The 72089-nt window shown below is 44.0% G+C and overlaps 1 protein-coding gene across 1 annotated transcript; it reads left to right on the top strand.

The window, feature by feature from the left end:
• Positions 1-25285: 25285 nt before the first annotated feature.
• Positions 25286-52336, top strand: LOC126484532 (venom toxin OcyC11-like). Its single transcript, XM_050108080.1, has 3 exons — positions 25286-25454; positions 46820-46940; positions 52163-52336. Exons 1-3 carry the CDS (start codon positions 25355-25357, stop codon positions 52254-52256), a joined length of 315 nt encoding a protein of 104 aa, XP_049964037.1. The 5' UTR covers positions 25286-25354; the 3' UTR covers positions 52257-52336.
• Positions 52337-72089: the final 19753 nt, after the last annotated feature.

The raw sequence follows: 72089 nt of genomic DNA, 5'->3' as shown, positions 1-72089 counted from the left end.
TTTGATTAAATTGAAAGCACACTGAGACTTTAATTTTTGGAATAGACAGTTTTTTACTGTCAATTTCATTTAATTCATAGATCTCTGCGCCAGGCTGCTTGCTACAAGGCAATTAAACATTGCTACGTATGGTCCTGAAAGGAACTGTGTGAATGTGATACGGAAATGTGGAGCATCAGGCAACGAACCATTAAAATTGGTAAGTACAAGTACTGAGTAGTTGTGCATAACCATAAACAATATGATAGAACGTGGGCCTTGAGATTCTCCCGGCGTGTAAAATATTCGAACAATTTACGTCAGGCGGGAACAGAAGGTTTGGAAAAGCACACAATGCAATGTTATACTGTAGTATATATTATTAAGTCACAATTATACCTTGATGTTCATTAAAATATTCGCCTACCATTACTTTGTATAGAATTTCAGAAAACTATGAAGAATATTCATCACCATAAGAACTTGCTTCTCCATCAATGCTCGTCTGGCTAATTCCATGCTGACATTTCTACACTCATGCTCATACCTTAAGGATAACGCTGATACATGGTGAAACAAAGCTCTGGTGGGCGGTTTACGGGTTTAAATAACCTCAGGGTATCACCACGCGGTGCATTTGACCTGCGGTCGTCGCACGGTGGCGCTGGCAACAGTCCACATAAGCAGAGGTGTGTTGCTGCATGTCGGAGTACGCTGCAGCTCAAAGAACACATATTGATGACGTTATGTGGGGCAGAATACTAGGGGGACTGGAGGATGGTCAAACCCAGCAGGTCGTAACACAGACCCTCCGCGTGCCACAAAGTGTGATCTCAGGTTATAGCAATGATTCCAGCAGAGAGGAAACGTGTCCAGGCGCTACAGTACGGGACGCCCACAGTGTACAACACCACAAGGAGACCGATATCTCACAATCAGTGCCCGCAGACGGCCACGGAGTACTGCAAGTAGCCTTGCTAGGGACTTTACCGGAGCCGCTCGAACAGTTATCTCCAGACACACAGTCTACAGACGACTAAACAGACATGGTTTATTCGTCCGGAGACCTGCAAGGTGCATTCCACTTACCCCTGGTCACAGGAGAGCCCGTAAAGCCTGGTCATTGGAGCAGTGGTCTCAGGTTATGTTGACGGACGAGTCCAGGTATAGTCTGAACAGTGATTCATGCCGGGTTTTCATCTGGCGTGAAGCAGGAACCAGTTACCAACCCCTTAATGTCCTTGAAAGGGACCCGTATGGAGGTCGCGGTTTGATAATGTACGGTGGAATTATGATTGATGCTCGTACACCCCTGTATGTCTTTGACAGAAGAGCTGTAACAGGTCAGGTGTATCGGGACGTCATTTTGCACCAGTATGTCCGCCTTTTCAGGGGTGCAGTGGGTCCCACCTTCCTCCTGATGGATGATAACGCACGGCCCCGCCGAGCTACCATCGTGGCGGGGTACCTTGAAACAGAAGACATCAGGTGAATGGAGTGGGCTGCCTGTTCTCCAGACCTAAATCCCATCTAGCACGTCTGGGATGCTCTCGGGCGACGTATCGCTGCACCTCTTCAAACCCCTAGGACACTTCTAAAGATTCGACAGGCACTGGTGCAAGAATGGGAGGCTATACTCTAGCAGCTGCTCGACCACCTAATCCAGAATATGCCAACCCTTTGTGCGGCCTGTGTACTTGTGTATGGTGATCATATACCATATTGATGTCGGGTTACATGGGCAGGAAACAGTGGCGTTTTGTAGCACATGTGTTTCGGGACGGTTTTTTCAGCTTATCACCAATACCGTGGACGTACAGATCTGTGTCGTGTGTGTTCCCTATGTGCCTAAGCTATTAGCGCCAGTTTTGTGTAGTGCCACGTTGTGTGGCACCAGATTCTGCAATTATCCCTAATTTATGAGCAGGAGTGTACGTTGAAACCCATCCATCGGAGGCAATAAAATCGTTGTAGCCATGTAAATGAAAGAGAAATTTCGGAGCTTATACTTTAATATTTTGCCCGGAAAATGGCACACCTTCGCTTCGCTTTGTTAAAAGAACGTATAAAGAAGTACGTGCAGTTCACTGTTCTGTTCCTAGTTGTGTTCTTTTTCCATCCATTCACACATCACTTACAAACGTGTTTACAAAATTTCCAGGTTTATTCTCTTCCGTCATCGGCCCCTGATTGTTTTTTGTACAACAAACACACATCATAAACTTGCTGTTGTACCCTCATTCTTCTCACGATCAATAATTTTTTTTGTTTATCTCGAAGAAAACAAATATTTCGATTATTTGTCTTCATAGAAAGCCCACAGAAATCTATGACTGAATAATGCATGGCGTGCATTATGGTTGTGGTTATTTCGATTATTAGCAAATTACTTAGTGACAGATACAGAGGGTGTACATAAAGTCCAGGAACACTTTCAATTATTTACTGCACAAGAACTAAACATTGTACTTATGTCATACATACTGCATTTTGAAGAGAAACTCGGAAAGTTTTTTAAAAACATTCGATATGCGAAACATGAATGACCCAGCAAACGTCAATACAGTAATCGAATTCTTGCCATACCAGTCCCAGCATGGCATCGTCGACTGTGGCAGTCGCTTCCCGTATTCTCTCCCGAAGCTCTGCTACATTTGTGGTAGAGGCGTGTCCCCACAGAAAAAAGTCACACAGAGTGAGATCTGGGGATTGCGGAGGCCATTTCATGAAACAGCTGTCCCCTTCTGTAGCACGGCCGGTCCATCGATGGAGCAGCTCCGTGTTCAGATGCCTACGAACTTCATGATGAAAATGGGGTGGAGACCCATCCTGCTGAAAAGATGAACGGAGAGTCCGGTTGCATTTGAGGCATCAGCCATTGCTGCAACATGTCCAAATGGGAATATCCTGTGACAGTGCTCTCAGCGAAAAAGAATGGCCCGTACAGTTTTCGACGTGACAAGGCACAAAAAACATTTACCTTTGGGGAATCACACATATATTCTATGCATTCGTGTGGATGGTTTGTACTTGGTTCTAAACATCCGTTGAACAGCTGTAGCACACTTGTTTTTGTCTAACCCCAACACACGAAAGCTCGCTCCGCAACTGAACTCGCCATGTTTGCGACTAGCGCTGACTATCGGCAAGTTACCAAAGTACGCTACGGCGCAATATGAAAAAAAAAAAAAAAACTTTCAGAGTTTCTCTTCAAAATATGTATGTTACCTGTACAGTGTTTGGTTCTTGGGCTACAAGTAATTGAAAGTGTTCCCAGACTTTATGTACACCCTGTATTATCGAGAGTCGTGCTTTGTCCACATGTGAAGCCGTACTTACGTGGGACGTGTTCCTCATCGGGAAGCCCGCCAGGTGTGCTGTCTGTCGTGGTTGCTGCACAGTGCCGGCCGAAGTGGCCGTGCGGTTAAAGGCGCTGCAGTCTGGAACCGCAAGACCGCTACGGTCGCAGGTTCGAATCCTGCCTCGGGCATGGATGTTTGTGCTGTCCTTAGGTTAGTTAGGTTTAACTAGTTCTAAGTTCTAGGGGACTAATGACCTCAGCAGTTGAGTCCCATAGTGCTCAGAGCCATTTGAACCATTTTTTTGCTGCACAGTCTAAAATGACCTGCTACATCTCAAGGAACGTCATTTGCGGTCTCAGCGCTCTCCAGCGGCAGCTGACGGTTGTGTCTGGCGCGTAAACCACACAGTTTCTGTGCGACAATGGGCGTTTGTAAAATAGTTGCTTTCTGTTAGCGAAAGTAGAAGAAGAGCGGAGAAAATCACGAAGAGGATTCTGAACCCATCGATGGCTTGAAAAGAGAATTCTTGGTAGAGGAACTCTACATGATATTGTACAACGATCTGAGATACTTACATACTACTAGAAGTTATTCGTTAGTTCGATTATATCTTCGTCTTATTTTCGCTTTTAAATTGTATGTTGTGAAAGAATAGAGTCTAATGTCAATTTGCTCATGCATAATTATCCATTTTCTCGATAGTGCATTGACTACCAACACCTCTGAACTACTTCTTAACACAGATTTCAAGATCGAAATTGTTTCGTAATTTCATTTGAATAGGCGAGGAAGCTGCTCACTATAAGTGAAAAAGGTATCTCCCAGGAATACACAAAAATGAAACAGATCATACAACCAAGAGACAAGTATATATACCTTACACAAAGTTTCATAATAGCAAAAACTTCGAGCATGTAACTTTTATTTACTTTCCGAGATAGACTAGCAGTCACGTTAAGACTCCTTGCCACTGGGGAAACATTTCTATCATTGTATTATGCAGTTAGAGCTGCACTGTTTATGATAATTAACAGCGATTGTTGCATGTAACACATGTATTAAATTATTAAGACAGACCCAGAACCTTTTAGAAAAGAAAAAGTGAAAAAGAAGTATTGTTAGGGGATGTTCATGTCATCTCTTCATACCTCACGATGCTATCAAATTACATTACGTCTTCGACATGGGAGCGAGGCATCTGTATGCACTGTGTGAAGATGATATTTAATTATGACCAATTGTACCAGAACGACGCGCTTTTGATCGATTTTCATTGCGCCGCAGCACTGAAACGGCGTACTTTGATAGCAGGCAAGTTATGAGACTAAAAACATCAACATGGTAAGCTTTTAGGTACCGATACGTATTTCCTTCTCATTTTATTGTTACAAATCGTATGTAAAACGACGCATTTTCGGGAGATCCTAAATTTGCAGATGCTTCGAAACAGATTATATTTTTATCACGTACTCTGTAATGAAAAGAATATATACGAAATATGAAGGTAAGCTTCATGCAATATGGTGGCTCATAATTTCCGCTTGTGAAGTAAAAACGATGTCGTTTCTCTGCACTAAGCAAAAATCTGACACGCCAAATTCTTCATTCCACGCTTCACAGTGTAGTGGAACATGGAATTCCTCGCTTTGACGCTGCCAGCTCCTCGTACAAGTCTCTTTTCAGTCCAATGAGGACGGCTATGTGTTACTGTAAAATCTTCTCAGATCTTCCGGTGTCTCCGTATCCCTTCCACAGATGCAAAATTCTCCCATGACTCTTATACCAAATTTTCGCAATGAAAAAATTGTGCTGTGGCCATTATTCAACCAGTTGTTGGATGTCCTCCTGAGGGCTATCGTGCCAAAGTCTGTAAAATTGGTGCGTTAGATCGACAAAAGCTGGTCGGAGCTGGTCGGAGGGCCCTACTACGTAACACAGGTGCTCTCCATTCCATCAATTGTGGCGAAGACGATCATGTTCACATTAACAAAGTTCTTGTGGAAAGGAGAATTGTTTCGAGTGCCGGTGAAGACAGCAGTTTTGGATCCAAGTAATGGTGGATTGGGTCTAACCGACATCAAGTCTAAAGCGATGGCACTGTATGTCAAACGAACATGGAGCATAATGTGTAACGATCCAGGGTGCATTACAGCAAAACTATACGACACTGTCAGGCCAGGAAGTGTAGAGCCGATGATAAATATACAAAAAATAAGTTTTAAGCTAAAATACATTAGGGAGTATTATCTTGAACTAAGCTATCTCAGCAAAAAGCTTTTAAACTCCAAAAATGTTACAGCAAAGACGATCTTGGCTGAAAGACGGAAAATAACATAGAAACTAAATATGCTGGAATAGCAAGGAATGTGGTCTGGAAAAACATCAGTAGTGATCTTCTTTCGTCTGACGTGAGAAAAGCGTAGTACAAGGTAGTCAATAGCATCATCAGCACTAATGAGCGTCTCTTTGCCATCGGTTTAAGTGACACCAACCTTTGCAGCAAATGCAACCTCGTTGATAGTGTGCCTCATCGTTACACATGTGGAGATCGGATTATCAACTGGGAGTGGACCAGGGAGAAAATTGCTCAAGCAACAAGAACTTAAGCAAACAATGTACCGACTAACATTTTCTTCAGAGCAGAAGAAAGTTACTACCCTCAGGCAAAAAATAACGCAGCGATTTGGTTAATGGGGAAATATACAAGATACGTTTTTATCAATATTGAGAGCGATGAACATATTGAATACAAGTATCAGAATCACAATAAGAAATATAGTAACATGCTCAGAATTGTCTTCAACAGAATTGGTATAGGTTAGGAACTGGATTCCTCACAGAGAGGGGATGGCTTGGGTCACGTTCCCGTCCCTAACCTCACCTGCAAGTCACACATGAAAAATAAATCAGAAGTACACCAGATACAAGAATATGACGGCAAACATCTGGTGTCTGATATAAAGGAAGACCTTGAACTCCCTAAGGATGCTTGTAGAAGGCTGGAACTGACAAAAAATATGAAGGCAGGAAGGATTTTGCGATGTCATTGTTCGGGACTGCTTTTCTGTCCACGTAATTTACCCTGCAAGGAACACACATCAAGGATTTACTGAATGATTAATTTGGGTCTGGGAAATGATGATGAGGAACCGGCTGCAGAAGAAGAAATGTGCTTGCTGAACTGCCACCAGTTGAAGGTGACAGTGGAGGTGCTAAATGTGTGCTGCTGCTACAGACTGAATATGATTCCTCATTATTTGAATGCTGTAATTTATGACTGCAGTTATCTGTCACCTTATTTATGTCATTTCATTGTAGCCATTTGTGTTACTGTTTTTGTGGAATAATAATAAAAAAATTGCTCTGTTCTCATTTGGGGAGAGATCCAGAGACCTTGCCGGCAAATGTAGGGTTTGGCAAGCATGACTACAAGTAGTAGAAACTCTCGTGGGGGGAATACGAGCCCAGGACGCCTCATCATGAAGGTCAACAAAACGGCGTGTAGAATTTTATCGACTTACCGCTGTACTGTAAGGGTGCCGCGGAAGACAACCAAAAAGATCCTGCTACGAAAAGAAATGGCACCCCGGACCATCACTCCTGGATGCCGGACTACATGGTGGGCGAGAGTCATGTTGGTGTCCCACCACTATTTAGGGCATCTGCAGGCACGTCTTCGACGTGGAATTTCATTGACTGGAGGAGAATTGTCTTCAGTGATGAGTCCTACTTCGAACTGAGCCCTGATGTCTAGCAAAGACGAGTCTTGAGTGCCCCAGAACAGTGGTGGCATACAAACCTGACTGTCGCCCGCCGCAGGGACCGACAACCAGAAATGGTCTGGGACGCCATTTCCTTTTTCATAGCGGAAGCCCTTTGGCTGTCATGTGCGGTGCCCATTTTGTTGTCCGTTACGGCAATCCATACTGGGCTTACATTACAGCAAGGCAATGCCCGTCCTTACATGATGTGAGTTTCTACTGGTTGCCTTCGTGCTGGCCGGCCGGAGTGGCCGAGCGGTTCTAGGCGCTACAGTTTGGAAACGCGCGACCGCTACGGTCGCAGGTTCGAATCCTGCCTCGGGCCTGGATGTGTGTGATGTCCTTAGGTTAGCTAGGTTTAAGTAGTTCTAAGTTCTAGGGGACTGATGACCTCAGCAGATAAGTCCCATAGTGCTCAGAGCCATTTGAACCATCTGCACCATTTGTCTTCGTGCTTATCAAATCCTACCTAGCCCACCAAGATTTCTGGATATCTCCCCATCGTTTGGAGCATTATGGGCAGGGCCCTCCAACAAAATCGTGATTTTGACTGTCTATCGTGCCCAATTGGACAGAAGTTTGCTCTAAATCCCTCCACGGGACATTCAACAACTCTCACAATCAATACAAAGCCGAATAATTGGATGCGTAAGTGCCAGAGGTGGATCAACACGTTATTTACTTGCTCAGTTTGTGAAGCTCTTTGTATTGAAAAGATCATTCTGTTTTTCTGAGTTTGTAATCATTTGTTTTCCTGTACGTGTACGTCATGTCTACCGATTTTCGTCGCATTCGGGTAATTCCTTCGTGATGCGTCGCTTCTTTTTGTCTGACAATGTATTTCTGCTGTCATATATTTTTTCCACCTCTTCATCATTTGCAGAGATAGTAAGCATGCATACACGTAATACACAGCTAACCAGGGCTTTGTGTCTCCTCTCTGTTCCCACTTTCCTGTTTGGTTGTGTGTGTGTAGGAGGCTCAACGGCGAAGTTATCAGCGTCTTGTTTTCTTTTTCATTATTTGACATATTAATGCATTACTTCTGCTCAGTTTTGACCTGAACAGAAATCCTGTTTTTCCTGCCACTAATTCCCACTACATACAACTTCTAGCTATCCACTTGTTTTTTGAAGTTCTCCAACCTATCTGCAAGATTAAGGCATGTAGCACTTCACGCCAAATGTTTTCTTCCGAAGACGTCTCCCTGAGCAGTATCCGCAGTGAAAACATCAGACTGACGTCCGCATAATGTGTTGTTTGTGGAAGAGCCTTACGATAAGTGACTAACCTGAGAAACTGGCGCCAAATGGGTAGCGGTCCTCTCCCTTTCGACCGATACCGAACGAGAAGTCAGTGACCGACACTGAGAATCAATAGCAATTCGTGATACAAACGAATATCTCGCGACTAATTAAAATTTGTGCCACAGCGGTACTCGAAACAGTACGTTCTGCTTTACACGCGCGGTAGCGTTAGACGTTGGCAATATCTGAAGGAAGGAAGGAAGATTGGGTTTAACTTCCCCTCGACATTGAGGTCATATGAGTCGGAGCACAAACTCGGATAGTGACAGGATGGGGAAGCAAATCGGCCGCCCTTTCAAAGAAACCACCTCGGTATTTTCCTAGAGCGATTTACGGAATCAGGGAAAACCTAAATCTGAACGCCGGATGCGAGTTTGAACCATCGTCCTCCCGAAAGCGAGTCCAGTGCGCAATATCTGAGGATGTTTCCAGGCCTTATTTACACTGCTGTTATCACTGAAGTTCAGCATTTTTGACTGGTACTCAGTGATACTTTGCTTTTTTGTCTTCTGTGATTTCATCCCGTTCCAGTCATTCATTTCAGTGAATTACGTTCAAGAGGCTTTTATTCCTTAGGGCATATAACGCCACAGTCTTCCACCACAGTTCATTTCCATGGTTGTGCCATTCTCACACAATTTCTGGGTGATTTTCCCTTTATAATATTCAGAAATCATTGGTGATTATTTCGATACCTTCCATTTTATTTCAGAATCTTCCATTTGAGCGTTGTTTTATATGTCTTATGACTGATTTGATGCAGCGCGTCACGTATTCCTCCTATGCCAGCCTCCTCCAGCTCAGAATAGCATTGAATTATTTCCCAGATGTATTCTAATCTCTGCTTTCTCCTTGCAATGTACACCTTCTACAGTACCCTCATGTATCACGGAAGTTATTCCTAGACGCCTTAAGACATTTACTATCATCCAGTCTCTTCGTCATCTAAATATTTTCCACATGTTCCTCTCCTCATCTATTCCATGTAACAGTCTTTCTTTGGTTTACTCCATGTCCATAGTATCAGCATATTAGACTGTTCATTCGAATCAGCATGTTCTACCATCTTTCTCGCTTTCACAGAGGATAGCAATGTCACCAGGGAATCATATCATTGGTATATCTTCACCCTGAATTTTAATCCCACTTCTTTTATTTTATTTTTGTCAACCAGTACGTCATTCTTGGTCTTCCGTTGTTATTCTCCCCTCTTGGTTATTGTACACATACAGGATAATTAGTCTGAAAATCTTTTAGGGGTGTTGTTGGATAGGTTGTGCCGAGAAATAACTGCTAAGAAAGAAATCGATAAGCCGTTTCCGAGTTAATTAGTACTGACGTTAGCCAAACAGGTAGTTTCGCGCACAAATTCAAGCAGCCCGCCGGAGACGGTGTCACCAAGTGTCTTCGACTGATTTCATAAAACCGAACAGCAGTCGCGTGCTCTGTCATTTGCACAATGAGAACAGCAGACACTTACTGTATCTGTAGCGTCACTTTAATTTGAGCGCGCAACGACCTGATTGGTTAACTTCAATGCTAATTAACTAGGAAACTGAGCAACGTATCGAATTTTTTTTCTTAAAAATTATTTTTCGAGACTACGTACCCTGCATCACGCTTAAAAGCTCTTCAGACGGTTTCCGACCAACCTGTGTTTTACCCATGTTCCTGCATAGCTTACACCTACTTTCTTGAGAATTTCGAACATCCTGAAGCAAAGACGTAATAAAATGAAAATCAATAAAAGCAAAACCAAATTACATTAGGAAATGAGACGTAAAAGTAATACACCAGTTTTGCTGTTTAGAGAGAAAAATAACTTAAGACGAAAGAAGAAGAGAGAATGAAAACTGTAAAATGGCAATAATACGAAAATCTTTTTCGGGAAAGAGAAATATGCCAGCGTAATATGTAAATTTAAGTGCTAGGAAGTGTTTTCCGAACGAAATTGTCTGCAGTGTAACTATATATGGAAGTAGAACGAGGCACGTAAACAGTACGGATAAAAGGGAAACAGAGGCCTTTGAAATGCGGTATTACGGATAAATACTATAGATTAGATGAATAGTCAGTTAAGTAATGAAGAGGTGCTGAATTGAATTGGGGAGAAAACAGCTTATTGACAGAACGGAATATGATGAGAGTTCACATGCTGGTGCATAAATGATGGGATCGCTATCTTTCCCTAAAGTGAAGAGTGTATTGAATGGAACACTTCAGCTGTTGGGACTCGTAAAAGCAGAAAAGGCCCCGCTGTTGAACTGGATGCAAACTGATAAATAAATGTCATGTGACTAGGGCCTCCCGTCGGGTAGACCGTCCGCCGGGTGCAAGTCTTTCGATTTGACGCCACTTTGGCGACTTGCGCGTCGATGGGGATGAAATGCTGATGATGATTAGGACAACACAACACTCAGTCCCTGAGGCAAGAAAATCTCCGACCTAGCCGTGAATCGAATTCGGGCCCTTAGGATTAACATTCTGTCGCGCTGACCACTCAGCTACGAACTACAGCATAGCACTGGGCAATGGAAGGCACGTGTGCAGGGTGCATTACAAGGTCCAGGCACATCTTGTGACGTCAACATCCAGTAACTACTCACAGAGACAGCCGATGGGTGGGAGGTGGGAGTATCTGTGGTGGTGGGGGGGGGGGGGGGGAGGAAGCGGGAAACAATGCAGTCGTTGAAACTTCCTGGCAGATTAAAACTGTGTGCCCGACCGAGACTCGAACTCGGGACCTTTGCCTTTCGCGGGCAAGTGCTCTACCATCTGAGCTACCGAAGCACGACTCACGCCCGATACTCACAGCTTTACTTCTGCCAGTACCTCGTCTCCTACCTTCCAAACTTTACAGAAGCTAGTTCTGCAAGGTTCGCAGGAGAGCTTCTGTAAAGTTTGGAAGGTAGGAGACGAGGTACTGGCAGAAGTAAAGCTGTGAGTACCGGGCGTGAGTCGTGCTTCGGTAGCTCAGATGGTAGAGCACTTGCCCGCGAAAGGCAAAGGTCCCGAGTTCGAGTCTCGGTCGGGCACACAGTTTTAATCTGACAGGAAGTTTCATATCAGCGCACACTCCGCTGCAGAGTGAAAATCTCATTCTGGAATGCAGTCGTTGTCATAGAGCGGAAACGGAGCGATTTATCAGACGTCGAAAAAGGGCATGATCATTGGCTTAGGGGTCGAGGGCGGAAGCAGCTGTGTTTGTAAACAATTCCCGTGCCGCCGTGATTAAAGTATACCGTGCATGGCAAAATGGTGATATCCAAACTTGTGCTGAGGCCGCTGCGGTGCGAGGTGCCGGGGTGGAAAAAGAGTTTGTACCTCTTTAATTCAGACGAATTTTGCATGAGAACGAGACATGCACTCGACTCCCTCCTTATCTACAACCTAATTAATTACGCGCACAACGGTAACGGAAGAATATGATGGTGGACCCTGCTAGTTGGTAAAATAAGGAGTGCACACTCACAATAATTTAATAAAAATCGTAATCTACTTAGAAAAAAGAGGAGTTTATCATAGTAAACAACAGGAAATGGGATTCTGCATACATCTACGAAATGATATGCGGATTAAATAGTACAATGAGATTTATTATACATCAGAACATAAATGCTGATGATTACCGACACAAACAGTAGGTTAAAGGAAAGGGTATACTGAAATATTATGACAATAAGAGTTGGGTCGACAACAAGGGGCTCCTACTCTCTGTGATGCAATAGATTGACGATAATGACTTGAGGTCCTAATGAATGAAATATTAATCTCACGACTATATAGCAGTATCGCTATTAGTGGTGAGAGCTCAAATGTGACCACATGGAGAAACAAGCAAGGTGGACTTTTGCAAAGCGAGCGCGCGTGCTGCTGAGGGATTCAGTATAAAATTGATAAGGTCCTACAATGCCGGAGCCGCAAAATACTGTACCAGTACTGAAATCTGCAGCACGTCGTCGGTAGGCAGCGTCCTGATGATGTATGGTTCAAATGGCTCTGAGCACTATGGGACTTAACACCTGAGGTCATCAGTCCCCTAGAACTACTTAAACCTAACTAAGGACAACACACACATCCATGCTCGAGGCAGGATTCGAACCTGCGACTGTAGCGGTCGCGCGGTTCCAGACTGCAGCGCCTAGAACCGCTCGGTCACAGAGGCCGGCCCCGATGATGTAGGCCCCGGCTTCTGCCATGCAGCAACTATGTGTCAACCCCTGGCCTCGAGGGCTGTCCGAGAATTCTAAGTTCTTCCGAGAACGTACGACCAAGTCGCAAGACTGTCCGATTCCGACGTAGATAAGATCCTGAATTCTCACTCTGTGATGCGATGCAAGAGCGAAGCCAGCATTGCTCAACTCCCTACTCTCCTAGAAAACCGCGATTCAGCATTCAGTTCTGATTCCAAAATTCCCCCGCACTGTCTCAGAACATCATTCGCGCCAATAGCAACCGTTCCCTCCAATTTCCAGCAGGGCTGTATGACTTCAACTAGCCTCAGTTTAGGCTGACCAATTATGCCTGTGCTATTCAGCTGAGGGGACTGAACTTGCTGTTTGACCGACTACGAAAACGACATGCCTAGAAATTCGGTAAACACATAAACTGCGGTGACACTCAGACGTCTCGCAGGTCGGTTCGCCCTGCATACAATAGCCGAAACTCGACCGACGTCAGTCGTCCTGCCAGGACCTTAAGCCTATTGTACGAACCCCTCAGAATTCGGGGAAGTGCAGCGCCCAACCGGAAAAGCACTGTCCCGCGTCCTCCGATGCTCGCCTCGCACAGGGCACACAGGGAAGTAACCCAACATGCATAGGAATCAAGTTTCAGGCTACTCAACACTTTTTGTTCTAGACTGAGATGACGAAAGTCATAAAATAGGTTCAAATGACTCTGAGCACTATGGGACTTAACATCTGAGGTCATAAGTCCCCTAGAACTTAGAACTACTGAAACCTAAGTAACCTAAGGACATCAAACACATCCATGCCCGAGGCAGGATTCGAACGTGCGACCGTAGCGGTCGCGCGGTTCCAGACTGAAGCGCCTAGAACCGCTCTCATGAAATAGGATAGGCACATATAGAGAAGGAAGTAGTATCGTGTAGACACGGTATAAAAGTGCAGTAGATCGGCGGAGCTGTCATTTGCACTCAGGTGGTTTGTGTGTAAAGGTTTCCGCTGTGGTCGTAGCCGCACTGCGGAAATTAACAGACTTTGAACGCGGAATGGTAGTTGAGGCTAGACGTATCGGACATTCCAATTCTGAAATCGATAGGGAATTCAATATTCTGAGATCCACAGAGTCAAGAGTGTGCCAAGAATACAAGAATACCAGATCTTAGCCATTGCCTCTAACCACGGAAAACGCGGCGTTTGCATAGAGTTGTCAGTGCTAACAGACAAGCAACACTGCGTGAGATAACTGTAGAAATCAATGTAGGACGCACGGCGGACGTATTCGTTAGGACAGTCGGCGAAATTTGGCGTGAAAGAGCTGCGGCAGCAGACGTGCTAATAGCACGTGGCCTACAGCGCTTCTCTCGGGCTCGTGATCACATCGGTCGGACCTTAGTCGACTGGAAAATAGCGGTTTGATCAGATGAGTCCCGATTTCCGTTTTCAGGAGCTGATGGCAGGTTTAAAGCGTGGTACAGACCCCATGAAGCCGTAGATCCAAGACACTCTGCAAGCTGGTCATGGCTCCGTAATAGTTTGGGTTGTGTGATCCCCTGGTACAATTGTACCGATCATTGACTGTAAATGATTATGTTCGGCTACTTAGACACCATTAGCAGCCATTCATAGTCTTCATGTTCCCAAGAAACGATGGAATTTTAATGGATGACAATGCGCCATATCACTGCGTGATAATAGTTCGCGATTGGTTTGAAGAATATTCTGGACAGTTGGAGCGGAATGAGTTGGCCAGCCAGATCGATCTCGAAGTGAACTCTGTTAAACATTTTTGGGACATAATCGAGAGGTCAGTTCGTGCACAAAATCCTGTATTGGCAACACTTTCGCAATTATGGACTGCTATACAGGTTACATAGCTCAATATTTCTGCAAGGGACTATCAAGGACTTGTTGCTTCCATGCCACGTCTATTTGCGGCACTACGGCGGGCAAAAGGAGATCAGACACGATAGTAGGAAGTACATCTACATCTACATGATTACTCTGCAATTCACATTTAAGTGCTCGGCAGAGGGTTCATCGAACCACAATCATACTGTCTACCATTCCACTCCTGAACAGCGCTCGGGAAAAACGAACACCTACACCTTTCTGTTCGAGCTCTGATTTCTCTTACCTATGTAGGCTGGACTCAACAAAATATTTTCGCATTCGGAAGAGAAAGTTGGTGACTGAAATTTCGTAAATAGATCTCGCCGCGACGAAAAACGTCTTTGCTTTAATGACTTCCATCCCAACTGGCGTATCATATCTGCCACACTCTCTCCCCTATTACGTGATAATACAAAACGAGCGGCCCTTTTTTGCACCCTTTCGATGTCCTCCGTCAATCCCACCTGGTAAGGATCCCACACCGCGCAGCAATACTCTAACAGAGGACGAACGAGTGTAGTGTAAGCTGTCTCTTTAGTGGACTTGTTGCATCTTCTAAATGTCCTGCCAATGAAACACAACCTTTGGCTCGCCTTCCCCACAATATTATCTATGTGGTCTTTCCAACTGAAGTTGTTCGTAGTTTTAACACCCAGGTACTTAGTTGAATTGACAGCCTTGAGAATTGTACTATTTATCGAGTAATCGAGTTCCAATGGATTTCTTTTGGAGCTCATGTGGATCACCTCACACTTTTCGTTATTTAGCGTCAACTGCCAGCTGCCACACCATACAGCAGTCTTTTCTAAATCGCTTTGCAACTGATACTGGTCTTCGGATGACCTTACTAGACGGTAAATTACAGCATCATCTGCAAACAACTTAAGAGAACTGCTCAGATTGTCACCCAGGTCACTTATATAGATCAGGAACAGCAGAGGTCCCAGGACGCTTCCCTGGGGAACACCTGATATCACTTCAGTTTTACTCGATGATTTGCCGTCTATTACTACGAACTGCGACCTTCCTGACAGGAAGTCACGAATTCAGTCGCACAACTGAGACGATACCCCATAGGCCCGCAGCTTGATTAGAAGTCGCTTGTGAGGAACGGTGTCAAAAGCTTCCCGGAAATCTAGAAATACGGAATCAACTTGAGATCCCCTGTCGATAGCGGCCATTACTTCGTGCGAATAAAGATCTAGCTGCATTGCACAAGAACGATGTTTTCTGAAACCATGCTGCTTTGCCTGACCTGAGCGGCGTTAGCAGCGCGTATCGATATGTTCCCTCTCGTAGTATCTTTGCTTGACTGCTATTACTTCCAGGTCGTTGTCTGTCGTAGGGAGTTCGGATCGAGGGTTCGGGTTGCGAGTTCGTGTGACTTTTGCCCCGTCAGTGTAGGTGGTTAATGAAAAAGTGTGCAATAAATCATATATCTCACACCAGGCTCGGATTTTAATTACCATACATCATATTTCGCTTCAGATCCGTACACTAATCTTTAATCGCATAACAAGCACTTATTATGAACTCGAGCCGGACGTGTTTTCACAGATGCCAGTAACGCTTAAAGTCGTAAGCGGACACAGTATGGCTAGAGAGTACGGTTAGGTGGGGGGAGCGACAGGCAGACAACTCGGCTTATCTGAGGCGGCTATCGCGGGCTGTTACCTCGGAGGGCGTTACGCAGGAGAAAGCGGGCAGCCACTGCGACGCCAGAAGACACGCCAACGCCGCAACATGAGGACCACGACATCGCTGCTCGCCGCCTTCTGCGCAGCCGTGCTGCTGGCCGCCGTACACGCCGCTGTCAACATCGAGATCGTGACCGAGTCCCCGCGTAAGCAACCACGCTCTTATTCGTGCCGTCCTTACAGCTAAACGGCGCTGCCATGAAGGGGACCCAGGTTCGCTTCTCCTCCAGATCGGTTCTCCTCTCGACGACAGGGTGTTGTGTTGTCCTTATCATTATTTCATCATCTTTGACGTACAAACCTCCAAAATATCAGACGAGCTGTGTGGCTGGACTGAAGAGTATTTATCAAACAGAACACAGCATGTTGTTGTCAATGGAGAGACGTCTACAGACGTTAAAGTAGCCTCTGGCGTGCCACAGGGGAGTGTTATGGGAGCATTGCTTTTCACAATATATATATATATATATATATATATATATATATATATATATATATATGACCTAGTAGATAGTGTCGGAAGTTCCATGCTGCTTTTCGCGGATGATGCTGTAGTATACAGAGAAGTTGCAGCATTAGAAAATTGCAGCGAAATGCATGAAGATCTGCAGCGAATAGGCACTTGGTGCAGGGAGTGGCAACTGGCCCTTAACATAGACGAATGTAATGTATTGCGAATACATAGAAAGAAGGATCCTTTATTGTATGATTATATGATAGCGGAACAAACACTGGTAGCAGTTACTTCTGTAAAATATCTGGGAGTATGCGTACGGAACGATTTGAAGTGGAATGATCATATAAAATTAATTTTTGGTAAGGCGGGTGCCAGGTTGAGATTCATTGGGAGAGTCCTTACAAAATGTAGTCCATCTACAAAGGAGGTGGCTTACAAAACACTCGTTCGACCTATACTTGAGTATTACTCATCAGTGTGGGATCCGTACCAGGTCGGGTTGACAGAGGAGATAGAGAAGATCCAAAAAAGAGCGGTGCGTTTCGTCACAGGGTTATTTGGAAGCGCGATAGCGTTATGGAGATGTTTAGCAAACTCAAGTGGCAGACTCTGCAAGAGAGGCGCTCTGCATCGCGGTGTAGCTTGCTCGCCAGGTTTCGAGAGGGTGCGTTTCTGGATGAGGTATCGAATATGTTGCTTCCCCCTATTTATACCTCCCGAGGAGATCACGAATGTAAAATTAGAGAGATTGGAGCGCGCACGGAGGCTTTGCGGCAGTCGTTCTTACCGCGAACCATACGCGACTGGAACAGGAAAGGGAGGTGATGACAGTGGCACGTAAAGTGCCCTCCGCCACACACCGTTGGGTGGCTTGTGGAGTATAAATGTAGATGTAGATGTAGAAAATGACCTCAAATAAATACATGTGTGAGCCGTGCGTGGCTCGTGTTCCCGCCGTCATGTATTTTACACCCTGGTTTTAACGTACTTCCACCTCACTACGGTAATTTAAATTACTACTGTCACTGAGTTGCTGCTTTGCCTGACCGTGAGCGGCGTTAGCAACGCGTATCGATATATCCCCTCTCGTAGTATCTTTGATTGACTGCTATTACTTGCCAGTCGTTGTCTCTCGTAGGGAGTTCGGATCGCGATTTCGGGTCTGCCAGTCAGTTGGAACGCGTCTGGAGCGCAGTCCGGACCTGCCAGTTGGTGAGTTGCAATGCGGCACTAGTGCAGTCGGGTTGGACCAGTAGTGAGGTCTGCGTCGACACGGTTCGCCCGACCATTGCCGCCACGCATCACCTGAGCCGGGACACGGTCTTGGTGGATCGTCGGTCGGTCGTCCTACTGGACGACGCGTTTTGGCTCGCCGATCGTTCATGAGTCGGCTGTGGGTGTGTGCATTCTGGCGTTAGGAACTTGCTTATTAATAATAGTGATGCTGTAACTGTTGGTTGGTAATATTTACTAACAAAATGCAACCTAACGCTAGATTGCGTACTTACGGCTATCCTGTATGGTCGTTTTTTAGTACGACTTGAAAAGAGAGAGAGATTATTAATTGATCACCGATGCGTCGGTTCTTGATTGTGTTCAGGAGACGTACGGATTGATTATGCGAATAATTGATCTTTTGACCCGGATTGCCTTCACGCAATCATAATCTTCGATGAAAATACCTAAGGGACCTATTTGAATATAAAAAAGGAAATGAGAGCAAATTAGTGGAATTTCGAAAGAGAAAGATTAACAGATCGGAAGTTGAACACATTAGTCGTCTCCCAAATACAATCGAAACACCGCGGTAAAGCGCGAACCTGTAACAAGGCTCATATACAATTTGAACATCATTTTTGGTTAGTGAAACAAAGAACAAGAAAAAATTACTGCATTGTAAAATATTAATATAGTTTGCACAAATTGGCTTCAAACTTCTACTCATTGACAAATACACAATAAATGCATGACTTACATCGTATATTTCTTTTGTAAATGTCGCAGTCCAATAATCGCTGCTTTGTCTGTCCGTTCCTTCTTAAAATTAAATGTCCTTGCGTGTGCGTAAGTACATTGTATCCACACCCGAGTCCGTCGTCGTTCCACATAGTTTTTACACAAAATAAAAATACGACTTGTAGCAGTGCCATGTAGTACGTCTTAGCATGTCGGCGACCGAAAGTACAGGTGACAATGAGGTCTCTAGAGCAGTTCTTAACAAAAGATAGATTGTTCTTTTTTCTGTTTCGCAGCTTCTTGCTATCAAGCGCTGCGGCAATGATTTTAAATATCTGTGTCCAGCGGGCCATAGTGTTTATTTAGTAAACGCTGGACGCGCGTCTTGGTATAAGGGCACATTATGAAAATATCCTGCTCTTTACTCTCACGCTGTGATGCTTAGTAATTTTTACGAGCTACAACTCGTTGGCTGTCCTTTTCTTTTATAACAAATATCTCATATGCAAAGTAGCTGAAATCGAATAATATTACAGCATCGTCCAGCCGGGTTGGAGCTGTGAGGTCTGCGTCGTCATGGCTCGCCCGACCATTGTCGCCACGCATCACTTGAACCGAGCCACGGTCTTGGTTACTGTTGGGTATCGTTCTGGACTTCGTGCAACTGAGGTTGTGTGTGTAGTTGGCGTGATTGCCTTTGACAAGTTATTTTAAATGTTGTTGGCATACTGGCTCTGAGAGGTCGGTCGTCTCATTGGGCGACGTGTATTTGGTTTCTGAACGCTTCTGGCGTCCTTCATTACCATATTGTGGAACTTGGGTCTGTCCTTTCTTGGTGCAGGGATGTTGTTTAGCCAGTGGGCGTATTGCCTCTCCATGGTTGGGTTCGAGCCAGTATTTCTGCCGTCGTGTGTCTGGAAGTGAGTCGGTGACGCACCAGCAGTGCAGTCGTGACGGAGCAGCAGTCGCGGACGGATCAGCAGGCAGTCCGTCGGTTCGTGCGGACCAGGGAGGACATCTCCGTGCGGTGCAGTCGCCTGGGTCTGCTGCCGGGCCCTGCGCAGTGTCGGGGCGCGTGTGGAGCTGTCCGATCGCTACGAGGTTCGTGGTTTACCGAACCAGGACGTCAAAGTTGAGTAGTAGTTTCAACTACCTAAGCCACGTCCATTCATGTTGTGGTGCTTCGTTTCGGTAGTTTGCTGTTGGGGAGGTTTCCCTGTGTTTCTACTGATGAAATTTAGCCGCCATGCGGTGCAATTAACTATTTTGATCGACTATAATTTGAGTGCACCAGTGGAATTTTCTGTCTTGTGGCCGTTAGTGTTCCGGTTACCTGCCCTGGGCACTGACGTAAAATTCAGGCAGTGTTCTTTTGAGTGAAGTTAACTATATTACCGTGTTTCAAATTCAAGTGTACCAGTGGAATTTTTCTGCCTAGAGGCCGTTAGTGTTCCGGTTACCTGCCCCGGTCACTGACGTAATTGCAGGCAGCGCCCTTTCCTCACCTGTTGTCGCTGTACAACGTGGTGTGTAATTTTGACAGCTAATACGTACTCCATTGTGGATTATCACGGTTGTAACATTTTCTGTTTGAGTTCTCATGTACCGATTGGTGGCAAGCAAGTCGTTGTGTCGGTCGGTCCGTGGCTGTCCCCTGGTTGGGTTTCGACGGATCAAGTGTAGTTGGGCTCACCGCCCGTCTCGCCTAAGTGAACGAGGGCAGACTGACCTCCCTGGAGGCTTCTGAGTTGCCACCGGTGTTTAATTATCTGTTGTCAACTACTTTAAATTCAAAGCTTATAGTTATTGTTCATTTTCTTAAAAATTTTGCAAAATTAATTTTTAAATTTATCTGTTGTTGTTGTTGTTGTTGTTGTTGTTGTGGTCTTCAGTCCTGAGGCTGGTTTGATGCAGCTCTCCATGCTACTCTATCCTGTGCAAGCTTCTTCATCTCCCAGTACCTACTGCAGCCTACATACTTCTGAATCTGCTTAGTGTATTCATCTCTTGGTCTCCCTCTACGATTTTTACCCTCCACGCTGCCATCCAATACTAAATTGATGATCCCTCGATGTCTCAGAACATGTCCTACCAACCGATCTCTTCTTCTAGTCAAGTTGTGCCACAAGCTCCTCTTCTCCCCAATTCTATCCAATACCTCTTCATTAGTTATGTGATCTACCCATTTAATCTTCAGCATTCTTCTGTAGCATAAATTTATCTATCAAGCTTAAACATTGCGGCCTTCTGCCTTTAAAGGAATATGGTAATATATTTTAAAATTTTGAAACTTAATTGTGGCCTTCAGCCATTGGTATTGCACCTTGCATATGTGTGTTCTATCTGCTTAGCCGTAAGCCTTTCCACGTAGCCGTGATAAGTCGTTTTTTATTTATTTTCTTTACCTCTTTAATTGCATTTTTATCTTGTTGATTTGCTAAGATTTCTTGTTTGGAGACCTTCAGCCGTGAAAGAGTTGCATTCGGTACAAGTCCGGCTATGTGCCGCTATGATTGTAAAGGTTATTAAATTACAATAAATGACAATTAGAAGGAGAAACTGACCTCAACCTTTGGTCCTTTCCACAATCCTATTACCTGTTCTGCCGAGCGGGTTTAGCGGGCGTCTCAATGGGCACTAGGTGGTCAAACTACCTCAGATGGGGCGTGCTGGCCATTAATGCCATACGGTTATTTCATTTGAACGGCTCTGCAATGTACCGTAACTCCAGCTATTCAAGCAAGCCCATTCTTTGTTCATCCCTAATATAAATATAGGTCGAAGTAGCTTACACAGGCCATACAAAACGTAGAGGGTGAATCTAAGTAATGTTTCAAAACCCGTCAAGCGACGCAGATGACGCTGACGCAAGTATATTAACATAAGAGACATGGGGGTGTTAATGTTGGGAAATACCCCAAAAGTGGATGACAAGTGTCGAAAATGTGACGTCACTAGATGCTGTATCTCGCCTTATGTGCAACATTTGGACTTGCCGACTCTGCCCTCGCCAGTACTGTCAGCAAGCAGATATCTACCAATGTCAGCACTGCTGCCCCATGTTCTGACCATGACCGAGGTGGAATCTTCCTACTCGTCGGTCAGGGGCCATAAGGTAGCGTAGTAAACCGCTGAAACTGGTAGCCAAATAAAATAAGCTTGGGTACTAGACAGCTGTAAGGTACACTACTGTCCATTAAAATTGCTACACCACGAAGATGACGTATTACAGCCGCGAAATTTACCCGACAGGAAGAAGATGCTGTGATATGCAAATGATTAGCTTTTCAGAGCATTCACACAAGGTTGGCGCCGGTGGCGACACCTACAACATGCTGACATGAGGAAAGTTTCCAACCGATTTCTCATACACAAACAACAGTTGAGCGGCATTGCCTGGTGAAACGTTGTTGTGATGCCTCGTGTAAGGAGGATAAATGCGTACCATCACGTTTCCCACTTTGTTAAAGGTCGTATTGTACCCTATCGCGTTTACGGTTTATCGTATCGCGACATTGCTGGTCGCGTTGGTCGAGATCCAATGACTGTTAGCAGAATATGGAATCGGTGGGTACAGGAGGGCAATACGGAACGCCGTGCTGGATCCAAACGGCCTCGTATCACTAGCAGTCGAGATGACAGGCACCTTATCCGCATGGCTGTAACAGATCGTACAGCCACATCTCGATCCCTGAGTCAACAGATGAGGACGTTTGCAAGACAACAACCATCTGCACGAACAGTTCCACGGCGTTTGCAGCAGCATGGACTATCAGCTCGGAGACCGTGGCTGCGGTTACCCTTGACGCTGCATCACAGACAGGAGCGCCTTCGATGGTGTACTCTACGACGAACCTGGGTGCACGAATGGCAAAACGTGATTGTTTCGGATGAATCCAGGTTCTGTTTACAGCATCATGATCCTCTCATCCGTGTTTGGCGACAACGCGGTGAACGCACAATGGAAGCGTGTATTCGTCATCGCCATACTGGCGTATCACTGGGCGTCATGGTATGGGGTGCCATTGGTTTCACGTCTCGGTCACCTGTTGTTCGCATTGACGACACTTTGGACAATGGACGTTACATTTCAGATGTGTTACGACCCGTGGCTCTATCCTTCATTCGATGCTTGCGAAACCCTACATTTCAGCAGGATAATGCACGACCCCATGTTGCAGGTCCTGTACGGGCCTTTCTGGATACAGAAAATGTTCGACTGCTGCCCTGGCCAGCACGTTCTCCAGATCTCTCACCAACTGAAAACGTCTGATCAATGGTGGCCAAGTTACTGGCTCGTCACAATACGCCAGTCACTACTCTTGTTGAACTGTGGTTTCGTGTTGAAGTTGCATGGGCAGCTGTACCTGTACACGCCATCCAGGCTCTGTTTGCCCAGGCGTATCAAGGCCGTTATTACGGCCAGAGGTGGTTGTTCTGAGTACTGATTTCTCAGGATCTATGCACCCAAATTGCGTGAGAATATAATGACATGTCCGTTCTAGTATAATATATTTGTCCAATGAATACCCGTTTATCATCTGCATTTCTTCTTGGTGTAGAAATTTTAGTGGCCAGTAGGGTATGACGGGCCAAACCGTCGCTGGAATTATCCAGAGTCTTCCTCAAACCAATCGCTAACGATTGTGACTCGGCCCATGGCGCAATTCATCCATAAAAATTCGGTCATTGTAGCCGAACAGAACCATTTCCAGTTAATGATAGGTTCAGCTCGACCAGAGGACCCAGTCCATTCCATGCAGACACAGCCCACACCATTATGGATCACCACTGGCTTGAGCAGTGTCTTATTGCTAGCTTGGGTCTGTGGTTTTTGGGGGTCTTCACCATACTCGAACCTTATCACCAGCTCTTACCAACTGAAAGCAGGACTCATCTAAGCAGGTCACGGTTTTCCAGTCGTCTAGGGTCCAACTGATTCCGTCACCAGCCCTGGAGAGGCGCTGCAGGCGATGCTGTGCTGTTAGCAAAGGCACTTGCATTAGTCATCTGCTGCCGTTGCCCAATAACACCACATTTCGCCTACGGTCCTAACGGATACGTTCTCCGTACGTCCCAGATTGATTTCTGCGGTAATTTCACGTAGTATTGCTTCTCTATTACTAATGACAACTCTACGCAAACGCCACTCCTTTCCTTGCCACCATTCACCAGACGTTTTCAATTGGTGAGAGATCTGGAGAATGTGCTGGCCAGGGCAGCAGTCGAATATTTCCTGTATCCAGAAAGACCCGTACACGACCTGCAACATGCGGTCGTGCATTATCCTGGTGAAATGTAGGGTTTCACAGGGATCGAATGAAGGGTAGAGCCACGGGTCGTAACACATCTGAAATGTAACGTCCACTGTTCAAAGCGCCGTCAGTGCGAACAAGAGGTGACCGAGACGTGTAACCAATGGCACCCCATACCATCACGCCCGGTGGTACGCCAGTATGGCCATGACGAATACACGCTTCCAATGTGCGCTCACCGCGTTGTCGCCAAACACGGATGAGACCATCATGATGCTGTAAACAGAATCTGGATTCATCCGAAAAAATGACGTTTTGCCATTCGTGCACCCAGGTTCGTCGTTGAGTACACAATCGCAGGCGCTTCTGTATGTGATGCAGCGTCAAGGGTAACCGCAGCCATGGTCTCCGAGCTGATAGTCCATGCTGCTGCAAACGTCGTGGAACTGTTCGTGCAGATGGTTGTTGTCTTGCTAATGTCCCCATCTGTTGACTCAGGGATCGAGACGTGGCTGCACTATCCGTTACAGCCATGCCGTTAAGATGCCTCTCATTTCGACTGCTAGTGATACGAGGCCGTTGAGATCCAGCACGACGTTCCGTATTACCCTCCTGAACCCACCGATTCCATATTCTGCTAACAGTCATTGGATCTCGACCAACGCGACCAACAATGTCGCGGTAGGATAAACCGCAATCGCAATAGGCAACAATCCGACCTTTATCAAAGTCGGAAACGTGATGGTACGCATTCCTTCTCCTTACACGAGGCATCAGTACAACGTTTCACCAGGCAACGCCGGTCAATTGCTGTTTGTGTATGAGAAATCGGTTGGAAACTTTCCTCATGTCAGCTCGTTGTAGGTGTCGCCACCGGCGCCAACCTTGTGTGAATGCTCTGAAAAACTAATCATTTGCATATCACAGCATCTTCTTCCTGTCGGTAATATTTCGCGTCTGTAGCACGTTGTCTTCGTGGTGTGGCAATTTTAATGACCAGTTGAGTAAATCCCATTGAAGATTTGTGGGACTTAATCTATGAGTCAGTTCGAGCACAAGACTACACCGCCAACAGTTTCAGGCATAAGGACGGCTGCAGAGGCAGAGTGATTAAGTATTTGTGCAGGAAACTTCCAATGACTTTTGAGTCCATGACAAATCGAGTCGCTGCACTACGCCGGGCAAAATGTGGCCTGACAGTGTGTTAGGAGGTATCCCATCACTTTTGCCGCGTTAGTGTAGGTGGTTAATGAAAAAGTGTGCATCGTAGAACTCACGCCAGCCTCGTAGTTTAGCTGCCACAGGCGTCAGGCCCGTACACGGCCCTTTAGTCGCCTAATAAGCACTTATTACGATATCTAGCCAGAAGTGTTTTCTCTGCTGCCGATAACCCTTAAAGTCGTAAGCGGAGGTTGTGTGACTGAAGAGTGCAGTGATCGGGGGAAGCTCGGCTTATCTGAGGCGGCTGCCCTTCGTGCTATCTCGGCCTACTGCCACGGAGGGCGTTACGCAGGAAGAAGCGGGCAGCCACTGCGACGCCAGAAGACACGCCAACGCCGCACCATGAGGACCACGACAGCGCTGCTCGCCGCCTTCTGCGCAGCCGTGCTGCTGGCCACGGTTCACGCCGACGTCAGCATCCAGGTCGTCACCGAGTGTCCGCGTAAGCAACCACGCTCTTATTCGTGCCATCCGTAACATGAAACGACGTTACGTTCGCCTCCGTAACTGGATGCAGGGCACCTGGGATCCATTGCTGTCGGCGTTTGAGATTTTCTCCTCTGAGACTGGGTGTTGTGTCGTCCTTATCATTCTTTCATCATCACTGAAGCTCAAGTCGCCTAAATTTCCTCAAATAAAAAGGCTGGCACTATGCGGCCATTAATACTATACGGTTATCTCATATGAACGGCGCTGCGATGTACCATAACTCCAGCTTTTTGAGCAAACCTATACTCGTTCATCACTAATCTAAATACAGGGTGAAGTAACTTAGACAACTTAAAAACTTTGTGTTCTGCCTTACGGCAGGTCTTGTCATGGGGAAAGCCCATTCAGAGATGTCCACCGCATGAGCGTCTAGGGAAGTGATTCCAGCGGTGGTTTCCCGTTGCCTTCCACTGATGATGATGAAATAATAATGAGGGCAACACAACACAGAGTCCCTGAGCGGAGAAAATCTCCGACCCAGCCGGGAATCGAACGCGGGCCCCTTGGCGTGACAGACCGCCGCGCAGACCACTCAGCTATCGGGACGGACTACTTAGACAACCACACACAACAAAAGAAGATTCTCTCTTTTTTTTTTTGAGTCATTAGTCTTCTGACAGGTTTGATGCGGCCCGCCACAAATTCCTCTCCTGTGCTAACCTCTTCATCTCAGAGTAGTTCTTGCAACCTACGGCCTCAATTATTTTCTTATGTATTCAATCTGTATCTTCCTCTACAGTTTTTTACCTATAAAGTTCCCTCTAGTACCATGGAAGTCATTTCGTGATTTCTTAACAGATGTCGTATTAATCTGTCCCTTCTCTTTGTCAGTTTTTTCCTCATTGTCCTTTCCTCTCCGATTCTGTACAGAACCTCCTCATTCCCCACCTTATCATCTACCTAATTTTCAGCATTCGTTTGTAGCTCTACATCTCAAATGCTTGGATTCCCTTCCGTTCCGGTTTTCCCACAGTCTATTTTCACTACCATACAGTGCTGTGCTCCAAACGTACATTCACAGAAATTTCTTCCTGGAAGTAACGGTTGATACTAGTGGACCTCTCTTGGCCTGGACTGCCCTCTTTCCCAGTGCTAGTCTGCTTTTGATGTCCTCCTTGCTCCGTCCGTCATTGGTTATTTTGCTGCCTACGTAGCTGAATTCCTTAACTTCATATACTTCATGAACATCGATCGTAATCTTAATTTTCTCACCGTTCTCATTTCTGTTACTTCTCATTATTTTCGTCTTTCTTCAGTTTATTCTCAATCCATATTCTGTACTAATTAGACTGTTCATTCCATTCTGCAGATCACGTAATTCTTCTTCACTTTCATCAGCGAAACGTATAATTGATATCCTTTCACCTTGAATTTTTATTCCACTACTGAACCTTTCTCTGACTACTATCACTGCTTTTCGATGAGCACATTGGATAGTTGAATAGTGTGTGTGTGTGTGTGGGGGTACTAAATCCCGGTCTTAAACCCTTTTTAATCCGGGCATTTCATTCTTGGTCGTCCAGTTTTATTATTCTCTCTTGGCTGTTGTACATATCGTACATTACCCGTCTCCCCCTGCAGCTTACAACTACTTTTCTCAGAATTTCGAACATCTTGCACCGTTTTACGTTGTCGAACGCTTTTTCCAGGTCGACAAATCCTATGAACGTGTCTTGATTGTTCTTCAGACTTTCTTCCATTATCAACTGCAACGTCAGAATTGTCTCTCTGGTGCCTTTACTTTTCCTAAAGCCAAACTGATCGTCGTCTAACATATCCTCAGTTTTCTTTTCCATTCTTCTGTATATTATTCTTGTCAGCATCTTGGATGCATGAGCTGTTAAGCTGATTGTGCAATATTTCTCTCACTTGTCAGCTCTTGCAATCTTCGGAATTGTGTGGATGATATTTTTCCGAAACTTATATGGAATGTCGCCAGACTCATACACTTTACACGCCAACGTGTAGGTAATTCTTATTAACGTTTAAAAATCCCTGAAGCGACGTAGATGACGCTGGCTCAAATACTTTAATATAAGACACATGGGGTCGCAAATGTCTGGAAATACTCCAAAAGTGGGTGACAAATGTCGAAAATGTGATGTTACTAGAGGGTTTGCCTCGTTATACTTGCAGAATTCTTGCTTGTCCATTCTACCCTCGCTATCAGGGGGCAGTACTACACATTCATTCTTGCATTATCCATTGTGATACGGTAATGCTGGCATATAGCAACAAAGTAGAAATCATTTCATACGTCACATCTTGTCCGATAATTGACTTCGACTTCAGAACACAGCACGTGTGAGGACTGTGTTACATTTCCTGAATATATTTTTTTGCCTTCAGTGTTTACTTAAGTACAGAGTCCCTGTTTCACGCATTGGACGAGTCACGGTTGCAAACCTTATGTGAGAACGTAAAACCCGCTGTGAGAAACGTTCTGCGAAAATGCTGCAAGTAGCACCATAACCCTGATAATCATCTGCAAGCTCATTAAATGTAAATTGAATTTATTGTAGTCTTGTATTACCACTAGCCGGCCGAAGTGGCCGTGTGGTTCTGGGCGCTGCAGTCTGGAACCGCGAGACCGCTACGGTCGCAGGTTCGAGTCCTGCATCGGGCATGGGTGTGTGTGATGTCCTTAGGTTAGTTAGGTTTAAGTAGTTCTAAGTTCTAGGGGACTAATGACCTCAGAAGTTGAGTCCCATAGTGCTCAGAGCCATCTGAACCATTTGTGTTACCACTACCGCGAGCACTCCTGTATCACATTGGATAATGCAAAATCGTAAACGGATCAATCTAGCGGAGCACTACCCTCTAGTGGCGAGATTAGGTGCAATAACTTTCTCCTCCGAATGCGAAAATATTTTGTTGACACCGACCTACATAGGGAGGAACGATCACCAAGATAAAACAAGGGAAATCAGCTCATACGGAAAGATATAAGTGTTCATTCTCTCCACGCGCTATACGAGATTGGAATAATAGAGAATTGTGAAGGTGGTTCGATGAACCCTCTGCCAGAGTATCCATCTAGATGAAGATGTAGATGTAGACAAGCCCAAATGCTGCTGGTTCGAAGAGGTGCGTTATCTGGTGACGTCACATGTTAAACATTTGTCATCCGCATCTGGGATATTTTTCTACATTTTCGTCCCCGTGTGTCTTATACTAAATCACTTGTCTCAGCGTCATATACGTCGCTTCGGAGGTTTTAAACGTTAATAAGAATAAACCTGTATTCAGAAATCAGGCAGCACTCTTGGTTTCCAGACTGAAATGGGAAACTCCTCATAGCATCCCATTCAGATCTTGTGGTAAGATGGCCCAGTGGATAGCTTGTCAAAAACTGAAACAGATGAGGCATGAAAACAGGAAGAAGGTGTGCTGAACTGTGAAAAAAGAAGAAAAATAGAAATAGTGAACAGTCCAATTTTAAGATGAGAAACATAATCACAGTGATATTGTACGAAGAGTATTCTCTAAGAAAAGTTTTGGTCAGTAATTAAGTGTCGTGCCTTGTGAGACACTATCGTAATTACTTCCAGGGCGTGACAGCATTCCGAAGAGTACTGTTTCCGTCTATCGCTTGCGTCTTTGTCCCGCAGTCTTCGCAAGGTCGGCGTGGTTACAATCGGCTTTGGCATGGTTAGTTTGAAGGGGTGGCCGGATGCCCTTGCTGCCGCCACCCCGTATCCCTTGGGATGAAATTAGTCCACCCCCGGCTGTCTGCATCTAGTGTGAATCATGAAACAGTGCGAACGTGTTGGAAATGTTTGAGCGTCGTGTAACGGAGGCGGGACGTGGGGACCAGCGCGCTACTCACCTAGTGGGATGTCGAAAACCGCCTAAAAACCGCAGTCAGGCTGGCCGGCACACCGGCCCTCGTCGGTAGTCAGCCAGGCGGATTCGAACCGGGGCCGGCGCGCCTACCCGAGGCCAGGAAGCAGCGCATTAACGCTCTCGGCTAACCTGGCGGGTCTTGTAACGGGCCGCGCGATATTAGCCGAGCGGTCTCAGGCGCTGCAGTCATGGACTGTGCGGCTGGTCCCGGCGGAGGTTCGAGTCCTCCCTGTGTGAGTTTGTCCTTAGGATAATTTAGGTTAAGTAGTGTGTAAGCTTAGGGACTGATGACCTTAGCAGTTAAATCCCATAAGATTTCACACACTTTTGATTTCTTGTAATGGTACTGTATATCGGGGCTGCCACGCTGACTAGATCTGCGTTCACTTTGCCCTTTTATAGGAGTCGTGTGTTTGTTATTATTATCGTCCTGTCAGATGATCAAAACATCGATTATTCTTTGAAGTGGTCCCTAGATACAACATTGCACCCTGAATTTCACCTGGATTTATCGAACACAGTCTTGTGTTAAAAGACTTTTGCCGTCTTCCGGATTCGTCGACTGACGTTTTTAATTTTCATCTACCTCTGTAAGTCCAGAGGCAATAATTCTGGTGAGCGCACACGCCATTTTGTGTTTCCTGAACGACCTATTCAACTGTCTCCCAATGTTCTGTTGCGAAGATCTGTATTTATGTGCATCTTCATATTTTCGCTCACTCCGAAGACGGCAGGACGGTATTCAGTCGAAATATTAGAAGAAGAAGTCGAATTTATGAGGCTGCCAGCCAGAAATTTTATGGAACCATTTGTAATTATCTTCAATGCCAAAAAAAAAAAAAAGTGAAGCACTCAGAACTGGAAACCTCACGATTTGCAAGAATATGTGATGCTGTTACAGTGATCACAATATCGAGTAAAATTTTCAAAAATGTTCAAATGTGTGTGAAATCTTATGGGACTGAACTGCCAAGGTCATCAGTCCCTAAGCTTACACACTACTTAACCTGAATTATCATAAGGACAAAAACACACACATCCACGCACGAGGGAGGACTCGAACCTCCGCCGGGACCAGCCGCACAGTCCATGACTGCAGCGCCTTAGACCGCTGGGCTAATCCTGCGCGGTGTCAAATTTTCAAAGAACTTGTCAGCATGAACTGCCTTACCAGAATGAGACTGCACTCCCGCTGTCCTGGATGCATGCACTGACTCGGTTGGGAACGACGTCATGAAACTGTCGTATTCTCTCCTGAGGCAAGCTGGCAGTGTTGACATTCGAGCTGGTCCTATGCGTCCAGAATGAGATTTTCACTCTGCAGCGGAGTGTGCGCTCATATGAAACATCCTGGCAGATTAAAACTGTGTGCCGGACCGAGACTCGAACTCGGGACCTTTGTCTTTCGCTGGCAAGTGCTCTACCAGCTGAGCTAGCCAAGCACGACTCACGCCACGTCCTCACAGCTTTACTTCTGCCACTACCTCGTCTCCTACCTTCCAAACTCTACAGAAGCTCTCCTGCGAACCTTGCAGAACTAGCACTCCTGAAAAAAAGGATATTGCGGAGACATGACTTAGCCACAGCCTGGGGGATGTTTCCAGAATGAGATTTTCACTCTGCAGCGGAGTGTGCGCTGGTATGAAACTTCCTGGCAGATTAAAACTGTGTGCCGGACAGAGACTCGTACTCGGGACCTTTGCCTTTCGCGGGAAAGTGCTCTACCAGCTTCTTGGTCCTATGCGTGTTTTCTCGGGGTTATGTCTGACCACGAGAGTTCCGCAACATGACGCAGACAGTTCATAGAGACACATATCATGTACGGATGGGCATTACCCATTTCAAAAGTGGAGGTCACATCGCAGGTAACACGTGAGGATGCAGGATGTCCGTGACGTACCCTGAGTCACTACCAGCCGTGAAATCAAACCCAACAGCATCCCGCGTGGGGTAGTCGTGCGGTCTGAGGCGCCTTGCCTCGGTTTCCGCGGCTCCTCCCGTCGGAGGTCCGAGTCCTCCCTCGGAGACGGGTGTGTGTGTTGTCCTTAGCGTAACTTACATTAAGTTAGATTAAATAGTGTGTAAGCCCAGGGACCAATGACGTCAGTAGTTTGCTCCCGTAGGAATTTACCACAAATTTCCCAACTGCTTACCGCACCATTTCGCCAGGAGTTACATGGGTCAGGAGTAATACCATTGCGCCTCTCCTAAACGTTGAAACAGCGGAACCTCCGACGATATTCATCCGGGGTAGTGCAGAATCGCGATTCATAGTTGAACACAATGCGACGCCATTCTTCAGCAGGCCATGCTTCCCGGTCAGTCTATGTTGTCGTACTAACGGCAGCATACGCATGGGATGGTAATTCTTTGTGCTATTAGTCTCTGACCAGTGTTGCGGAATGACCCAGAATGTTGCAAGGTGTCCATTACTTGTTCTCGGATGGCAGGCGTGGATGTGTGTGGTCGGTGTGCAATACTACCTTCTCCCCTTCTGGTGATAAAATGCGGTAGACGGGAACCTCGACTATGAGTGTGCCTGCCTTGACGTTGCCATGCAGTTCAACATTGGATCACTGTACCATCCGAAAGCCTCACAAACTCGATATTGCACGATTCGATGACCCTGCTAAGTGGAGACCCGCAATGGGGCGCCTTTCAAACTCTGCCAGCTGCCGACAATACTGTCCCAAACGAGTACGTGGCGTCTCCGTGTCCTTCGCAGCTGTCACTCAAGCCTCTTATATGCCCTATCAGGCCTGGTAACAACATTAAACACGAAGAACATCAATGCACTCTCTTAACAAAATGGAACACCTACAGCTGTCCTTATGATGTCATTTACCACGTGGCTAGTAGTTTCGGTGCTTCCGTGCACTATTTTCAGGTCTTAGCTGATGTTGAGGAGGTTAACACCATCTGTATACACGATGCATCAATGGCCAACATCTTAATTGGTTTTCGCAAACTATCTGTAACCACAATTTTGTGTCTTCAACCGTCGATTTGATGGTATTAGCCCCCTCAGTGTGAGTTAAGACCTGAAGATGGACCACTGAAGCACCGAAACTGGTAACCGTGTGGCAAATGACGTCATAAGGACGGCTGTAGCTGTTCCATTTAATTATATAAGTGAACGACCAAAGTCCATCTGTAATATGCCACATCTTATTACGGATATGTTCCACCAAATAAATAATACGTATCTTGTGTGATCTGTGGTGCTGCTTCTTGATGCTGCCGTAGGTTCATCTTGATGTTACTGCATCGCCACGTGGGAGTCTTGTAATGGTGTGAATAAGTTTCAGTACTTCTTGTTCACAAAGAATTTTATTTCGCACGCTAGATGTTTGGCGGCGAACTACATGCATAAAACTCATCTGAAGTCTGACTTAAGACTGCCTTCTGGCGGATTACAAATCGCTGCTATTTATATGATTTCAAACAATTACTGGTGCTGTTACATATTGAATTTTGCATATTTAACAATTAAAGTTTTTTTATACATCTTCCCTAATTTCATAGAAAATTACATGGCATAACGTTGAATAATTTCAAGCAAAGACAGGAAAGAATATATTTCTATAAAGACCATAACTTACATGTTTTATCATTGCAACAATATATTTCACTAATTTGCATACATTATTTTATTAACAAAAAGGAGAGTTATCCTAGCATTTTCAAGTGAACAGAGAGATTAGTTTTATTGAACGAAAGGCCTAGATTTTATTAATTAAATTTTGTAAGAGTAAAATTTTACATTTTCTATATGGTCTTAATTACAGTTTCATTAACTGACACCATTTAGAACATGACCTTGTTTGATCCTGATTGAAAAATCATCATGTCATATTTTTATTCATCATCATCATATTTTTATCAGGGATACAAATTACTTCTGATCTAACAAAACACAAAAATAGGTGTCTCTCGATGACGTGAAATATTGGAACTTTAATCGTTAGTTACGCCATAAATACAGTAGCAATTTTATTCCTACTATGTGCCTGTAGTTTGTATTGTGTGTAAATTGTGATCGGACATTAGTTTTTAACCCAACGTGTTTACTTCATTCTATATACTAGTGAGGCCCAGCGTAAACAATGTCAGAACAACAGTTTAAATAAGTATAAATTACGAACATTACATATATGCCCTCTTTGGGAGAATGGAGATGAGACAGGAATGGGATACAGGATTCCAATAGGGGTTGTGGTATTACACCTCAAACCTCCAATCCAAGGATGGACATAATAGAACTAAATGAACTCTGGTGGCCATGTTACACGTCAGATTGCCCCTCTATTCGCTTGCGGTCTCTTTTTGTGTAGTCCATGTCCTCTCTCTTTCTCTCTCCTTCCTCTTTTTCCTTGTGGACTAAACGCAGAACGATTAAGATGCGCATGAAGTAAAAAAAAATGTCATACTCCCTTTTCGGTGAAACCAACAGCAGAAGAAACCGTAAGACTAAAGAAATAATGGAATGTTACAAACAGATCCACGGGACGGGTGCGATTATGCCCTTAAATGTGAAGTACACAGATGACAAATTTCTGTTGATCATAATGAGCGAAAGTTTTCCGTCCTAACAAACGATCCTTTTATTGTCATGGCGATAAAGCCCGATTTCTGATTGCACCACACTGTGCACCACATGATGGACCCGACTCTATGCCGTAAGAGTACATCTTAGACCTTTGGCCTACGAACTGTCCAATCAGCGAAACATTCGCTTTTTTCATTTAGCCGATAACTTCGTTAGCCGGCTTTGTGACTTACCAGTTATCAGCTTCATATAAAAAAGTGTTGAATACGTCGGAGGGGCACCTTATCGCTTCACATGGGTCGCGGTTTATTACGCGGTCAGTATCCATAGAGAGCATCTTTGCTTCTTCAAATGTGAGTTCATAGTGAGTTCATAGTGAAAACGTTTCTCGCGGAGCTCTAATATGAACGCAACATTAACGGATTTCGATCATTACAGTCCTGTGTTCGTAATTTCCGATGTCTCAAAAAATCTATCACAAAAAATTGTAATTCGATAAAAAATTTGGCTCGGAGAAAAACTTCTGCATCGTTCTCCTACCTCCATCTTTTCCTCTTTCCCACTTCTACCACTAGCTTACCAATCTACTGGCGCGGTGTTTTTGCTCTTTTCGATAGTTTTGCCAAGCGTCGCGTCATTTTCTCATTTGAAAACAGTCTTTTTCAAAACTGCACCCCGCTAATAATCTTTAAACGAGTCAAACCTGTATAACCTACCAAACAGCAGCGCTGATTTAAATTTAACGACGCAACGGATTTTTATTACTTCCGTCTCCATTTCGAGAAATTCCTGGAGATACCTAAAGCACACCATTATTTCAGCCCCCATCGCCGTAAACAGTCTGAGAAGGTTATGTTTCAGAAAAAAATCGCTTTCAGCTATATATGAACTTTTACAGTTACGCGACCAGTTTCGTGATGTCAAATCACATATTGAGGTGTACACACGCCTAATACGTATAAGAGGGGTACTCAACCTTCTCAAGGTAAAATACTATTACCGGCAACAGCAGGGCGTCATAGTTCATACTGACCAGGTCAAAAACTGATATTTCGAGTAGCCTTGCGGTTCTAGGCGCTACAGTCTGGAGCCGGGCGACCGCTACGGTCGCAGGTTCGAATCCTGCCTCGCGCATGGATGTGTGTGATGTCCTTAGGTTAATTAGGTTTAATTAGTTCTAAGTTCTAGGCGACTGATGGCCTCAGAAGTTAAGTCGCATACTGCTCAGAGCAATTTGAACCATCTGAAAAACCGATATTTCATTTCTGAAACATGGTTACTTCAGCTGCGGTTGCTCTCAACAGGAAACCACTTGGAGCCTGAGAAAGGAATCGTTTCTCGTAACTTGGTACTCTGGACATAGTGCCAAATCTTTGTGATCGTCAGGCAAAGTAATAATAAGTCACATCAGGTCCATCTGTGGTTGCCGTTATGTAAGTACTGGTGACTGAAATTCAATACATAGCCTCCTTCAAAAGACGAATATTTCCTACTATTGATGGTTCAAATGGCCCTGAGCACTATGGGACTCAATGTATGAGGTCATTAGTCCCCTAGAACTTAGAACTTGTTAAACCTAACTAAGCTAAGGACATCAAACACATCCATGCCCGAGGCAGGATTCGAACCTGCGACCGTAGCGGTCTCGCGGTTCCAGACTGCAGCGCCTAGAACCGCACGGCCACTCCGGCCGGCCCTACTATAGTGTTCACCATTTCACTTATCGCTTATATAAGCGATACGTCTATGAAATATGAGTGCTGAGATTGTCGACATGCCTAATGATGGTTCGAATAGTCTTCTTTTTTCGGGGGCCTAAACGAGTTTTAAGAAACTTATGGAGGCCGACCTTACGATAGTTCATCCCTATTGGTCCTTAACATCACGAAAACATACAAAGCAGAAAAAATGCAAACACTACACGTACTGCATTCACACCAATGAAGATGGAAAATGTTGTTTGGTTAGTGGCGAAGATAACGGATATTTTTCCACCTTCGAGTGCATTGGAATACGTTTTGAGCATGGTGATCCCACCCCTGTCTACAGTGGCTTATGCAACACACACACACACACACACACACACACACACACACACATACATACATACACACACAAATTAACCATCACGCAGGGATTATTCGAATGAGACGGAAAATTGTAGATGTGGTGTATAAGTACAGACAAACAAATGGCTACAATTTCAAAAAAATTAGATTATTTCTTCAAGAAAAAGAGCTTCATGAATTGAACAAGTCAATAACGCGTTGGTCCACCTGTGGCCCTTGGGCAAGGAATTATTCGGCATGGCGTTGACTGGTAGTGCTGTTGGATATCCTCCTGCCAAAGTCTGAACAACTGGCGCGTCAGACCGTCGAAGTCTCGAGATGGCTAGAGGGCCCCTGCCCATAGTGATTGAAACATTCTCAATTGGGGAGAGATCCGGCGACTTTGCTGGTCAAGGTAGGGTTTGGCAAGCACGAACAAAATCAGTAGAAACTGCCGCTGTGTGTGCGAGGGCATTTTCTTGCTGAAATATAAGCCCAGGATGACTTGTCATGAAGTGCAACAAAACAGGCCGTAGAATAATATCGTCGACTTATCCCTATGCTGCATCCAGAAACTCTGTCAATCAAAGCCAAGCCGAATAAAAGCTTGCTCAAGGGCCAGAGGCAGACCAAAACGTTATTGTGAATTTTAAAATTTTCCCGGCGAATTGACTGTTCAAACAAATTTCGGGCTTGCAGCCGGTCGTCGTTCAATACTTCGCACGATATTTCAACTGGGCGCCTGCCAGTCATCTTCAGGTGAGCCGTCGCAGCCCAGTTGAAATATCGTGCGAAGTATTGAACGACGACCGGCTGCAAGCCCGAAATTTGTTTGAACAAAACGTTATTGACTGCCTTAATTCGTGAAACTCTTTCTCTGGAATAAATCATCCAATTTTTTTGAAATTGGAATCATATTTTGTCTGTTGATCGCATCTACTAATTTCCTGTCTATTCAGATAATTCCTTTTTTGATCTTACATGTACCACGTATTGGTTTTCAAGGTGGTGGCTGAATAAACGGAACGATAACAGAACTGAATCCACGTATCGGGCTTCTGACAAAGTTTAAAGCATTCTGGGCGTCTACACTGGGATTATGCACTCTACTTTGTCATCTGTGTTAGCTACTACACGACGTATAAGTTCCGAATGAACAGTAAATCGAGGGAAAATATGGAACCAAGAAATATGTAAAAATCTGAATGGTACAGATGAAGAAGCAAATAAATAGGTTAGGAACTAGAGAATAGATACCCTAAACTATGTATTTAACATAAAGAACAATTTGAAAGTCATCCTCCGCAGCTGGATAACTGTGCCTGGAATTGAGTAGCAGTAACTTTAGTCAAAATTTATTCCCATCCATAAATTAGATAACTTTTTCAGAGATATTTTATGTTCACTTGTAAACGTAGTTCATATAGATGCAATTAGTACGTGGTTTTCGAATTCAGTGAAGTGCCTTTTCACATATTACAATTTCAAATAACTGCTGACAGTGGTGTATTTATGTCTGCTGTAGGTTTCATACAGTTCAGAAACAAATATTGCAATACACGCAGAATATCACAATTTGTTTACTGCAATGGATTTTTCAACATTGTGTTCATCACGTAACTTTTTTGGTATTTGTTTATTTATTTTGCTTATTGAACATAGTTGACAACGTATTGAACTAGTCAACGTACATATAGATAAAGATCTTCATTTTTTGGAATGTAATTTGTTTTTAGAAATAATAATAAATTATTTAAAAAAGTCAGTGTGCACGACTGCCATGCTAAGAACCCCACTACCGCCAAGTATTTTTGCCTCATGGTAGGACTGGAACCTCCACCACCTGGCTTGACATAATACAGCACATGCCTTACACGATGAACTACCTGAAAATGCGGAGGTAACGGAGATTTCTTCTCTCGACAACTGTGAATGATTTGTATGAAGCTTCCTGCTGTACATAATGGTTACCGGATTCTATTATACATCGATTTTGAAAGGTGAAAGAGTCCTTCTTGACCGTGATTTGTGTAATGGATTTCGCAAACAGTAGCGATTACACAACTCAGAGAACTGTACTGACATATGAACAATAGCTATTATAAGAAGGAGATGAAGTACCTGGACTTTTCATCTCACGTTATCAAAAATAAATAAATAAATAAATAACATGGTTCAAATGTCTCTAAGCACTTAACATCTCAGGTCATCAGTCCCCTAGACTTAGAACTACTTAAACCTAACTAACCTAAGGACATCACACACATCCATACCCGAGGCAGGATTCGAACCTGCGACCGTAGCAGCAGCGCGGTTCCGCACTGAAGCGCCTAGAATCGCTCGTTCACAGCGCCAGCACGTTGTTAAAAAACACCAACTAACTATTCGAATGCAAATAGTGGGAGTATACATAAAAGTGGAGTGAGCGAAAGAGTGTAAAATGAGGTAGCTGCACGTTTTCATATCTGATATCAGTGAAACCATAACTGAACGTAATAAGCGTACATTAAGTGCCTCACAAAAAGCGTCGCGCATGGTTCTAAATTAAACCGCTATTATCTTTTTTATGGACGTATAACCCCAGAAGATTTAAAGGCTCGGAATTTTTATGAGTTGCCTATCTTAACCATTATGGACACCTCAAAGGGCGTCCTTGATCTTTACGGTCAAATTTATACTGATAATTTAGGAACACAAATTGACTTTTCTGTGATGTGGACCTAATGGCCCCAAATTTAGATATAGTTTTATTATTCATGTAGACAACTTATACCTAAAAGTAACAAAGATTTGTTCAACCAGTCTCACAGTCTCAGTGCTGAGAAGCCAATTTACGACGTTGAACTCTTTGTTCAAAATCATTCTGGAAATTACTTAGCCGGCCGTTGTAGCCGAGCGGTTCTAAGTGCTTCAGTCCGGAATCGCGCGACCGCTACGGTCAGAGGTTAGAATCCTGCCTCGGGCTTGGATGTGTGTGATGTTCTTAGGTTAGTTAGGTTTAAGTAGTTCTAAGTTCTAGGGGACTGATGATTCAGATGTTAAGTCCTATAGTGCTCAGAGTCATTTGAACCATTTGGAAACTGCTTCCGGCTGGGGCTATAGCGCTCTCCAACATTCTTTCTTCCGGCAGTGCTACTTCAGCAAGGTATGCAGAAGGTGTGTTACATCTACATCTACATGGATACTCTGCAAATTGCATTTAAGTGCCTGGCAAAGTGTACATCGAACCAGCTTCACAATTCGCTATTATTCCAATCTCGTATAGCGCGCGGAAAGAACGAACACCTATATTTTTCTGTACGGGCTCTGATTTCCCTTATTTTATAATGGTGATCGTTTCTCCATATGTAGGTCGGTGTCAACAAAATGTTCTCACATTCGGAGGAGAAATTTGGTGATTGGAATTTCGTGAAAAGATCACGCCGCAATAAAAAACACCTTTGTTTTAAAGTTGTCCAGCCTAAATCCTGCTTCATTTCAGTGGCACTCTCTCCCCAATTTCGCGATAATACAAAACTTGCTGCCCTTCTTTGAAATTTTTCGATGTACTGCGTCAATCCTGTCTGTAAGGATACCACAGCGCGCAGCAGTATTCCAAAAGAGGACGGACAAGTGTAGTATAGGCAGTCTTCTCAGTAGATGTGTTACATTTTTTAAGTGTCCTGCCAATAAAACAGTCTTTTGTTAGCCTTCCCCGCAACATTTTCTATGCGTTCCTCCCAATTTAAGTGGTTCGGAACTGTAATTCCTAGGTATTTAGTTTGGAAAGTATGAGAGAGAGGTGTAGCAGTCAATCTCATGTTTAACTTTTCAGTTACGATTATGTAAACGTGAAGTGACAGACATTCTGTCCTCACTTGCAGTTTCCTCAACGGTTTTTGTCGGTCGTCTCTCAAAATGTCATTAACTACAACGCTGTAGTCTGTTGCAGTCAATGGCCTTTTCTTTCTTGGGCTGTGCTCTGTGCTTACCCGATCTTCACGGAAACGAAAAGACCACTGTGATACTGTGCTACGATCTAGTAGACTATTCCCGCACGCCTCTCTCAAAGCATTGTGAATTTCCGTTGGGTTCTTTCCACATTGGGATTCGACTTAGATGTACGAACGGTGGTCACAGCATTTAACTCGAGCTGACTCGGTTTCAGTCCCCTTTTTAGAACTGAATTACCCACGACACAGCCACGTGAACCAGCAAACACAAATACGACTGTCACGTCTAAAGACTAGCTCACAATTGACATGAATTTCAACTTTATCACACGACCGTAACCTTCGCTCTTGAGTGGTCTGCAATGACTTTCAAAATGACCCTGGCATTTAATCGACGTGATTGTGTCGGGCAGCACAGCACTAATACTTTATTCGAACATTACAGGATTGGTTTTCCTAATTATCTTCACTAAAATTTTTACACATTTAGAGGAAGCTGTTATTCATCAAACCAATGCTATTCTTTCTATACAAGTCATCCTGAATACTACGGCAGCCACTCAAAGACAACATTTTCGACGTTTTCCATTACACTACACCGTCATCATAAACAGTCGCAGCACTGCACTCCTTGCCCACTATGGTAAATTTCTTCCAGCTGGGCTAATACCTCATGCGAAATTTTTCTTTCGTCAGTCATTGGGCTTTGCGGGAAGAACATCCACCCTCAACACGTTTTAATAAATGTGAAAATATCAAGATTGTTAAGTACATCTCCAGTTTATTCTGTACGCTATCTGTTTCGGCCATATAATACGCCATCATCAGGCCCTCTATACTAGAAACTGACTGAATTTTCCATTCACAAAGTTATATATGCCTTATGTGAAAATAACCACTAGCAAGCGACAACTCGAACACTTACATACGTGTTACTACAAAGAATAATGCTCCATCTTCTGTAACCAGTCAAGAACTGTGAAGAGAGAGAAGTTCCACCATGTACACATTACAGATGAGTGTGTACTGTTTTATAAGGTAGCGCCACCAATGTTCATGTGCTAGACAGTTCTTTGTTTAAACAATTTTAGAAACATATGCCTCATAAGCAATGTTCATTCATAATTTTGTACAACCTTCAATACACTCTAAGAAAAAGAAAAAGAAAAAAAATGAAAAAAACCTGCGTACCAAGAAGGAATTATCCAAACGAGACAAAAATCGGCAGATGTGACGTGCATGTACAGACAAGCAAATGATTACAATTCCAGAAAAACTGAATGATTTATTAAAGACAAAAAGCTTCACAAATTAACAAATGAGTAACGCAGTGGTCCATCTCTGGCCCATATGCAAGCAATTATTCGGCCTGGAAATGATGTGCTCCTGAGGGATATTGTACCAAACTCTGTCCAATTGACGCGTCAAATCGTCCAAGATCCGAGATGGTTGCAGGGCACTGCCCATAGTGCGTTCTCAAGTGGGTAGAGATCCGGCGACCTTTCAGGCCAAGTTATGGTTTGGCAAGCAAGAAGACAAGCAGTAGAAACTCTCGCCTTATGTGGAGGGCGTTATCTTGTTGAAATGTAAGCCCGGGATGGCTTGCCATGAGGGGCAACAAAGCCGGGCGTAAAATATCATCGACGTACCGCCGTGCTGTAAAGGTGCCACAGATAATAACCAAAAGACTCCTGCTCAGAAAAGAAATGGCTCCCTAGACCATCAGTCCTGGCTGTCTGGCCGTAAGCCGGCAACAGTGTGGTATCCTATCGCTGTCAGGGGGTGTCTTCAGAGACTCAGTTCAAAGCGGGACTCACCTCTGAAGACAATTCTATTCCAGGCAGTGAGATTCTAGGCCGAAGATGTGTCTTGAGACTCTCCGGATGGCGCTTTTCTTCTATACAGGGTGTTACAAAAAGGTACGGCCAAACTTTCAGGAAACATTCCTCACACACAAATAAAGAAAAGATGTTATGTGTACATGTGTCCGGAAACGCTTAATTTCCATGTTAGAGCTCATTTTAGTTTCGTCAGTATGTACTATACTTCCTCGATTCACCGCCAGTTGGCCCAATTGAAGGAAGGTAATGTTGACTTTGGTGCTTGTGTTGACATGCGACTCATTGCTCTACAGTACTAGCATCAAGCACATCAGTACGTAGCATCAACAGGTTAGTGTTCATCACGAACGTGGTTTTGCAGTCGGTGCAATGTTAACAAATGCGGAGTTGGCAGATGCCCATTTGATGTATGGATTAGCACGGGGCAATAGCCGTGGCGCGGTACGTTTGTATCGAGACAAATTTCCAGAACGACGGTGTCCCGACAGGAAGACGTTCGAAGCAATTGATCGGCGTCTTAGGGAGCACGGAACATTCCAGCCTATGACTCGCGACTGGGAAAGATATAGAATGACGAGGACACCTGCAATGGACGAGGCAATTCTTCGTGCAGTTGACGATAACCCTAATGTCAGCGTCAGAGAAGTTGCTGCTGTACAAGGTAACGTTGAACACGTCACTGTATGGAGAGTGCTACGGGAGAACCAGTTGTTTCCGTACCATGTACAGCGTGTGCAGGCACTATCAGCAGCTGATTGGCCTCCACGTGTACACTTCTGCGAATGGTTCATCCAACAGTGTGTCAATCCTCATTTCAGTGCAGATGTTCTCTTTACGGATGAGGCTTCATTCCAACGTGATCAAATTGTAAATTTTCACAATCAACATGTGTGTGCTGACGAGAATCCGGACGCAATTGTGCAATCACGTCATCAACACAGATTTTCTGTGAACGTTTGGGCAGGCATTGTTGGTGATGTCTTGATTGGGCCCCATGTTCTTCCACCTACGCTCAATGGAGCACGTTATCATGATTTCACACGGGATACTCTACCTGTGCTGCTAGAACATGTGCCTTTACAAGTACGACGCAACATGTGGTTCATGCACGATGGAGCTCCTGCACATTTCAGTCGAAGTGTTCGTACGCTTCTCAACAACAGATTCGGTGAGCGATGGATTGGTAGAGGCGGACCAATTCCATGGCCTCCACGCTCTCCTGACCTCAACCCTCTTGACTTTCTTTTATGGGGACATTTGAAAGCTCTTGTCTACGCAACCCCGGTACCAAATGTAGAGACTCTTCGTGCTCGTATTGTGGACGGCTGTGACACAAAACGCCATTCTCCAGGGCTGCATCAGGGATTCCATGCGACGGAGGGTTGATGCATGTATTCTCGCTAACGGAGGACATTTTGAACATTTCCTGTAACAAAGTGTTTGCAGTCACGCTGGTACGTTCTGTTGCTGTGTGTTTCCATTCCATGATTGATGTGATTTGAAGAGAAGTAATAAAATGAGCTCTAACATGGAAAGTAAGCGTTTCCGGACACATGTCCACATAACATATTTTCTTTCTTTGTGTGTGAGGAATGTTTCCTGAAAGTTTGGCCGTACCTTTTTGTAACACCCTGTAGATTCCCATTTCAGTCTCCCGAACGTCTCTGTCACGTTCAGGAGTGGGCTGTTCCGTCCCGTTACGATGTTAGCGGCGCGCTTCTGTATTCGTTCCATGTCTGCCGTCATGACTAGTTGACAAGGTCAATAAAACGCTGGGGCAATAACTCTTGAATTGGTTGCACCGGCATTTTTATTCTCTTCTGCTTTCACAGGTGCTCTGTACTTTTCCAGAATCAACAAACCTGCCGACCATTCGTATTACCTAATGCACGTTTCATGTGTTCGTCCCGTTTCGTATACACTGAGGTGTTAAGTCATGGGATAGCGATATGTACACAAACAGATGGCGGTAGTATCGCATATACTACGTACAAAAGGGCACTTTATTGTCGGTTCTGTCATTCGTACCCAGGTGATTCATGTGAAGAGGTTTCCGAGGTGATACGGCCGCACGACGTGAGTTAACAGAATTTGAACACGGGATAGCTGTTGGGAATGGCCGAATCGGACATTAAATTTTGGACATCTGAAGGGAATTCAATATGCCGAGATCCACAGTGTCAAGAGAGTGCCGAGAATACCAAATTTCAGGCATTAACTCTCACTATGGATAACGTATCGGCCGACGGCATTCACTTAACGACCCAGAGTAACTGCGTTTGTGCAGAGTCGTCAGTGCCAAGAAACAAGCAACACCACATGAAATGACGGCAGAAATGAATGTGGGACTTACGGAGAACGAAGGTGTCAAATTAAACGCCCTTCACCCGTCTTTTGTCGGGCAACCACTTTCATCGTTTTACTACGCCATCTTCAGGCCCCTGACCGACGTATAGGAATAATCCTCGCTTGTAATCGAAACAGCGCCCAGAAATACCAGGAAGGAGGTATACGGCTCGTGTTGTTTGTGGTTCAACCATGTGTAGACGGCCTATACCGCGGTTCGATCGGCGTCCGCATTGTTACTGTGTGCCAGGAAGAGTTGTCAAAAAGGGAAGTGTCCAGGGGTCTCGGAGTGAGCAAAGCGATGTTGTTCGGACGTGGAGGAGATACAGAGAAACAAGAACTGTCGATTGCATGCCTTGCTCTGGCTGCCCAAGGGCTACTACTGCAGTGCATGACCGATACCTATTGATTATGGCTGGGCGGAACCCTGAGAGCAACGCCACCATGTCGAATAATGTTTTTCGTGCAGCCACAGGACGTCGTGTTACAACTTAAACAGTGCGCAATAGGCTGCCTGATGCGCAAATTCACTCCCGACACCCATGGCGGGGTCCATCTTTGCAACCACGTCACCGTGCAGCGCGGTACAGATGGGCCCAACAACATGCCGAATGGCCCACTCGGGATTGGCATTACGTTCTCTTCACCAATGAGTGTCGCACATACCTTCAACCAGACAATCGTCGGAGACGTGTTTGGAGGCAACCCGGTCAGGCTGAACGCCTTAGACACGCTGTCCAGCGAGTGCAGCAAGGTGGAGGTAGCCTGATGTTTTGGGGTGGCATTATGTGGTGCCGACGTACGCCGCTGGTGGTCATGGTAGGCGACGTAACGGGTGTACGATTCGTGAATGCCATCCTCCGACCGATACTGCAAACTTATCGGCAGCATATTGGCGAGGCATTCGTCTTCATGGACGACAATTCGCGCCCCCATTGTGTACATCTTGAGAATGAATTCCTTCAGGATGACGACATCTATCGACTACAGTGGCCAGCATGTTCTCCAGAAACGAACCCTACCGAACATGCCTGGGATAGACTGAAAAGGGCTGTTTATGGACGATGTAACACACCAACAACTCTGAGGAATCTACGCCGAATCACCGTTGAGGAGTGGGACAATCTGGATCAACAGTGTCGTGATGAACTTGTGGATGTATCAATGCAAGAGGACGTGCTACTGGATATTAGAGATTGCGGTGTGTACAACAGACTGGACCACCACCTCTGAAGATCTCGCTGTATGGTGGTCCAACAGTGTGTGGTTTTCATGAGCAATATAAAGGGCGGAAATGATGTTTATGTTGACCTCTATTCCAGTTTCCTGTACAGGTTCCGGAACTCTCGGAAGAGGTGATGCAAAACTTCTTTTGATGTGTGTGTTAAGAAGAACAGTGAAAGAAGATGAATAGCAGTACTCGACCAGCTATTGAGCAGCGCTGCTGCATGGCAGAAGCAGTAAGCGCAGGCCGCTCTATCGAACGGGCACGTAAAATTCCCGTATGTTTCAGAATGAAATTTTCACTCTGCAGCGGAGTGTGTCCTGATATGAAATTTCCTGGCAGATTAAAACTGTCTGCCGAACAGAGATTCGAACTCTGGACCTTTGCCTTTCGCAGTCAAGTGTTCTACCGTGTGAGCTACCCAAGCACAACTCAGGACCCCTCCTGACAGCTGTATTTCCGCCAGTACCTCGTCTCCTGTCTTCCAAGCTGTGAGGATGGGTCGTGAGTGGTGCTCAGTCTGTAGAGCACCAGCCCGCGAAAGGCGAAGGTCCCGAGTTCGAGTCCGGCACAGGAAGTTTCCGGTATATTGTTGTGTGTCCCAGGTTGAAATGAAGTTAGGAGTGACCTCTCGTGGCAGTGATGGGGCTATAGGCTGGTCATCTACAGAGCAGGCGTTATATGACGGGAAAAGCAGCAACGTAAGCAGTCGTTGCAACTCTAGAGAACAGAGAAGCTCCACCGGAAACTGTACGTTTATACCTATCTTCCATCTATATATTTTGTAAATTAAAGCATGCGCATCCCTATGTCAACAGAAAGCGTCGACTGGTTTCCCGTTACAAACAAAATGATTTTTAAAGCAGAATTTTAAGTGTCCATTTGGTAGAGAGAGCCCAGAATAGTGCAGTTCCATATTTGCTTTATCGGTATGTATTAAAAGCGACAGCAAAACACGAAGAATTCAATCACAACTGGCAGCACCCAAGCACTGCAAGGCACGTGTTGACTGCTACTGCCAAGAATGCTGGAATGCTGTTTATTCTTCGTGTTTCACGTCCCTGTTAACGAACATCTATAAAAATAGTGTCGCACTAGAATAATCTGGTACCGCTCTATCGAATGGGCACGTAAAATTCCGCTTTAAAAATCATTTTGTTTATAACGGGAAACAAACCGACCCTTTCCGTTAACATTTGGCTTCGCATGAAAGACGTGATGAGCACTATTTCTTTGGGTTGACACCAACTCTACAACGCAAAAATGAATTTACGGAAATCTGCTGAAACATCCGAACAAATGCGTCTGACTACTCTTGCGAGTTATTTATTGCCGTTGCGCAATACAAGGTGTCTGGCCATTTACTTTAGTGCTAACCTTGCGAAGCCGAGGTTCGTCGCCATTTTTTTAAAGAAATTCCAGTCCTGCGAGAAATATAACCTATTTTTCTAATTTTTACTCTCAGGTTGGATTACATTATTCTAATTTAGAAGATGTGGATTCGTCTTATAGTTACGTCCGTTTGTTGCAGATCATCCAGGACAGTGCTTCGACTCCAACACGGGCAACTTCTATAAGAGTGGCGAGAAATGGCTTGTCCCAGGACAATGTGTGGAGTACAGCTGCTCATTCCCGCACATTTATCGTGTAGGGTAAGTCCTGCAGCACTTCGTACTTAAATTTTTGTGTGCTTACTAAGTTTAGTCACTTACTGTGACTAGAGGCTTCCAGCCGCCTCCCATCTCTTTCTCTCTTTTTTCTCTCTCTCTCCCTCCCTCTGTGTGTGTGTGTGTGTGTGTGTGTGTGTGTGTGTGTGTGCGCGCGCGCGCGCGCGCGCGTATGTCTGTGTGTGTCAGAGGGAGGGGGGGGGAGAGGAAAGGGGTTAAATGGGAAACAATCGAAGGTCCGTGGTCGATTGTTTATGGTCAGAAGACATTTTATCGCCACTGGCAACATAGAGAAGGGAATGAGGTGAAACTAAAATACGCTGTTTGGTCACAAGTATCCGGACGCCTCTATGTAATGCGGAATTAACCACTAGATGTCAGATGAGGCGGGGGGTATTGTGTTGTCGGTAGAGAGGCAGTAACAGTAGAGTGGATCAATCTGGAGATGTCAGTAACTTCGAACGTTGACTATTCATATAAAAAGTACATCAGTGACGGTTCAATCCCCCTAAAGCTGCCCAAGTCGGCTGATGTGAGTGTGAAATGGAAACGCGAAAGAACAATCGTGGCTAAACGGAGATCAGGGGGATATAATTATTTAACGTAGAGGAAGGTGTCAGCGATCATAAGGTTGTGACAGCATCTATGACGACAGGTCGTATAAGGAATGTTAAGAAAGGTAGGAAAATATATTTGCTCAGGAAGTGTGACAGGATACAAATTTCAGAATACCTCAGCAGTCAGCATCAAATATTCGGTGATGAGGACGAAGATGAGAAGAACAAACGGAATAAATTCAAAGGCATCGTTCAATATGCCTTAGACAAGTATGTTCCGAGTAAGGTTTTAACGAATGGGAAAGATCCACCATGGTTAGATACCCATGTTAGAAAAGCGCTACGTAAACAAAGAGCACTTCATCTCTGATTCAAGAGAGGAAAAAACCTAGCTGACAAACAAAAGCTGAAGGAAGCGAAAGTGAGTGTAAGGAGAGCAATGAGAGAAGCGTTCAATGAGTTTGAAAGTAAGATGTTGCCAACCGACGTGAGTAAAAATCCTAAGAGATTTTGGTCGTATGTAAAATCAATAAGTGGGTCAAAATCATCTATTCATTCTCTCGGCCATACTGGCAGCGAAACGGAAGATAACAGAGAGAAGGCCTAAATACTGAATTCGGTGTTCCGAAGTTGTTTCACAGCGGATGGTGGTAGCACTGTCCCTCCTTTCAATCCCGGAATTGAAAAGCAGCTACAATGGCTTAGTAGTGGAAAGAAGTCAGATCCAGATGAGATACCTAAAAGATTCTATAAAGATTATGCGAAAGAACTTGCTCCCCTCCTAGCAGCATTTTATTGTAGATCGCCTGAGCAACGAAAGGTACCTAACGACTGGAAAAAAGAGGTCATTCCCGATTTTAAGAAAGGCAGTAAGACATATCCACTCAATTATAGGCCTATATCGTTGACGTCAATTTGTTGTAGAATTGTGGAACGTGTTTTATGCCAAGAGTAATGACTTTTTTGGAAAATGAACATCTCTTTAAAAATCAACATGGATTTGGCAAACAGAGAACCTGCGAAATTCAGCTCATTCTGTTCCTCCTTGAGATCCACAGCACAGTGGACAACGGCGCTCAGGTTGATACCGTGTTCCTTTATTTCAGTAAGGCATTTGGCACCGTCCCGCATTGCCTTCTAATGAAAAAAATACGAGCTTACGGAGTGTCGCAGCAGATCTGCGATTGGATCCAAGACTTTCTTGCCGATAGGACTCAAAACGTCGCTCAGGACCATTTCTGTTTAAAATGAATATAAATGATCTAGTAGAACGCGTCGGAGGCTCTTTAAGGCTATTCGCAGATGTTACAGTTGTCTATGCCAAAGTAGCAACGCCAGAAGATAGTAAGGATTCGCAGAGCGACCTGAAGAGAATTGATGATTGGTGCAGGCTGTGGCAGTTGACCCTGCACGTAAATAAATGTAACATTTTGCGAATACATAGGAAAAGATATCTACTACTGTATAGTTGCACTATTGATGACAATCAGCTGGAGACAGCGTCTGCCGTAAACTATATAGAGCGACCTTAAGTGGAATGACCATATAAAGCAGATAATGGGAAAAGCAGACACCAGACTCAGATTCATCGGAAGAACCTTAAGGAAATGTAACCCATCCACGAAAGAAGTGGCTTATAAGGAGCTTGTTCACCCGATTCTTGAGTATTGTTCATCTATCTGGGATCCCTATCAGGTAGGGCTGATAAAGGAGATAGAGAAAATCCAACAAAGAGTAGCGCGTTTCGTCACGGGATCGTTTAGCTGGGGAGAGAGCATTACGGAGATGCTAAGCAAACTCCGCTGGCAGACGTTTCAAGAGAAGCGTTGTGCATCACGGAGAGATTGACTGTTGAAATTTCGGGACAGCAAATTTCAGGAGGAATCGGATAACATACACTACTGGCCATTAAAATTGCTACACTACGAAGATGACGTGCTACAGACGCGAAATTTAACCGACAGGAAGAAGATGCTGTGATATGCAAATGATTAGCTTTTTAGGACATTCACACAAGGTTGGCGCCGGTGGCTGACATGAGGAAAGTTTCCAACCGATTTCTCATACACAAACAGCAGTTGACCAGCGTTGCCTGGTGAAACGTTGTTGTGATGCCTCGTGTAAGGAGGAGAAATGCGTACCATCACGTTTCCGACTTTGATAAAGGTCGGATTGTAGCCTATCGCGATTGCGGTTTATCCTATCGCGACATTGCTGCTCGCGTTGGTCGAGATCCAATGACTGTTAGCAGAATATGGAATCGGTGGGTTCAGGAGGGTAATACGGAACGCCGTGCTGGATCCCAACGACCACGTATTACTAGCAGTCGAGATGACAGGCATCTTATCCGCATGGCTGTAACGGATCGTGCAGCCACGTCTCGATCCCTGAGTCAACAGATGGGGACGTTTGCAAGACAACAACCATCTGCACGAACAGTTCGACGACGTTTGCAGCAGCATGGACTATCAGCTCGGAGACCATGGCTGTGGTCACCGTTGACGCTGCATCACAGACAGGAGCGCCTGCGATGGTGTACTCAACGACGAACCCGGGTGCACGAATGGCAAAACGTCAGTTTTTCGGATGAATTCAGGTTCAGTTTACAGCATCATGATGTTCGCATCCGTGTTTGACGACATCGCGGTGAACGCACATTGGAAGCGTGTATTCGTCATCGCCATATTGGCGTATCACCCGGCGTGATGGTACGGGGTGCCATTGGTTACACGTCTCGGTCACCTCTTGTTCGCATTGACGGCACTTTGAACAGTGGACGTTACATTTCAGATGAGTTACGACCCGTGGCTCTGCCCTTCATTCGATCCCTGCGAAACTCTACACTTCAGCAGAATAATGCACGACCGCATGTTGCAGGTCCTGTACGGGCCTTTCTGGATACAGAAAAAGTTCAATTGCTGCTCTGGCCAGCATATTCTCCAGTCTCTCACCAACTGAAAATGTCTGGTCAAATGTGGCCGAGCAACTGGCTCTTCACAATGCGCCAGTCACTACTCTTGATGAACTTTGGTATCGTGTTGAAGCTGCATGGACAGCTGTACCTGTACACGCCATCCAAGCTCTGTTTGACTCAATGCCCAGTCGTATCAAGGCCGTTATTACGGCCAGAGGTGGTTGTTCTCTGTACTAATTTCTCAGGAGCTATGCACCCAAATTGCTTGAAAATGTAATCACATGTCAGATCTGGTATAATATATTTGTCCAATGAATACCCGTTTATCATATGCATTTCTTCTTGGTGTAGCACTTTTAATGGCCAGTAGTGTATTACTTGATCCCACATACATCTCGCGTATTGACCACGAGGAGAAAATTCGAGAAATTAGAGCCAATAAAGAGGCTTACCGACAAATATTCTTTCCACGCACTATTCGGGAGTGGAACAGGGTTGGAGGGACCAGGTAGTGTTACCGAAATTACCCTCCTCCACACACCATTAGGTGGCTTGCGGAGTATGATGTAGATGTAATGTACTGGCGGACAGGAATCGTCAAGCACTAAGGAAGGTGGTTTAAGAAATCGGACAAGCGGAAGGAATCACTCGTGAGTTCCAAAGGGCTACCAGCAGTCCAACTAGCATAGTGGCTGAGGGTAGGGAACTGTAAAGACTGGACCACAACGGTCGAGCGGTTTCTCATAAGCCACGTATTTCCGTTGTCAGTCCTAAACGACGCTTGAGGTGGTGTAAAGAGCCACACTACTGGACAGTGGATGTCTGGAAATGATGGTTCAAATGGCTCTGAGCACTATGGGACTTAATTTCTAAGGTCATCTGTCCCCTAGAACTTAGAACTACTTAAACCTAACTAACCTAAGGACATCACACACATCCATGCACGAGGCAGGATTCGAACCTGCGACCGTAGCGGTCGCGTGGTTCCAGACTGCAGCGGCTAGAACCGTTCGGCCACTCCGGCCGGCTACTGGAAATGATTGGAGTCACGCTATACCCTGTGCCAATCCGGTGGAAGAGATTACATTAGGCCAATGCATGGAGGACTTTAGGCACCAGCGTGTGTTGTGCCAAAAGTAAACTACAGGGGAGGTGGTGTTACGGTGTGAGGGCCTTTTTCTTGGTTAGGATGTGGTCTCCTTTCAGCGCTGAAGAAAACGCCAAATGTGGAAGAATATAAACGCATTTTATAGCCTTGTGTACAGTAGAGGGATAGTTCAGAGACAACACGCCCTGTCATAAAGTAGCACCTGTGAGGCAATGGTTTGTGGACAAGAACTTGCGTGCAACGGGCTGGTGTGCCACGAGTCCCACTTTCAACACAATGGAAACCTTTGGGATGAGTCAGAACCTCTATCCCCGGCGTCCAACACCAGTACCTTCTCTGGTTTCGGCTTTTGAGAAAGAGTGGCTGCTCTTCTTCCACAGAAACGCAGAAGCGGCATTGAAACTGTACCCTGCAGAGTTCATGCTGTCATGAAGGCGAAGGGGGGGGGGGGCGGAGGGGGGGGGGGGGACTCAGCCAAGTTTAATGAACACTAACTGTGGTCCGGAAACTTGTGAGCAGATAATGTAAATGGTCAGTGCTGATTTATGGGTTAGTAAAGAAACGAAACTTATTCCGCAAAAGCGACGATGTGTTACCCGAGAACTAATCCTGGTCCCTAATGTTGCAGGTGCGGTACGGTGGGCACATCACCTCCGTGTGAGGTGGTGAGGGACACGTCCAAGCCGTACCCAGAGTGCTGCCCCACCGTCAAGTGTCCATAGAGGCAGTCTCAGATTCGTCGTCCACATTTAATTACTGTATTCTGCTTCAATAAACCAACTGCATGTACCAGCCACGAAAAGCAACCAACTATTATTGTCAGTGTACCTTGAGCTTTCTTCGACCTGTTCTCCATTCAGTACATTGTCAAGCTCTCTTTGTTCTTGAACTGCGTGTTCTGCACATCTTACGCTTGACACAGCACCGGTGGTTGTAATATATAGAAAATAACAGAGGTTCTCGTGATCTACTGTTTTACATCAGGGAAATTCTGCACTGAGTAATTGAATATCCAGACAAGCCAATAAAATTTCTGCTGTTACAATAACATCTTTTACAATGTGGTATGATGGGTATGAGACGCTTAAAGTAGTAAATGAGTTTTGCTGTTTGGGGATCAAAATAACTGATGATGGTCGAAGTAGAGAGGATATAAAATGTAGACTGGCAATGGCAAGGAAAGCGTTTCTGAAGAAGAGTACTTTGTTAACATCAAGTATAGATTTAAGTGTCAGGAAGTCGTTTCTGAAAGTATTTGTATGGAGTGTAGCCATGCATGAAAGTGAAACATGGACGATAAATTGTTTAGACAAGAAAAGAATAGAAGCTTTCGAAGTGTGGTGCTACAGAAGAATGCTGAAGATTAGATGGGTAGTTCACATAACTAATGAGGAGGTATTGAATAGAATTGGGGAGAAGAGAAATTTGTGGCACAGCTTGACTAGAAGAAGGGATCGGTTGGTAGGACATATTCTGAGGTATCAAGGGATCACCAGTTTAGTATTGGAGGGCAGCGTGGAGGGTAAAAATCGTAGAGGGAGACAAAGAGATGAATACACTAAACAGATTCAGAAGGATGTAGGTTGCAGTAGTTACTGGGAGATGAAGAAGCGTGCACAGGATAGAGTAGCATGGAGAGCTGCATCAAACCAGTCTCTGGACTGAAGACCACAACAACAGGATGGATATCTGCTGTCATGAGCGTCAATGCTTTTCGGTAACAGCAGCATCGTTGCACAAGGAAAAAGTTACCGTCTGAAGTGCACTGCCCGACACAAAAAGTGAGGCAACCATAAGATATGTCAGACATCAATGTAAAGGCTTCGGCACACGGACTGTGCATCCGAACGTTGAACGTTGAGCGTGCCGATTTTCTGAAGTCTCAGCGTGGAATAGCATGTTCGGAAGTCTTTCCGAACGTGCAGGGGAATATTTAGCATGTCACATATTCTGAGCGTGCGTCTGAGCGTTGACCATTGGGATGGCACAACGCTACCTACGTCACATGCATGCCATCTCCCTTCAGCACAGAGTGTTTAACGAAATCGTCGAAATTTCGTTAAAGAAGAATAATAAATTTTATCTTTTGCTTTTAAGTTAATTTTCTTTCGTGCGAACTTTGTTGTAGAACCATTCTGTTATTTTCGTGTGGTAATAAAAATTTTTACTGTCTTAAGAATTACGTACATTTAAAGAAAAAATTATATTTACGTGAACTCATATGAACTGGTTAAGAATATTAGGTTGAGAATTGAGTTCTTTAAATCATTCGGCCTTGGCATACACTTTCCAGATGCAGTGGGTTTTTTGTTAAATATTTTTACTGAATTTTATCCCGGCGCTAGCCATAGAACACAAGATTATCTCTATCAGCAGAAAATGTTTTAATTATTGCCAAGCCGACATTTATCACTGATCAAACCTACTTCACTATGCATTTGAGTTATTTTAAAGAACCAAACTGTTTAAATTTCAATGTTAACTAACATTAACTATCCGCCTACGAATGCACAAACGTATAATTAATTCAAATTTTATCAGCCACAGGATCACTGAAAAAGAAGAACAATTTCTTAATTCACTATTGATTTTTTATGCATCTGTTCCCGATTTACGGGTTTGATAATTTTTTAAATATGCCGCCGCTGCTATTGTTGGTCGCGGCGCAGCCCAGCAACACCGCTAAAAAATGCTGAAAAATTCTTAAAGAAATTTTATAGATGACGTGGGCAAGCTAATTTACATAAATAATTCACACATTTGATAAATTCTGATATATTTAGATCAAACAGTAGTACAACTCACATTAATTCGTAACGCATCGTCTAATGGCGGCTAAGACCAGACAGAGACAAAAGAAGTCTACACATTCGTAAAAAACTCTTTCACAGTGTCCTACCGCAATGACTTCTGAACAGAAAGACCAAAGAATACATAATGCATTGTGCTTAAATAGTATTGCTGACTATTAACATTTCTTTGCAAATTGACGATATTATTCTCTTCTGACAACATTTTATATATCTCTGCTATCGCAAATACTGACACATTTTACAATCACATAATAAATACAGAAAAATTCCTATCCTAAATACAGAGAAATATTACAACCAAAAAATATAAGGAGAATAACAAATGTCTTTTACACCACATTCAGTAATATTTTTGTTCAATAATTACGATATATACAACTTGCCCAGAGCGGCGTATATGGTACAAATAAACTCTTGTTCTTTAATAATGTGAGTTTGCCAGGGAACGTTACATTGCCCACTGGCAGCATTTGGCAAAGAGTTTTTACACTTTGACACAATGGTGCCAGTAACGTTCTTTACACTTGTATATTTTACGGAATGGCTCTTTTATTTAGTCCCAGGGTTATATAAGTTCATGGCTCCCCCATTTGGGCGTAGGCAAACAGAAAACCTGGGCAAAACTGTGCCGGAGCCCAGCCATCCCAGTTGGTTCATGGTCAATATTGTCTCTTTAACAGTTATTCATTTGAATTAAATTAGCAGTTCGTCACAAACGGTTACACAATTACACAATATCACAGTCACATACAGTTCGACTGAAGTTTTTTGTGTGTGATACTATTATTCTTGTGATACACTACAAGGTCACTTGTCCTACGTAGTAAATGTTCAATGTTTATCGAAATGAAGTCATTGACATGTTATTCAGTTTATGTGAACATAAAAAAAATCAATAATGCTGTATTTGGTGAGCGGTGCGGAGTGATTGTTGAGCGGCGCTCGGCGCGGCGCGCTGACTCCGTGTAGGTCACCGCCCCCGGCGTTGACAGCTACGGCGCGGAGGGGCGTGGCTGTCTGTCTGGTCTGCTACGGGCTGCTGCGGCCGCTGCGTAGCTGATGTAGCCGGATGCGCGTTGGATATCCGCTCGCCCGTGCGACGTCTTCTTGCAGTGCTCCAGGAAACATGCAACAAGTTCAGAAACAGTGTACTATCCTTATAGGCATTTTTCCTGCTGTGGAAAAGAACGCACACAGTTAGTGGCAGTTATTACTCAGTAGGCCTTCACTAGTCTGGTTTGCACAATGTTTCGTTGTCACAGTAACACGTTTTATGGGCATACAATATTTTTCACCATGTCATGACTTGTCATTAGTCACACGCAAGTTTTCACCTTTGGACAAAATGTATCTCTGTAGTCAATGCGCTTTCCTAGCGTCCCTTGACACACAAAGAGTTAAAGTTTGACACTAGCTTGATCCACCGTCCGTTATCGGTTCACTGTTCGTGTCGTGCTAGTTCCTTGTGCACTTGCACACACGGCGATGATACAGTTTTTTATTACTTATACTCAACTACTCCGTGACGTATTGCTGCAGGTTTAACAGTCACTGTCTGTCTCTGCCGCACAATACTGCACTTTTGTTTAAGTTCCTTTATTTTTATTTACAATGTCCGCTGTGCAATTTTTTTTTTTTTTTTGTAATAGCACATTCGTAACTCTTTACCAAGGTGTGATATTTGCGTACATGGTAACAAAATATTAAAATTTGGTATTAGTTTGCCCAAAAGTCATCTATATTCGTGTTCGAGTAGATTTTATTTGTGCATTCCAGCCGGATTCAGGCATGTTGTTCAATAACTCCTTTGAACTCATGTCACACTTTACTATCAACGTCCTACGTAACTACAGTGTAGTCTCTGTAGGCAAAAATTGACTTGGACTGTATCTGGCTAGCTCTTTTTTACTGTTTGAATCTGCACATGCTTCAATTGAAGCTTCTTTGTGCGTAACTTTGCATTACATAAATTTGCAACAAGTTTGCCTCCCGTGGTGCCCTCGGGTCACTACTGGGTGCATTATTTTCTCTAATAACATTGGTGAGATAATAAAGTTCTCAGGGCCTCATATTATTGATATTATTCTGGGTTCGAATCTGTCAATCTGACAGCTACACATATCTACATACATACACATAATAGAAAAGATTGTGCCAAGAAATATTTCAAATTTGGGCACATAGAAAATTATGTAGTACACTAACTAATCATTACTAAAATGTTCTTTTTGATTGAACTCTGTCACAGCTTAACACTACAAATAATTGCACTAATCAGATTATCTGTGCAAACATTTAGAGCATTTTCTAGATAACACAAATTAAAAGAGTACATAACACAAATATCCATACACATGAGAAAGTCAATCATATTCTTATAACTAAACACTTCTACACTAGTACATTATCTCTAAAGATCACACATCATTAATGTTCATTATTTACAATAGAATGGTGTCCACATAGGACTATTAGTCTTTTACTGTAGGAATGCTTTTACATCCTTACGCGGATACAGTCCCCGTACTCTCCCTGAGTGGGGATCTGCTAAGAGATAGCTACACTCATGTGGCACACTTACTACTCTAAAAGGTCCATTGTACACCAATTGCCACTTGCTATTCTGTTTCAAGGATGCCGAGGACTTAGGATGATTGCGTAAGAGTACCAAGTCCCCAACACTAAATTTTTGGTTATTCGTCACATGTCGATTATATTTTTCTTCCCTTTTTTTAGCGCACCTGGTAAGGTTGCACCCTGCTTTTCTTATCTTGTGTGCTTATATGCAATGTATAACCTGAACAATTTATTTAACTCTCCGAATTTTCGTAAAAAAAACTTTTTCCTTCTTGGGCCAAGGAATGGAGTATGAGGCTCGACAGTAAGTTTTGTGAGGCTTCACCTCGATATTGTACTGATATCCCTTAACAATTCCTGGTCGTTCTGAAAATACATCTGCATAATTAGATAATAACTGTACCAAATCCTGCTGTTGCATAGAGTTCAAATTTTCGGACTGTGATACTTTGTTCACAAGTGCGTCCACATTTGCTTTTAATTGATCACCTTGTACGTCAGGATAATAGAGATTCTGTCCTAGACAATGATTGTCTAAATGTAGTATCGACTGATTCCTACACTTTATGTTAATAGCATTACAATTAGGTACAGGTACCTCTTCAGATCTGAGCATGGACAATTCTATTCTCCTACCAGCATTCATCAAACTTAATTTTCCCCGAGAAAGGTCGATTATTGCGTCCCTTTCTCTCAAAAAATCTACCCCCAAAATGCAGGCTACTTTTAAACCCTTTACTACCAGGAATGAGCACGCTATGGCTTCATCCCCTAAATACATCTCTACCCGCACTTGGAGTTTAATTATTTGTCGCTGTGCACTTATGGCTCCAGTGACTTTACAATTATTCACGGGAAAAGTCAGCATACGCCTTTCCTTCCCCAGTACTTTGAATAAGTCCATACTCATAACACTGACAGTAGCACCTGTATCTACGACCGCTTGCACATCAATATTGTTAATTTTGATCTCTATTATCGCTTGTACTTTGTCTTTGTGCTCCTTTATGCACGTGGATGGTTCAGTTATTAATTCATCTCCCATCTGTACCCCGTCATTATACCTAAGGATACAGATTTTGTTCGGTGTTTTGTTCTGTGTCGGGCTGCTCTCATTCCAAACCTCAGCCGACGATGGAGAGCGTATCTCGGCTGCATCTAGTTTGTTGAATTATTGCTAGTGGATGGGTGTGGCTGCTCTGTGTCACTGACCTCCACTATGTGCACGTTGTGTTGCGTCGGCCGCCACGGTTGCGCAATTGGCGCATTTTGTGGTGGCGGTCGGTTATTGTCATATCTATCACTGTTTTGCCGGTCCGGACTGGGCCTCTGGTTCTGCAGCCAAGTTCGGTTTGCATCATTATAAGTAATAGTGTTGCTCGGCCCCCTGGCATTTTTCCATCTATTATTGCTTGGTGGGCCTGTCTCATACCGAACCTCCTTTTCCGGTCATTATTCACCGGCGGACCATTGCCGTTCCGGTCTCTACCTCTATTTCCGTTTTGTGCATACTCTTGTCTCCTATTATTACCTCCGCCGTTTCCATTACTTGGTGGAGGCGTGTTATTTCGACCATTTCTATAACCGTTTCCGTTACTTCTAGCCTGTTCAGAGGCTGCCTTAACGTCCTCCTGAATCAGGTCAATTGAGTCCAGAACAGACAAGAAATGTTCCATATCATTTTAAGGTACGTGTATAAGTTTTTCCTTTACATGTATCGGCAAGTGTGATTTCAAAAGTCTGATCAAATCCCGGGATGAAATCTGTTCGTCCCAGTAAGGGGCCTTATTAATGTACTTCTCGAAATATTTTCGCAAATTGCCTAGTCGTGGAGAATACGGCTCTGGATTATATACCTCCTTCCGTAATCTCTCCTGGATACATGTTGACCAATATTTGGCCAAGAATGCTTTTTCAAATTGCTCATATGTATCACAACTGTCAGCTGCTTCGGTTGCCCATAATGCAGCATCTCCTTGTATGTAGGACATAACAAACTGTATTTTCTGGGTATGACTCCAAACGCTAGGCAAAATGTTTCTAAATCCCTTGATAAACACTACAGGGTGAACAGATTTCTTCTCCGTTGTAAAGATCTGAAACTGTCGGTTCCTAATCAAACTTTCTTCAATCACTACTTTGGAATGACATTTATTTGTTTCGCTTACATTGGTTGCCTGTTCTGTCTCGCAGTCGCAATTTTTTACTGCAGTATTTATAAGCCTATCATTGTTGGACCTGGCTGGCGTGACATACGCCCGTGCCTCGTCATCTACATCTACATCTACGTCCATACTCCGCAAGCCACCTGACGGTGTGTGGCGGAGGGTACCTTCAGTACCCCTATCGGTTCTCCCTTCTATTCCAGTCTCGTATTGTTCGTGGAAAGAAGGACTGTCGGTATGCCTCTGTGTGGGCTCTAATCTCTCTGGTTTTATTCTCATGGTCTCTTCGCGAGATATACGTAGGAGGGAGCAATATACTGCTTGACTCTTCGGTGAAGGTATGTTCTCGAAACTTCAATAAAAGCCCGTACCGAGCTACTGAGCGTCTCTCCTGCAGAGTCTTCCACTGGAGTTTATCTATCATCTCCGTAACGCTTTCGCGATTACTAAATGATCCTGTAACGAAGCGCGCTGCTCTCCGTTGGATCTTCTCTATCTCTTCTATCAACCCTATCTGGTACGGATCCCACACTGCTGAGCAGTATTCAAGCAGTGGGCGAACAAGCGTACTGTAACCTACTTCCTTTGTTTTCGGGTTGCATTTCCTTAGGATTCTTCCAATGAATCTCAGTCTGGCATCTGCTTTACCGACGATCAACATTATATGATCATTCCATTTTAAATCACTCCTAATGCGTACTCCCAGATAATTTATGGTATTAACTGCTTCCAGTTGCTGACCTGCTATTTTGTAGCTAAATGATAAACGATCTATCTTTCTGTATATTCGCAGCACATTACACTTGTCTACATTGAGATTCAATTGCCATTCCCTGCACCATGCGTCAATTCGCTGCAGATCCTCCTGCATTTCAATACAATTTTCCATTGTTACAACCTCTCGGTACACCACAGCATCATCTGCAAAAAGCCTCAGTGAACTTCCGATGTCATCCACCAGGTCATTTATGTATATTGTGAATAGCAACGGTCCTATGACACTCCCCTGCGGCACACCTGAAATCACTCTTACTTCGGAAGACTTCTCTCCATTGAGAATAACATGCTGCGTCCTGTTATCTAGGAACTCCTCAATCCAATCACACAATTGGTCTGATAGTCCATATGCTCTTACTTTGTTCATTAAACGACTGTGGGGAACTGTATCGAACGCCTTGCGGAAGTCAAGAAACACGGCATCTACCTGTGAACCCGTGTCTATGGCCCTCTGAGTCTCGTGGACGAATAGCGCGAGCTGGGTTTCACATGACCGTCTTTTTCGAAACCCATGCTGATTCCTACAGAGTAGATTTCTAGTCTCCAGAAAAGTCATTATACTCGAACACAATACGTGTTCCAAAATTCTGCAACTGATCGACGTTAGAGATATAGGTCTATAGTTCTGCACATCTGTTTGACGTCCCTTCTTGAAAACGGGGATGACCTGTGCCCTTTTCCAATCCTTTGGAACGCTACGCTCTTCTAGAGACCTACGGTACACCGCTGCAAGAAGGGGGGCAAGTTCCTTCGCGTACTCTGTGTAAAATTGAACTGGTATCCCATCAGGTCCAGAGGCCTTTCCTCTTTTGAGCGATTTTAATTGTTTCTCTATCCCTCTGTCGTCTATTTCGATATCTACCATTTTGTCATCTGTGCGACAATCTAGAGAAGGAACTACAGTGCAATCTTCCTCTGTGAAACAACTTTGGAAAAAGACATTTAGTATTTCGGCCTTTAGTCTGTCATCCTCTGTTTCAGTACCATTTTGGTCACAGAGTGTCTGGACATTTTGTTTTGATCCACCTGCCGCAAGCTAAGCTCCATCTCGGCAAGACGACGGTCCACACTCCGCTGCCACAGCGGAATGTCCTTGTGCACTATCTTTTTTAGATCCTGCACATCCGCACTTGAGCCCACGTCTCTGGCCTCAATTGCGGCGTGCACTTTCTGATCTATTTCTTTTATGACTTCATTTTCTACTTTGTGCACTTGTTCGATCACTTTGTTCTCAATTACTTGAGTTGTGTCAATTTCTAGTTGTTCGACCCTATTAGTCAGGACACTGATTTCCTCTACGATATTGGCGTTAGCCACTTGAACACTATCTACTCTTTCGCTTAATTCTTGCACCGTTTTGGGTATGGTTTCATATTTTTGTTTCAAACTAACAATCTCACTTTGCATAACTTCTAAAGTTTGCATCAACTGCAAGTCCCTCTCATGCAGGCGTCGGTCACGCTCTGCTTGTTTAGCATCACGTTCTTTATCGCGCTCTGCTTGTTTGGCATCACGTTCTTTATCGCGCTCTGCTTGTTTACCACCACGTTCTTTATCGCGTTCTGCTTGCATACATGCAAATTCAGCTACCAATCTCTGGTCACGCTCTGCTTGTTCAGCATCACGTTCTCTATCACGCTCTGCTTGCACGCGTACAATTTCAGCTGGAAATTGAGCATGCGCTCGAACATAACTCTTAATGATTGCACTTCTGACACCTCACCACTCTCTGGTCCGTGTCCAGTGCTTGCGGATGGCACAGTATTTCCGCTATCAACTGAATCACTGGGTGGCAATGGCAACATTTCTTGCCCTTCTGCCCCCAGATTTTCTCATTGTACTTCCTGAACTACGTCACTAACATTACTTTGTGTCCCACTTTCCAACTCGGTATCACTACTTACTGACTGTTGCTCATTATCCATGTTGATATCTTTCTGACTACGCAATCTAACCATAGTAAACAAAAGAAATAAAATCTGAACTAAATATCCTAACACTCAGGTTTCACTGACATAATCACACAAGAAATGGACACTAACTAATACACACTTACTATATACTACAATGACTAACTACCTAAATGTCCTGTTATTTTAAAACAAAGTACTAACAACAAGCACACCACTAATGATCCGAGAACACTGCACTGAGGCTACTTTACTACCCACAGGACAACTACACTGTAGCTTTACCTTTTGGTGATCTATCTTGGGTGCAGCTGCCCCCTGATATTGTGGTAGGTAATTAATTTTTCGAAATATTGAGCTCTCTTCTTCAGCTTGCCTCTGGGTACATAGTGTTCTCATGCAAAAAATCATACACAGGTATTACCACACAATATTGGTTAAGCAATACATACAATACATAGAAAAATTATTAAATGTTCTGCAACAAAGTTCGACTATATTAATTCCCTAGTTATCTCACGGGTATTTAGTGGCCACTGCATATTCGAGCCCCACGTTGGGCGCCAATTTAACGAAATCGTCGAAATTTCGTTAAAGAAGAATAATAAATTTTATCTTTTGCTTTTAAGTTAATTTTCTTTCGTGCGAACTTTGTTGTAGAACCATTCTGTTATTTTCGTGTGGTAATAAAAATTTTTACTGTCTTAAGAATTACGTACATTTAAAGAAAAAATTATATTTACGTGAACTCATATGAACTGGTTAAGAATATTAGGTTGAGAATTGAGTCCTTTAAATCATTCGGCCTTGGCATACACTTTCCAGATGCAGTGGGTTTTTTGTTAAATATTTTTACTGAATTTTATCCCGGCACTAGCCATAGAACACAAGATTATCTCTATCAGCAGAAAATGTTTTAATTATTGCCAAGCCGACATTTATCACTGATCAAACCTACTTCACTATGCATTTGAGTTATTTTAAAGAACCAAACTGTTTAAATTTCAATGTTAACTAACATTAACTATCCGCCTACGAATGCACAAACGTATAATTAATTCAAATTTTATCAGCCACAGGATCACTGAAAAAGAAGAACAATTTCTTAATTCACTATTGATTTTTTATGCATCTGTTCCCGATTTACGGGTTTGATAATTTTTTAAATATGCCGCCGCTGCTATTGTTGGTCGCGGCACAGCCCAGCAACACCGCTAAAAAATGCTGAAAAATTCTTAAAGAAATTTTATAGACGACGTGGGCAAGCTAATTTACATAAATAATTCACACATTTGATAAATTCTGATATATTTAGATCAAACAGTAGTACAACTCACATTAATTCGTAACGCATCGTCTAATGGCGGCTAAGACCAGACAGAGACAAAAGAAGTCTACACATTCGTAAAAAACTCTTTCACAGTGTCCTACCGCAATGACTTCTGAACAGAGAAGACCAAAGAATACATAATGCATTGTGCTTAAATAGTATTGCTGACTATTAACATTTCTTTGCAAATTGACGATATTATTCTCTTCTGACAACATTTTATATATCTCTGCTATCGCAAATACCGACACATTTTACAATCACATAATAAATACAGAAAAATTCCTATCCTAAATACAGAGAAATATTACAACCAAAAAATATAAGGAGAATAACAAATGTCTTTTACACCACATTCAGTAATATTTTTGTTCAATAATTACGATATATACAACTTGCCCAGAGCGGCGTATATGGTACAAATAAACTCTTGTTCTTTAATAATGTGAGTTTGCCAGGGAACGTTAGAAGTGCCATATTGGCATTCAGTTCAAGCCTATCCGTATATATACTGTTTCTGAACACCAGCAAATTGAAATTTACTCGAAAACCCGTTGTTAACTTTGTGATTCGTTGCAAGAAAATAATTAGAAACATCATATTCGTGGCAAACGAATTATTGTAACTTGCGTATTATGACAGTATGCCATTTGAAGGCAACGACACACTAAGGATTCACCAAAACCGCATTTCTCTTGGTACAGTTTAATTTCAATTAGTGACATAGCTACGATTAAATCTTTTAGCAAGTGCTGAGATGCTAGGATTCGTCAGTAATGATTTGTCATCGGTTTAGCGTAGCCAGCACGGTAGGTCAGCGTGTTCGGTCAGAGGGTTAGCTACCCTCCCCAATAACAGAACTGAGTGGACGGTGTCATCGGACGTCCGTCCCGAACAAATTCAACCAACAAAGTAGATTAAGAAATAGCAACCTTAGTGAGTAACGTTAACTATTCACAACGAGAAGCGTGATACGGTGGTGGTTCGCCTCTCGCCACGTCATAATTTTTTCCCCTAATAATCGCGTTTTTAATACGTTCTGATGCTTCATTATTAGTTTAATATGTGTATATACTATAATATTTGATATATAATATTTGATGTTATTTAATTATAAGTTCACCTTCTTTTGAGGAGTGACTTTGTTCAATTGGCATAATCTACAAAACAGCTTGAGCTACTTCTATAAAATTATTTTGCTCCTTTATCTTTTAACTTTCGTAATTAAAATGTTGCAAAGATTCTGCTACTGGGTAGGAACAGCGATCAGGTAAGAATGACCTTAGGGTTTTACTAAAATTCGGGAATGATGAAATAATGTGGAGAACTACTACAAATTTATATCACATTGTCTGTAATGGAACTTCTATTAGCCTATGTGCTTATTGATTGGACGTGGTACTTTCCTTTTTGTCTTAAAACATGTACATCGATACTGAAATTTTTATTAGTGTATATAACATATAGAACAACGTGACTAGCATCAGGACTATGGAGGAAATGTGGGTTTTAATAGAACTAACGTGTGAATTTTACGCAGGCCCGTTTAGTAAACGTTGAGATCGCGTATACCACACTGGGGCCCACGTTCCGTATGCACAAGTCGTATCGTTTCTGAGCGTTCAGCAGCACGTTGAACTCAGCACGCTCAACGTTGACGTTCGACAGCACGGTCCGTGTGCCAACGGCTTAACTTCCTGCACGTACTAGCTGTTGGCAACTATAAACTATGTGATCAAAAGTACCCGGAGACCCCCAAAAACATACGTTTTTCATATCAGGTGCATTGTGCTACCGCCTACTGCCAGGTACTGCATATCAGCGACTTCAGGAGTCATTAGACATCGTGAGAGAGCAGAATGGGGCGCTCCGCGGGTTCACGGACTCCGAACGTGGTCATATGATTGGGTGTCACTTGTGTCATACGTCTGTATGCGATATTTCCAAACTCCTTAGCATCCCTAGGTCCACTTTTTCCGATGTGACAGTGAAGCGGAAACGTGAAGGGACACGTACAGTACAAAAGCGTACAGGCCGACCTCGGCTGTTAACTGACAGAGAGCGCCGTCAGTGGCAGAGGGTCGTAATGTGTAATAGGCAGACATCTATCCAGACCATCACACAGGAATTTCAAACTGCATCAGGATCCACTGCAAGTTCTATGACAGTTAGGCGGGAGGTGTGAAAACTTGGATTTCATGGTCGAGCGGCATGTAAATGCCAAGCGACGCCTCACTTGAAGTAATGAGCGTAAACATTAGATGACTGAACAGTGAAAACACGTTGTGTGGTTTGACGAATCACGGTACACAATGTGGCGATCCGATGGCAGGGTGTGGGTGTGGCGAATGCCCGGTGAACGTCATCTGCCAGCGTGTGTAGTGCCAACAGAAAAATTCGAAGGCGGTGGTATTATGGTGTGGTCGTATTTTTGAACAAGGGGGATTGCAACTCTTGATGTGCGTGGCACTACGACGGCACAGGTCTACATTGATGTTTCAGACACCTTCTTGCTGCGCACTGTTGAAGAGCATTTCAGGGATGGCTATTGCATCTTTCAACACGATCGAGCACCTGTTCATAATGCACGGCCTGTAGCGGAGTGGATACACGACAGTAACATCCCTGTAATGGACTGGACTGCACATAGTCCTGACCTGAATCGTATAGAACAACTTTGGGATGTTTTGGAACACCGACTTCGAGCAGGCCTCACCGACTGACATCGATACCTCTCCTCAGTGCAGCACTCCGTGAAGAATGTGCTGCCATTCCCCAAGAAACCTTCCAGCATCTGATTGAACGTGTGCGAGAGCGGAAGGTGTCATTAAGGCTAAGGGTGGGCCAACACTATATTCAATTCCAGCATTACCGATGGAGGGCGCCACGAACTTGCAAGCCATTTCCAGCCAGGTGTCCGGATACCTTTGATCGCATGTTGTTGTTGTTGTTGTTGTTTGTCTTCAGTCCTGAGACTGGTTTGATGCAGCTCTCCATGCTACTCTATCCTGTGCAAGCTTCTTCATCTCCCAGTACTAACTGCAACCTACATCCTTCTGAATCTGTTTAGTGTATTCATCTCTTGGTCTTCCTCTACGATTTTTACCCTCCACGCTGCCCTCCAATGCCAAATTTGTGATCCTTGAAGCCTCAGAACATGTCCGTCCAATCGGTCCCTTCTTCTTGTCAAGTTGTGCCACAAACTCCTCTTCTCCCCAATTCTATTCAATGCCTCCACATAGTGTACAAATAATCTGTTGCAATTCTTTGTGTTTTATGTTGTTACCAGGTCTGGTAGGATAAGAGGCGTGAACGGCGGCAGACTGTAGAGTGACCACGGAGATGCCGTGAGACCATTATCAGCAAGTGACGGAGTTTGAAATACGTCTCAATGTCGATGTCCATTTGCCCGGCTGGTCGAATCTTGCAATATCCAGATCTGCAAGTGCAGGTATACTCTTCATCCACGTTACAGCCGATCACGCGTGACCAACACATAGGAGGGTTGCCAAATTCTGCACTAAGCACACAATAACACCGTTACATTTGCGCCTGACACTCGAGAACAAGGACTGGACTACCTTTGTCTTCTCAAATGTATCGCGTTCTGCACTATTCAGGAGGGCAGCGACCTTGGTATACGTCCCATTCTTTCAGTGTATTGCAGTATTACTCTTGGCGTCATAGTGTGAGAAGCTATCACGTATGACCTCAGCCCATGGCTGGTAGTGACTGAGAAAACTCTGACGGCACAACAGTAAGTCATGGGCATCCTGCGGTCTCCTAATTTCTTATAATTAAATTTTCCCGAGACATTTAAGTCTCATATGTATCTACGATAATGTTGGAAGCTGAAGAAGTGAATTAAAATTTCTGACACGACCGAGACTCGAAACCATGTCTCCTTGTTTAAGAGGCAGAATTGCTGACCAATACACCACCGCAGCATTATGGTTAACATTGCTGCACGAACTACCTAAGTCAATTGACCTCTCCAACACAAACTTCACATCTTCAGCCTATTCCCCCCCCCCCCCCTAAATTGTCACTATTGCCAGCATATCAGTACAGTAGTGTCATTTTTCAGCAAGACAATGCTCGTCCACCCATGCTTCGTGCCTCTGTGAACTATCTGCGTGATGTTGAAGTACTGGTTCAAATGGCTCTGAGCACTATGGGACTTGACATCTTAGGTCATCAGTCTCCTAGAACTTAGAACTACTTAAACCTAAAGACATCACACACATCCATGCCCGAGGCAGGATTCGAACCTGCGACCGTAGCAGTCCCGCGGTTCCCGACTGCAGCGCCTAGAACCGCACGGCCACCGCGGCCGGCCGATGTTGAAGTACTCTCATGGCCACAAATGTCTCTAGATCTCTCCTCAACTGAACATGTGTCGGACCAACTTGGACGTCAACTCCTTCCCAGTGGCAGTATCCAGTATATCAAGCACCAGTTTCAATAGTTCTGGGCCAGCTTACTTCAGGAGAGCGTATAACGGCTTTTCGACAGCCTTCCAAATCTAATCAGTGCATGCATCCAGGGCAGAGCTGTGTAACGTATTAGTGATGAATGGGTTCATACTGCCAGGTGTATAAATTTGACTCTATTTTGCAGTCACCGAAATAACATCACGTACCCCTCAACGCGTGAAGTCTCATTTCGTTTCTTCCGCCTCTCCTGGGTGCTTCACTTTTTCGTAAAGTAGTGTCTATGGACATTAAAATGACAAGTCGCCATTGTTACATACCATGAATAAAAAGTTTCCTATTTGCGACACTAATGATGAACATTTACTTAATACATGACAACATGTAAAACACGTAGCGATAAGGACACCTCACTATCAACTGATATGGGGAGGGGGGGGGGTGTTGTCTGGGAAGTGAAGTGGCAGGGGACAGGAATAATCTTTTATTTAACAGGAACATCAGGTTTCATTGATAATTGTTTTATGATTACAAATTAAGGTATCAGCCCCGAGGCATTAGTAAAATCCAAAAGAACGCAAAAACGAACGATTGCGTGGACTGCAAAGTAGCACAGCCCCGAAATGGCAATAATAACTTTTAAGAAGATTTCCTTTTGGTACAAGTAAAATAGTATTCCAGCAACCTCAACTGCGACTTATCTGCTTAAATACTGATGAGTATTCATCGTTAAATTAAACTGAGGAATACAACGCAGCAGCAAAATGACGCTATAAATTTAAATAAAATTCTCCTTTAAAATAGGTTAAATAGCGCTTCAGAAACCTCTGCAGCAACTTATCATCTTAAATACTAGTGAGTAGTGACCGTTAAACTAAACTGTGGAATGCAACACAGCAGAAAAATCACGATAATAACTTTTAATAAAATTTTCCTATTGAGAAGTCACCGTGAAATTACAGTCTAATACAACGCAGGAACAGAATGACACAATAACTTTTAATAAAATTCTCCTTAAGGTACGTTAAATAGTACTTCAGTAACCTCAGCAGTGACTCTGATTAAATATTAATGAATAGTCACCGTTAAATTAGATTGTGGACTACAACACACCAGCCAAACGATAATAATAACTTTTAATAAAATTTACCTTATGGCAGATTAAACAGAACTTCGACAACCTCAGCAGTGACTTACAATAAGTAGTCACCATTAAATTAACAAAGGCAGACACAGCTTGAATTGGCAATAATAATTTTTAAACGTTTTTGTTTAAGTGAGTTTCCATTAAATGCGAAATCAGCTGTTTTTAGGAATAATGAATCAGTGTCACTGCTGAATAACTAAAGCTAAATCGCTCAATACGACATGGCACCAAAATGCAAATAACATATTTTTAATAAGGCAAAGGTCCCGAGTTCGAGTCTCGGTCGGGCACACAGTTTTAATCTGCCAGGAAGTTTCATATTTTTAATAATTTTTTTCAAACTTCAGTAAATATAAATCAAGAAATCCTCGGAAAAGACCTTATGGGCTACAGTTACATACTGCCAAATGTTGACTAGATAATACTGTATCTACTTAGTATCAGAATTAAGGTGAGCCATACATAAATACAGACCAACAGCCCCTGACTGGTTTATATTCTCTCATTACATCCGGCAGAGGGCGAATTCCCTGGCGGCTGAACCAGCACCTTGCAAAACAAGAACAGTCCTAAGTTCGTTTAACACTGGCCACTAAAGCAACAGATAAATCTGCCATTAGATACAAGGAAAATATTCAATCTTAAACATTAAGAAAACGAAACTTTTGGCGAGCTTATGGATGCATATAGTGCTCTGTGAAGAAGAAACAGAACTCGATAGTGCAAATACAGTGATATTCTTTTGCGATGTTGAAATTCATCCACTGACAACACACTATGAGCGTTCGTCGTGGCAAAGCGTTCAACGTCAACAGTCACTTCGAGCCACACAGGAAGCGTTGGAACCTACCGGACAGCGGAAATTTGTGCTGGGCCGGAACTCGAACGCGGACTTGGAACTTATCGCGAGTGGTCGACTTACCATTTGGCTATCCGAGCACGAGTCACAGCTAACCCAAACTTCCGTACGTCGTCAGTCAAGTGTCTACAACCCTACTCGTACATCCATTATGTATATTCCCGTACAGGGGAGACATCAAATCTCAAACGATTCAAATTCGCTTGCCCAGTGTCGGCGGGTAAATACGATATTGCAGTGCCTGTGTTATTCCCAATTACGATGCGAAGTTTCTTCGGACATGCATGTATGCATGCATGTTATTCCGAATTAGATGCGAAGTTCCCTCGGACGTGCATGTCCGATGGAACTTCTTCTTCTTCTTATGCTGGTGCGTTGTCCGGCGGTTTCGCAGGGTCGCCACGGTTAGGAACGAATTTGGGAAGGTTAGTTTCAAGGGGTGGCCGGATTCCCTTCCTGCCGCCACCCCATACCCCCTAGGACAGAATTAGTGTACCCCAGCAGTCTGCGTCTAGTGTAATCCATGGAATAGTGCGAACGTGTTCAGATGTCTGCGAGTCGTGTAACTGAGGCGGAATGTGGGGGCCAGCCCGGTATTCACCCAGTGGGGTATGGAAAACCGCCTAAGAACCACATCCAGGCTGGCTGACACACCGGCCGCTGTCGGTAATCCGCCGGGCGGATTCGATCCGGGGCCGGCGCGCCTACCCGAGTCCAGGAAGCAGCGCATTAGCGCTCTCGGCTAACCTGGCGGGTGTGCATCTCCGATCGAACATTCCACTGCAATTCGGAATAACATATGCACTGCAATGTCGTACGTTACTCCAAACATTCCATATACACAGTCGCCACGCCGCCCTTGCTTCCTCGTTCGCGCCACACGAGGAAACAGGGCCAACTAGCTGTAGTACCTTCATCCTAGCTCTCTTGCGGCGACCCACTTTTCAAAACCCTCGCCCAGCCACCTTTCGGTTGACCAGAGAGATACCCCTTTTTTGTTGAGAGATCAGTCGTCTGATTTGATGCGGCCCTCCACTAATTCCTCTCCCGTGGCAACCTCTTCATCTCAGCGGAGCAATTGCAAACTACGTTGTCAATTATTTGCTGGTTGTAGTCCAATCTCTGTCTTCCTCTACAGTTTTTAACCTCTACAGTTCCCTCTTGTACTATGGAAGCTATTCCCTGATGTCTTAACAGATATCCTACTATCCTGTTCCTTCTTCTTGTCAGTGTTTGACATGTATTCCCTATCTAGCTGATTCTGCGGATAAACTCCTCATTTCTTACCTTATAAGTCCACCCCTGCCACTTCTGTAGCAACGCATCTCAAATGCTTCGGTTATCTTATGTTCCGGTTTTCCCACATTCCATAGCTCACTACCACACAATACTGTGCTCAAAACGTACACCCAAACAAATTTCTTCCTTAGTTTAAGAACTATGTTTCATATCAGCAGACTTCTCTTGATGAGGAATGTCCTTTTTGCCAGTGCTAGTCTGCTTTTTACGTCCTACTTGCTCCGTTCGTCAAAGGTTATTGTGCTGCCTAGGTAGAAAAATTCCTTAACTTCGTCTACTTTGTGATCAAGCCAATTATGATGTTAATCGTCTCGTTGTTATCAGTTCTACTACTTCTCATTACTTTCGTCTTTCTTCGGTATATTCTCAATCCATATTCTGTAATTATGAGACTGTACATTCCATTCAACAAATCCTGTAATTCTTCTTCACTTTCACTGAGGATAGTAATGTCATTAGCGAACCATACCATTGATATCCTTTCACACTGAATTTTAATACCACACAACAATTTTTCGCTTATTTCTCTCATTGCTTCTTTGACGTACAGACTGAACAGCAGGGATGAAGGACTACACCTTCGCCTTAGACCCTTTTTAATCTGAGCTTCATTATTGATCTTTTAGTGTTATTGTTCTTCCAGTGTTATTGTTCCCTTCTTGTTTTTGCACATATTGTGTATTAATCGTCTTTCCCTACAACTTACCTCTATTTTTCTCTGAACTTTGAATGTGTTGCACCATTTGACATTGTCGAACGTTTTTTCCAGGTCTACAAATCCAATGAACGTATCACGATTTTTCTTCAGTCTTTCTGCCATTACTAACCTCAAAGTCAGAACTGTCTCTCTGCTGCCTTTACCTTCTCTGACGTCAAACTGCTCCTCATGTAATAGATCCTCAATATTCTTTTCCATTCTTCTGTATGTTGTTCTCGGCAGCAACTTGGATGGATGAGCTGTTAAGCTGATTGTACGACAGTTATCGCACTTGACGGCTCTTGCAATCTTCGGAATTGTGTGGATGACGTTTTTTGGAAAGTCTGATATTATATCGCCAGTCTCATATGTTCTACACATCAACGTGAGTACTCGTTGTTGCCACTTCTCTCCAAAGATTTTAGAATTTCTGATTGTGTGTTATCCATCCCTTCCGCGTTATTTGAGTATAACTCTTCCAAAGCTCTTTTAAATTCTCATTCTAATACTGGACCCCCAATCTCTTCGGTATCGACTTCTGTTTCTTC

The sequence above is a fragment of the Schistocerca serialis genome, chromosome 6, assembly GCF_023864345.2.
Source record: "Schistocerca serialis cubense isolate TAMUIC-IGC-003099 chromosome 6, iqSchSeri2.2, whole genome shotgun sequence".
NCBI lineage: Eukaryota > Metazoa > Arthropoda > Insecta > Orthoptera > Acrididae > Schistocerca > Schistocerca serialis.
The sequence above is the reverse complement of the archived record's forward strand: the minus strand, read 5'-3'. Positions and strand labels throughout refer to the sequence as shown.

Excerpts from the sequence above, each read along its gene's own strand:
- LOC126484532 (XM_050108080.1), top strand. The coding sequence starts at position 25,355 with ATGAGGACCACGACAGCGCTGCTCGCCGCCTTCTGCGCAGCCGTGCTG. Across the intron at positions 25,455-46,819 it reads GGTCGTCACCGAGTGTCCGC|ATCATCCAGGACAGTGCTTC; the intron begins GTAAGCAACCAC and ends CGTTTGTTGCAG. Across the intron at positions 46,941-52,162 it reads CCGCACATTTATCGTGTAGG|GTGCGGTACGGTGGGCACAT; the intron begins GTAAGTCCTGCA and ends CTAATGTTGCAG.